Source organism: Schistocerca piceifrons, chromosome 6 (genome assembly GCF_021461385.2).
Source record: "Schistocerca piceifrons isolate TAMUIC-IGC-003096 chromosome 6, iqSchPice1.1, whole genome shotgun sequence".
In the NCBI taxonomy this organism is placed as follows: domain Eukaryota; kingdom Metazoa; phylum Arthropoda; class Insecta; order Orthoptera; family Acrididae; genus Schistocerca; species Schistocerca piceifrons.
Window position 1 is genome coordinate 574,226,645 of NC_060143.1, and position 72,089 is coordinate 574,298,733.

The following is a 72,089-nucleotide window of genomic DNA, read 5'->3' on the forward strand; positions in this document are numbered from 1 at the left end:
CCAGCACAGGCTGTGTCCTTTTCCCACCAATTCCCAGGTAGGGGTGGTGGTTAGGATGTCAGCACAGCTGTGGGACAAAGAAATTCCCACGAAAATACGTGGATAGGGAGGGCTGTGGGTGTGGGAGGGGGAAGGGGGAGGAGGGGGGCGGGGGACACTTGCAGCTGGGAAGACCCGTGACATCATCTGGGTGTGGGCTGGGCATGGTCAGGGGCAGGGCTGGGGGTGATTAATTGATCAATTTATTTAAGTTGCATATCAATTTGATATCAAAATTGCGCTGATACCCCCATCTGCCTACTACTGTTGGGTACTTTGTTTGAAATAAAAACTCAATTTTTCTTTGAATCTTTCAGCAACAGTATCACCTTAGAAAAATTAATGAATTACTGTGCTGATAAACCTCTTACATTATTTGATTTTCAAACAGCTGAGCAGAACTGAACGTATTCAGACATTTCGCTCTTTACCTATTCTGATCAACACTAAACTGACACACAATATTTTTAGCGCAACGCAATCTGACTTTCTATAAATCCCTACAAAAGAATAGCCCTGACTAACAATAACCTCTACCTTTCATGAATCACTTACCTCACAAAAATCTTCGTTACTTAAACTACTGCAATACAGGGAGCGCCACTACTTCCAGCTAAATATAAGATTCAAACTATTGAAGGCACTAACTACTGATAGCCATAGTAAGCAAATGAAAGATTTTGATAGAGAACAAACAATGTATTTACCTTAATAGTGTTCAAAAGTCAAATATATATAGCAGTTCATGACATCCAGTCTTACAAATTTACTGTCTCTGTCCAGATCATCCGCTCTCAAAACTCCGCCATCTCACTCCCCACATCCACCACTGCTGGCGGCTCACCTCCAACTGCGCAACGCTACGCGCTGTTAACATCCAGCTGCCCAACACTACAATAGCAAACAACAAAGCAAACCAGCCACACACTGCACACAGCACAGCCAGTGATTTTCATACAGAGGGCTATGTGGCGTTGCCAATAAAAAAAACCTAAACAGCCTACTAACAAACTGAATTGGGAGGTCGGTAAAAGGATCCATTTATTATTTTATTCCAGTTGCCAACAATGGCCACTACCCATACTAACTCACAGGAACTATCTACTTCAATTTTGCGACAAGATAAACTAGTCAAACAAATTTCGGGCTTGCAGCCGGTCGTCGTTCAATACTTCGCACGATATTTCAACTGGGCACCTGCCAGTCATCTTCAGGTGAGCCGTTGCAGACAGGCGAAAACGTTTTTTTTTTTTTTTTTTACTTTATTGTTATTTTAAAACCTGTACAACAGGCAGGCTGTCAGCAGCACACTACGCTGCTCTTCAGCCATAGAATATACAAGCAGCAAAAACAGGAGAAGACACAGAAGTGACAGAATGGTGGGCAATAATACAGGAGCCGGCCGAAGTGGCCGTGCGGTTAAAGGCGCTGCAGTCTGGAACCGCAAGACCGCTACGGTCGCAGGTTCGAATCCTGACTCGGCATGGATGTTTGTGATGTCCTTAGGTTAGTTAGGTTTAACTAGTTCTAAGTTCTAGGGGACTAATAACCTCAGCAGTTGAGTCCCATAGTGCTCCGAGCCATTTTGAACCAATAATACAGGAGACACATAGAGACAAACACGGAGCCGTTCACAATCGTCGATAATCCACACTGCGAGCTGATGAGACGACGCACGAACACTGAAGATGACGATGGCACTGGTGAACGATGGAGTGGACGATGAACACTGAACACTAAACACGACGGCACACACACAAAACACTGATGGCGGTGATCTCCGGCGCGCGAATGTCCACGTAACGTGTGCGAGTCCGGGGACCTGCCAAGAGGGGAACAGGGGTGAGGTGGGGGAGAGGGGAGAAAAAGGATGCCAATGGCTGAGGAGTCGGGGGCAGGAGGAGAGGAACAGGGGAGGGGAGGCCCGGGGGAGGAGGGGGGAGAAAAGGAGGAGGGAGGGAAAAGGGAGAGGAGGGAGGGAGGGTGCCCAGAGGAGTTAGTACAGGAGGAGGGCGGGAGGATCAAAGTTGGTAGGAGGGGTAGATGGAGGGGAGGAGGGCATCATCAGGGAGGGGGAGCTGGCGGAAACCACCTTGGGAGAGGGTAAGGAGGGTGGAGAGATGGAGACCGGGTGGGACGTGCGAATACAGGCGCGGCAGCGGGCGGGGGTGGGAGAGGATCGGGGAGACGAGCGGGTGAGGAGGATCGAGTTTGCGGGAGGTGTACAGGATCCGTATCCTTTCAAGGAAAAGGAGGAGGTGGGGGAAGGGGATGAGATCGTAGAGAATCCGCGTGAGGGAGGGGAGACGGATGCGATAGGCGAGGCGGAGAGCATGGCGTTCAAGGATTTGGAGGGATGTATAAAAGGTAGGGGGAGCGGAGATCCATGCTGGATGGGCATAACAAAGGATAGGGCGGATGAGGGATTTATAGGTGTGGAGGATGGTGGAGTGGTCCAGACCCCACGTACGGCCGGAAAGGAGCTTGAGGAGACGGAGGCGGGAACGCGCCTTGGCTTGGATTGTCTGGAGATGGGGAGTCCAGGAGAGGCGACGGTCGAGGGTGACGCCAAGGTACTTAAGGGTGGGAGTGAGGGCGATGGGACGGCCATAGACAGTGAGATAGAAATCAAGGAGGCGGAAGGAAGGGGTGGTTTTGCCTACAATGATCGCCTGGGTTTTGGGCGAAAACGTCGTCCGTTCCGCAATATATAGCGTACTGTAACTATTCTGCGCATGCGTCGAAAACTTGATAGTTGAACCACACTGCCCGCCGACAGCGCCATCGCTGGTGGAATAGCGGAACTCAGTCGCCCTCTGCATTGCTGATTGCCACGGTGGTCGACGCAATCTGTCGTCTTCGATTTGAGCAAATCGTGGAGATGATGGGATTCCATGCACTGTCCAGCTGGTAGCCGCTGTCACGGTTTAACAGATAAACTACTTCTAACAGCAACAAACACGCCATCGTCAACCCTGTTTATCCTATCCTTCTGGAACATCGTTCGGCTCTTTGGAAAAAATTCTGCTGAGCTTATCTCCAGTTTTCAGTGCCTATAAGGATCTGAGCATCAGCGCTTTCTATTAGCGCTTGGGGCTCTGGTACTTTCCCAATACAGCTACGACAATTTACAATTGTTATACCGATGGTTCCTATATCTACGTTCTGCCTCTCTTTGGCCTGCACACTTTGTGACTGAAGCCCTTCTTGTATTTTCCCAAGACCCTCTAACCTAAAAAAAACGCCCAGTTTACGCTACACAGCCCCTGCTACCCATGTAGCCGCCTCCTGCATATAGTGGACTCCTGACCTATTCAGCAGAACCCGATACCCAACCACCCTTTGGCGCAAGTCGAGAATCTGCAGCCTACACGGTTGCAGAACCACCTGACCCTCTGATTCACATCCTCCACTCCTTTACCACTTCTGTTAGCTGTTCAAAACCAGAGAGAATCTCTTCTGATCCAACGTGAGACACATCATTGGTACCAGTATGAGCCAACACCTGTAGTTGGCTGCACTCTGTGTGTTATATCCTAGCCAGTAATGCCACCCGAGCCCGCTGTCAAAAGGTTGGCAGCATCAAAGTCCGGACGCCGTCCGCATAAGCAGCGCCAGCGAGACAGGAAATCGCCGCAAGTCTGCGCGCGCCACCGCTGGCTTCTGGGTTCTTAAGCGCTGGAGTCGCGAGCGCTATGACAGTTCTGTATTGGCCGCTCAGTTGTATACTCGCCACCGAATTGTGTACTTGCTAGTCAGTTGGGTGTTCATCGCAGCAGAGTTGTTGTTTGTCGTCAGCCGACGCTGACCTAGCCGCTCCGACTCGAACTAGACAGATTTCCGTAGATACGGAGTTCACGACCTTGTTTCTGTATTTTCGTGATTAAAGATAAGTACCGACTTTTATTTAATCTGAGTGTTTGGGCTTTCATCTTTCTGTTCACTGTTCCAGCGGACCGGTCGGCCCGCTATTAAAAGTGTGGCGGTGACTTCGTAAGCCGTTTCTACGGCGAATTGCTTGTCGCTACGAACACCGCCACAAAACTGTGCTCTTCATGGCATCCAGGAGGACCCGTTCCACGTCTGCAATGACTCCACCCGTTATGCACACGGAGTACGCATTGGTTTTCTTTCCATTCTTGGCAGCCATGTCCCTAAGGAGCCCCATAATCCGCCTAACATTGGAGCTCCCAACTATCAATAATCCCACCCTCTGTGATTGTCTAGATATTGCAGGCTGAGAGGTTTTTCTCTGAAACAGGACAGATGACGGCATCTGGCAACAGTGGCAGACACAGACAACACCTGGAACATGTTTGTCAGACAAACCGGTGAGGCCCTACGTGCGGCCGGCTGGGAAGTCTTCCACCGCCTGCTACGCCCTGGGGCGACCTCTCATTCGACCACAGGTGAGGGGTCAACCTCAGTGCGAGCAGTAATTGGACTGGCCATTGGTGAGGACCGATCGGAGGACTCGAATGTGCTGGACGTCCGTTGGATCCCTACAGCTGGCCCACAACAGTGGTGCCCATCCACTGCAGCCTCAAGTTGTGTAACCTAAGCTGTCGCAGCCTGGAGCTGAGAGCGAAGTGTCACCAACTCGGCTCACATCCGCACACAACAGTCGCAGTCCCTGTCCATACTAAAGACCATGCAGATAAATGAACTATCGGCACGTACTGCGCAACTCTGCAGTAGACCCTGCCGAAAACGCAGGTGCTGTGTCTAATAAATTAGATTAATACGCAGAGATTCACAAACCTAACTACCGAAGCACTCAGGTGAAGCTAAATAATTCGCCCCTGATTAGGAACTTGTAATATGTCACAAAATCGGTTTACTTTCCGACGCAAACGAAAACGGGAGAACTGTGGCGATTAGATATTAAATTAACACGCAGAAACTCAAGAAGCCAAACTATTAAAGCACACAGATGATGATATAAAATTCGCTCTAGGTTAGGCACTCGTAAAAGTCACAGAATCGGTTTCAGTCATTTTCTGATATTGAACACTTATCCCATTCATGGGTCAGAAAGTTTGCAAAGAACTACATTAAACGCTTACTAACTGATAGAACTGCCTTAAGAGGAAACTAAAACGGCCATTAAGTGCGTTTGTTTTATATAAAACATCCATGAATCCTAAACAGGATTGGACTCATCTCTGCGAGAGACTTCAAGAGAATTTTTTAGCTTCTCGTGAGGGAATGTTCAGTTACTGGAGTACCTTACAGCACAGCAAATATAACTGAACGTTTATTAGCATATTATCTTCTTACTTCTAAAACTAAGGAAAGAAAAACAGAAGAAAAACACTTATATATCAAGTGAGCTAAACATAAAACGCAAGAGAGCTTTCTAGCTTCTCATGAGGGAAGGTTCAGTTACTGACGTATTTTAAAGCAAAGTAAATGTAACTGTACGATTTGCATATTGTCCTCCTACTTCTAAAACTGAAGAAAGAAAAACAGAAGACAAACACACATATTTCAAGCGACTTAAGCGCAAAACAAGAAGTTACATTCAGTATACCGTAACATAGTTATCAACATGCAACCTTTACTGTGTGAAGATTTTTATCAATATCATACTAAAGTAAAATCATCCTACAGTTTTCTCATTACTCCTGCCTTGTGTTCGTAATGAATGATGATTCTGAGTTCTCCTTCCAGTTATAATCTTTCAACAATGTTCTCTTTCATTGAGTTATCGAAGTACAGTATTTCTTGTTACAATTAATTCTGAGGTTCACCTTATAAGTTTTTGCATGTGACTATCAGATGGCGCGAATGAGGTCTGCATTAGTATTATTTTAAAATTTATCATTTGTTATGTTGTTAGGTCAATGATAGCTTGTAAATAGACCAAGCAGTTTGTTTATAGCGAGCATTTAAAGGTATAGGTTGTAAAATAAAGAGACTTTTCGCTGGATGATTATTTACGATTTTCATGCAAGCCAATTCAGCAACAATGACCGAATCACTTTATTTAACAGTTTCGTTATTCATAAATAAATTTAAAAAAATTTATTATGCAATTACCTTCAGAAAAGACTGTTTACAATTCCTTCGCAGAGTTTCATTGTTGTCGTCCTTCCCTCAGCGACGAATTTCGTAGAGGTCGACAAAACTTTTTCTTGTTCCAAAAAACATCGCTTTTCTTTCAGAAAGTGATTGACGCGGATCAGCGGCTTACCATGAGACAGAAGCATTCCAAGGTATATGGAAGAGTGCAGTATATTCGATTATGCACAAATATTTAGCTGTCGAAAAAGGTATATTCACCAAGATTAAAAACTGGCTTGGGTTAAATGGTGTAAAGAAGTCCTAAGAGAATCGGCCGAGGAAATGTAAAATTCGGATACAACATCCTAACAGGAGAGGAAGCTTGGATGTATCGTATATGTATGAGCCGGCAACTAGGCCTCAGTTAATTGTTTGGGTACTTCAACAGAGGAACCTAAGCTAATAAAAGCGGTCAGTTCACATTTGTGTAAAAACGAAAATCAACCGAAAAGTTACATCATTTTCATCAAAACGGAGTCAGCTGTCACACAGGACGTAGTATCTGACGGTAAAAGATATGTAGTTAGTGTATCATTGTCAGTGTTCACCTGATTTATCTTCTAAGGACTTCTTTTTGTGTCCTTATGTAAAAAAAAAAAAGCTTGGACTGAAAGTTTCGCCACCGCAAAAACCTGTGGAATCCTTCAAAAACGATGTATCTGAGGTACCAAAATGAGAGTGGAAAATAATATTTCCAGAATTAAAGCAAACAAATACAAAAGTGTATAAATTTTATAGAGAAATATTTTGAGAAACAATAAAACGATTTGTATCTAAAAATGTTTTTCTTTGTTTCTCGAAAAAATTAAAAATCTGCCGCCATATGTTATTACTGTTACCGTTCTTGGCAGTTTCATTTTACACCCTGCTTCTAAATTTTTCTCTCCTGTTGGCCATGTTTATCTAATTATCATGTTCTATTATTCTCTTATATGTCTTCTGTACAGCCGACAAAAGTTTCGTACTCACGCAAACATTTCTGAGCTAAGTAAGAGTTTAGGATGGAATGTAACAACATTATGAAAAGGAAAGTTGCTACTCACCACATAGCAGAGGTGCTGAGTCAGAGATAGGCAAAACAAAAAAAATTGCGACAGTCTCTTTGTTGTGCCTATCTGCGACTCAGCATCTCCGCTATATGGCGAGTAGCAACTTTCCTTTTCATAACTTTTCATAACTTTGCTAACTAAGAGTTTAAATCTTTGTATGATATCAGTTTCGTACGTCAGCTAAGGTTTTAGATGTTAGTGTGGGCACAGTTGTTACTTACTCCTTATGCGCTTAACTTCTGCACCACCACTACTAAGCTCGAGTTGATTCTGCTTTCTTTTTCGACACTGTATGGTTTAGAGAGAAAGTGTGGTAAGTTCTTCATCGAATTTAAGTGACAATCACGATGCTGCACTAAGTACGGTCATATTGGAGGTCGCTTCCTCTGACCCTTCAACTCGTATAGCATCAACATGAAGTCCAAACCAAAGAGGAAATATACTTTTTCAGATACTCCAAACACTGTCACGTTTGAAACCACACTCTGAATCATCATTATAGATTAGTCTATGTTTAAAGTACCAGTAATACTTTTCATTTTAATAATCAAACAAAAATAATTAAACAACAGAAATTTCGGAACGTACTTTTGTCTTGAAGTAATCGAGGACAGAACAATTGAAATAATTATTTATTCGCACAATCGCACTCTGTCTTCATAAAATTTGTGATCCTAGGTAGAAAACGCTTTATTCCAACAATACAGAAGTTTGTAACGTCTTTGTTAAACTTCTTTATTACTTCCTGTCGCATCAGATCATCAATTGCAACAGTCTTTCTTCAAGCTCAGAAAAAAGCGAATGTCACATTGTGAGATATGGAGCGTATAACAACCGGAGGAGAATTTTTCACCCGTAGAACTGAAGATTTGCTGACTGTTATGCACAATGTGTGGTTGGGTGTATAGTGCAGAGTATAATTTCTCTACCACATGTCTCATCTTCATTTATTACGACCAGCTCAAGGCAATTTCTGCAATAGCTGTAGTCTAATTCACGAACGGTGCGGTTCACGCATGTCGAGGCACGGACGACGATTGCATTGCGACAATTGCGATAAGGGCATGCGCGTGCATTTCGCTTGAAGAAAGCGTAGACCTATATGCTGAAAATTGTCTCTCTCCCTTGCTTATGCGGAATGTATCACTTATCACCACCATCAGCGATGACAACTCGCGACAAATGGAATAAAAATTCACTGAACAATTCGCTACGATCACGTTTAATGCTCACATTAGGTACGGCATTCAAAGGAGAGCGCTCAGAACACTACTGAACGCTCATTGGCTGTCGGAGAATGCGTGACGTAGGTGCGTACAACAAGCCTAAACTCGACCGCCATCGTCCGTGTCTCGAACTATAGTGGCAGACAAGAGGACCTTCAGCGTGATGTGACACAGTTTTTCTCCCGTTTTTTCAGGTGTCTGATGAGCAAACTGAATTTCATCAAAGTCACAGTGCAGCCCACTTCACTCTCGGTATTATCTGGAAAGTAGAAGTGTAGTCCTAGCTCGCTTTCCAAGACGAGCAGGGGTTAAGTGCAGTCCGGTGAGATGCGTCACACTACAGAATTAACTGAAAAGAGACAACTTTGAAAAATACTATTCCTCGTATGTTTATTAGTGCTATATCTCTATTGTTGCAGATAACACTTGTACGAATTACACAGCACTGAGAGATCCAGTCGATTGTCGGGAGGATGAAATACCAGAATAAGGAATGCAGCGCCGTGAATGTTACAGAGGTACTACGTGCGACGGGGCCTCTCCACGCCTTTTGCATGCTGCTAGGACTCGAACCATTCGCCATCGACACAAAGAAGCAGAGGTTGCACCGCCGTTGTCGGCACAAGCTGCTCCCTTTTTTCTGGCTGTGTGCGGAGCTGTCGACTTTTCTGAAAATGACATACAATAATAGCATCAGCTTCCTGCAACACTTCAAGGTCTCCAGTTTTATTGAGGCACTAATGAGTACTGCCTTCTATTTCACCAGTGTTACGACGATCTGTTCTGATATGTCTGGAAATCTGCGGCAGTACGCCAAGTTGGTGCATATACTGCGATACTGTGACGATGAGCTAGGCGTGGCAGACGATCACAAGGCAGCTGTAAAGGCACGGTGCCTCATCTGGGTGGAAACGGTGCTGGTGCTACTGGTCGGTTTCGCGAACACAAACCTGTACTCGCTGTCAGACTGGCACGCGATGCTGAGGTTTGGACCGTCCACCCTCCAAGTGATGAGGATAATGGCGTGCGCCCTGAGATTCGTCAACCTCGTCACACTCGTATGGCTGAAGCTTCGGGACGTGAACAAGTGCCTGCAGAGAATGCAGCTGCAGGTGTGGGACAGCTACAAGGGCGCCGACAGCCCCCGTGTGGCGCCGGCGTGCTGCAGGCAGCGGACGCGCCAAGACACCGCCAGAGCCGCGGTGCGACTGCAGGCCGTGGTGTGCGCTCTGCGAGAGGCTTCGCGTGTGGCGGTGGCCACGCACCAGCTGTTCATCGCCGAGGCCCTGCTGCTCGCGCTCACCGGCCTATCCCTGCTCGTCTTCAGGATCACACAGGTACGTACTCGCTAGTGAGTAGCAATTTTGAACCTTGCTGCACCGTCAATTCACACTGCACCCTGTGCCCAGCCTAGATTCGACAAAGAGAATTATTTGAGTTACAGTGAGACTTATTTGAAGCGTCTCATTGCAGCTCCCATTGCATCACAGACATTACACTTAAGTTAGATGTGTTATCTTCCTTAAAAAAAGCAGGTAAGAATTCACTCGAAGGCTTCCTAAGAGACAGTCTCCACCCCTTCTCAACTAGCTATATAAGTGGAGACAAGATATGGTTTAAATTCTAACAAACTGTATCTATAGCAACTGAGAGATTTATACCACATCAATTAATAAGAGACGAAACTGACGCCCACGGTGCACAAATCGGGTCAGAGCACTGATGCGGAAGCAACGAAATATATTTAAGGGAACGCAAAGTTCTCGAGATTGGGAAAGCTTTACAGAAGCTCTGAATTTAGCGCAGATTTCAGTGCCAGTTACTTTTAATAATTTCGTGCGACTGCTACGGTCGCAGGTTCGAATCCTGCCTCGGACATGGATGTGTGTGATGTCCTTAGGTTAGTTAGGTTTAAGTAGTTCTAAGTTCTAGGGGACTGATGACCACAGCAGTTAAGTCCCATAGTGCTTAGAGCCATTTGAACCATTTTTTAAAATAATTTCTTGCTTTTAATAGTTTCCACAACGAAACTCTGTCTCGAAATCTGTTAGAAAATCCAGAGAGATAATGGTCGCATGTAAAACACGCCAGCAGTAATACCTTCACTGCGCGGTAGTGATCGAAATGTTACCAGTGTCAGACCCACTAAAGCGGAGTTACTAAATACGGTTTTCTTTACCAAAGTAGACGAAGTAAATTTTCCAGAATTCGAATCAAGAACTACAGCAAACACGAGTACTATACCCAAGTGAATGTACTAGATGTAACGAAGAGACTCGAATGACTCAATAAAGGCAAGTCTTCTAGTCTATACTGAATACCAATTAGGTTCCATTCAGAGTATGCTGATGTAATAGCTCCCTATTTAGAAATCATATACAACTGCTCTCTCAGTGAAAGATCAGGACCTAAAGACCGAAAAGTTGCACAGATAACTTAATACTCGAGAAAGGAAATACGAATAATTCGCTGAATTACAGACCAATATTACTGACGTTGATTTGTAGCAGGGGTTTGGTACATGTAATGTACTCTAACGTTGTGATTCACGTTGAAGGAAACTAACTATTGACACATAGTCAGCACGGACTCATAAGTGCTGTTCTTGTGCCACGCAACTAGCTTCTTATTCACATGCAGGAACGAGTGCTATCGACAGTCGATCTCAAGTTGATTCCATATTTCTAGATTGCAGACAGACTGTGATACCGTTTGTCACGAGAGATGTCCAATCAGATTGCGTGCTGATTGAGTATATCGTCTCAGTTGTGCGACTGGATTCGTGATTTCCTGTTAGAAAGGTCACAGTTTACAGTTTCGTTTTGCAAGGGAGTGTGATACATCCTCTTATGTTCCTAATCATATAAACACTTTACATCAGAAGATATACGTATGTTGTGAAAAGTGGCAACTGAGTCCACATGAGTACGAAAAGGAATGCATTAAATTTCGGTTACACAATAAACCATGCAAATCTAAGGGGCGCTAATTGAACTAAATACCTAGGGATTACAATTACGAACAACTTAAACTGCAAAAGTTACGTAGCTAATGTTGGTAAGGTGAACCAAAGGCTGCATTCGACTTCGACATGTTGACATACAGTGCAGGCACATGCCCATTGACAGCAGTCTTTCCGGAGTGCTGACCAGATGAAATGCATGGCAATGATCGATATGGTAGTGTTGAAACCAGGATGTGATAGTCCATAGACGCTGTTGAAAGCACTGCACAAGAATTTCTCTAAGAGAAGTTAGCGGTGTGTGCCTGTAGATACAGAGTACCAAATGTTACTGGTGGAGCCAGTAATGGGTACCAATTGGAGTCATAGGCCAGTGGAGGTGTTGTGAAGGAGGCTGTTCAGTTGATCGTCACTCTCCAACTGCTGGGATTGCCACGGCGAACATTTGGCTTTGTTGATATGAAACGCATGAGTGATGGTTGTGGTTGGTGTCAATGACGAAAGAAAGGGTTTCTATTGACGAGTGGAAGTATTATACTGACTCATCCACCACAAGCAACTCAATGTCATAGGCACTCCAAGTGCGTTCTAATGTTGATAGCTTCTACAAGAAGAAACTGGATGGGGCCAGTTACCACTGATATGCTGCTGAAGCACTGCGCCTACGGCGATCTGGCTAGCATCAACGATAAAGGCCAGTTCAGGATCATACACTGAGTACGTGAGCAGCATTGCTCCTGTGAGGTTTTGCTTGGTTTCAGCGAAGCTTTTTTTTCCATTGTATGGGAGTCCTTCCCTTCGTGGTGGGGTTGCACAGAGCTGACTGTCAACAGCTTCTGCATAATTGCAGTGTTAGACAGATGGTGCTGATAAAAGTTCAGCATGCCGAGGTAGCAGCATAACTCTTTATGCGTCTGAGCGTGGCATGTCTGAGATCGCTTGTACCTAGTCAGGTAGTGGAGTAGATCCACTCAGTGTGATTAAGTGTCCAACAAACTTTATTTTCATGTCACTGAATGCACACTTCAGGGGATTAATAACGATGGTGGCCTCATGCAGGTAATGAAAGGCAGTTGTTAGGTGGCGGCAATGGAGCTCAGGTGACTTCGAGAAGACCAAGATGTCATCAAGATATGCAAAACAACATGGTAAACCTTACAAGATGCCACCCAGGAAACGCTGCCTGGTCTGGGCAGTATTCTCAAGGCCGGACATCATGTAAATGCTCTTGGAGAGCCCAAATGGCATGATGATTACCGTTTTTTTTATGTTACAGGGTCCAGCATAAAAAACTCCCCGATTACAAAGTAACGTGCAGCGGACAGTAGAAGGAGCAGAGTGGTGGGGGGCGCGTCGTTACGTAGCTGCCTACGTGCCGTTTTCAGTGTACGCCATGGCGTGGTCTGGTGAACATCGTGCCTTCGTAGTGGAAGATTTTATTCAAAATGGCGAATCGCCTATTAATACTCAACGTGTTTTTCGCGTTCGCTTTGCGCTCGGACGACGGGACCCTGTTCCCGATAAGAAAACAATTTATTCTTGGGTTGCTAACTTTCGTGAGACAGATTCTGCATTAAAAAGGAAACCACCTGGACGACCACGGACTGCAACAGGCCCCGGAAATGTTGATGCAGTTAGAGCTTCAGTTCAACAATCTCCTCGACGATCCGCTAAAAAGCATGCGGCAGCATTACGGATATCTGATCGAAGTGTGAGAAGAATCTTGCATCGAGATCTTAAAATGCATCCTTACAAAATTGTAACTACGCAGGAACTGAGTGAACGAGACTGTGGTGTCCGTGTAAGTTTGTGCCAAGACCTTCTTCGGAACATTCGTCCCAACGATATTGTGATTTTTTCTGATGAAGCACACTTTCACCTTGCCGGAACAGTGAACAGCCAAAATTGCAGGTACTGGTGTGAACACAATCCCCAAGAACTTCATCAACGACCACTTCATAGCCCTAAAGTAACAGTATGGTGTGCTGTTTACAATTCCGGAGTGATCGGTACTTACTTTTTCGAAGAAAATGACAGGAATTTAACCGTCAACAGTGAACGCTATTGTGCCATGCTCCGTGACTTTCTCCAACCGCAACTAAGGGAGCTTTTTGGTGAAATAGAGAACGTGTGGTTCCAGCAAGATGGTGCTACTGCCCACACAGCGCGGCAGTCACTGGCATTGGTGAAGGAAATGTTTCCTGGACATGTGATCTCGTTGCGTGGAGACATTGGCTGGCCCCCACGATCGCCGGACTTAACGCCCTGTGATTTCTTTCTTTGGGGCTATTCAAAAGCAAAAGTTTATGAACAACGTCCACAATCTTTACGAGCCCTGAAAGAAGCAATTACACAAGAGGTTGAAGCTATTACACCTGAAATGACTCAAAGAGTAATGAATAACTTCAGGGAAAGACTCAAACAGTGTGTCGACAGCGCAGGAAGCCATTTAAGGGATGTTTTATTTAAAAAGTAACACCATAACAGTATTTTCTAAAATGGCATAATATGTACTTTTATTTAGTATAAATAAAATTGTTCTACCTTATTTGGTTTTGTTTTTATTAGCTTTCCTTAAAGGGGAGGTTTTTCTGCCGGACCTTGTATCAGGAGACACTCAATCACACAATCAATTTTGCTAAAAATTACTGAGTTTGTCAAAGTGTGATTAAAATCTTAAAGGTGCAGTACACTATATCAGTCTGGCCTGTTCGTGAATTCGAGGCATGGTAGTACCCACATGACACCACGAATTGTATTTTTTGGGGACTAAGTGCAAGGCAGAAGACCATGGGTTGTTTGATGGTTGACCGATGGCTTGTGGCAGCATGGCCTCGAACTCAGCGACCGTGCTGGGCTTGAGTCGATGTGGATGGCATGAAGTGAGAGGGCCGAGAGTAATTATGATGTGCTGGACTGTAGAATGTTTCATGTCCCTAAGGATACCAGATGGGTGAGTGAAATCCGAAAATTTGTTGCACATGTCAGTGACTTAACTGGTTTTACATGGAAGAAAGCCGCCTGCTGTCACTGATCTGCTATTTTCAATGCCTTTGTTGCATCTATCAGCTGGATGTCTGCGATATCGACAAGCAGCTTGTAGTATCAGAGGAAACACACATCCGAAATTGGCTCGTTGAGTCAGCCACAGTGAAGGTCCATCCGAATGTCCGGCATAGCCTGAGATTCAGATTTTGTTGGTGGTGCCGTACATTTTGATTGTATAATTATTTGCAGCCATGAGAGGTAGCGCCTCATCAGACATGCAACCCCTCAGTATGGCTCTCAGAATAGTGAGAGGTTGGAACCCGTGTCTACATGGTATCTGACGCCGCCAGCCCATTACGTCATGAAGAGATGCTTTGATATGGCACTGTGGCTGGATGTGTCTAAACCTGGTCGCAGCTAGCATTTGGATGCAAGCAGGGTGGCTCAAATGGCTCTGAGCACTAGGGGACTCAACATCTTAGGTCATAAGTCCCCTAGAACTTAGAACTACTTAAACCTAACTAACCTAAGGACATCACACACACCCATGCCCGAGGCAGGATTCGAACCCGCGACCGTAGCAATCCCGCGGTTCCGGACTGCAGCGCCAGAACCGCTAGACCACCGCGGCCGGCAAGCAGGGTGGCCTGCTCTTCGTAGTGTCATTGCTGAAGTGGGCTTGGCACCAGCAGAAGCCGTTTGTCAGCTGATCTGACGCTGGCGGAGTACTGCTGGAGTGTGTGAAGGCATTGCTATTTGCGGGAGATAATATTTTTTCTTTTTTCTCGTCCTTTCTTTTCTTTCTTTCTATTTCATACGTATATGTATATTTCCGACGATATGGCAAAGTGTTTATTTGTCCTGTGTTTGCTAGAGATAATATGTTTTTGAAATTAATTTTTTTTCACAAGTAAATACATTTCTCTTGTTTATTGAGTAGATAAAATGTTTTGATTCTTTGCTTATCATTCGCTGAAAATGTTTATTGTGATTGAAATAATTTGTACAATTAAAAATATACTGAGATACTGTATAAATAGAGTGAGAGCGATCTGAGAGTATCCATAGTGATGGTCGAACAGTATGTGTACAGAAAGTCTGTGTTAGGTGAAAGTGGCGCGAACGCGTATGATTTGACGTCTGTGTTTGCTTTTTTGCAAATTGGCGCAAAAGGAACTCCTTAATGGCGATATATGTTTATTGTGCACAGAGAAGTTGGACTGTGTAAAACCGCCAACTGAAATGGGTCGTGTAACTACGACAATCCAGCCGTGTACAGACGATACTGTAGTTATGGGTTCTGATATAAATTGTGTTTGCTTTGATTGTATCCCCTGCACTTTACAAATTTCAGAACTTCGAGCCGGCCGGGGTGGCCGAGCGGTTCTAAGCGCTACAGTCTGGAACCGAGCCACCGCTACGGTGGCAGGTTCGAATCCTGCCTCGGGCATGGGTGTGTGTGATGTCCTTAGGTTAGTTAGGTTTATGTAGTTCTAGGGGACTGATGACCTCAGAAGCTAAGTCCCATAGTGCTCAGAGCCATTTGAAGCATCAGAACTTCGATGAATGTTCGCTTTGTGTCTGATAACAGTGTAACGTAATTATTAACTGTGCCATAGGCGTGTTAAAAACTGTGTACCACGAACGTGCTGATTCCCACCGAGCGTAGTGATCTCGCGGTCGTGGTTTTCGCGTAACTAATGAGCTATCAATATGTGTTTGGAAAACTTTAAAACTGTGTAACTGCAAATCTCGTGTGTGATGGACATGAAATCATGCGCAAACGCCGGTCTGAGTGTTGGAAACAACAGCATCAACAACGTGCAGTCTGCCAGTTACGCCACTGACGTGGCGGTTTGGTACATGAAAAGAGCATCAGCAGTCTTCATTCAATGAACGGAGCTGATCCAACACGCCGCCTCTATCGACGAGCTGCTGTAACATCATCTTCAACTTCACAACAAACTGTCATCATCTCAACACATCAGTACCGAAAAGACAAGATACAAAGCTTTGCGCTCTCTCTATTGAAAGACTGACAGGAATTCAGCGGATGAACTTGTAAATTCACTTATTTCCATTTAAAAACCATAATTGTGTTGACTTTGGTAATAAAACTACTCCCATTGAACTGTTAGCTTTCGTTGTAGGTGTTGTTGACCTGACATTCTTTGTAAGCAGTTTTCTTTCAGTTAAACTATATTTCATTTTAAGTTAACGCTACTGCATTTACATGCATTTTTGTGTGCTTTTTGGAGGGAAGTGTTATACATGTGAGGGTAGTATTAGTCGAAAAGTGAGTATGCATAGTTTACTGTGTGATACGTTCGCGAGCTTAAATCGTAGTGTGCGCCATTAGTTTCTGGGCATCGACCAATAGGATTAAAGCTACTTATTCACTATTGGTGCAAGCTTCGCGGCGAGGGTAAATTTGAGTGTAACAGCTGTCAGACCACACAGGCTATGTTTACATCGTACTCAGAGTCATGTTACCCCACTATCATGAGTAGAAACGTCCGCCCCTGGTAGTTGAGTGGTCAGCTCGACAGGATGTCAATCCTAAGGGCCCAGGTTCGATTCCCGGCTGGGTCGGAGATTTTCTCCGCTCAGGGACTGCGTGTTGTGTTGTCCTAATAATCATCATTTCATCCCCATCGACGTGCAAGTCGCCGAAGTGGTGTCAAATCGAATGACTTGCACTCGGCGAACAGTCTACCTGACGGGAGGCCCTAGTCACACGACATTACATTTTTATGAGTAGAAATATCGATTTTTGATGATCACAGGGGTAAGTGTAGAGACGTAAAGCCTAAATCTTCAACGTTTACGGGATAATTAATAGAATTGTGTGGCGGTTTTACACGTTTAGGAGACTAGTTCATTGAGGGGTGATTGTTCTGCACAATTTGGAAGTAAAACGAGTTCTTTTGGGGCGATATAATTAGATACATTCTCAATAGGGTTATTTTCACAAGGCTTTGTATAAGCACACGGTCTGTAAACTCACAAAATGTAACCTATGGGAATCGTTTTTTTCACAAGTGGCTGGTGCACCATTGCCAATGGCACGAGCTTGATCGCCGGCAGCTGGACCTGCAACTGTTAAGGTATCTGCTGCCCTCTGTCTGCAGGTGCATCAATCTGTGGATCTGCATTTGCTGAGTGCTGCCACCTGTGTGTGGCCAAGTTCTGAACTAGCTGGCGCAGGTCGGTGTCCAAGGCAGTGGGTGAGCGAGATGCATGCCACTAAAGACGTAGGGGGAACAGTGTTATAGGCTGCTGCGGCTGTGGTAAAGGGCGCCATTGTCAGCCTGTCATGCACCCCAATTGGCCAACTTGATAACGGCAGCCCGCAGCACAAGAACTAAGATAGCCTCCTGTTGTTGCATTCCTGTTGGTGCAGCAACTGACACATCTGTTGCTCTTGCACAGACAAAATCCAATGGATCAACTCCTCCTTTAACCATTTATATGAAGACTGCATTGGTAGGACAGAAATTATTTCCCAAACTTCAGCGACATAGTTCTGACTGAGCTGGCTCGTGACACACCCAAATTTGGCAAGGTTGTGGGTTATGTAGTTACTCACGAAGACATCTTCCACTTGGCTGAACCACATAAATGGGTTGTAGGGCCAAAAGGGAGGCAGGGTAACTAACAACCATCTAGTACTCATGGCCACTCCAGCAACAGTAGGAGATGTTGGTGTGGGCCGAAAATATCTTGAGATTTCTCCAGGTGTGGGGACTCTATGCATGCACGGCATGCCTGTAACTCGCTCTCAGGTTTCTGGTTGCACACTAGCAGATCTTATACAGTCATTTTCAGTTCCTCTAAAGTCGCCATTTTGACCTAGAGTCAAATTCTTGCACAAGGGGAAGAGACACAGTATAAATAACTTGACACAGAGCCATACAAAATAATAATAATGAAAAACATTCAAAGAACAAATATTTTTCGTTCGCAAATTCAAGCGAGCATAGAACTGTTTATTCACTAACAAAGTACTGTTTGCATGCAATGTCAGCATCACTTCACTCATGATTCCATGTTACACATTCCGATGAGAGTTTCTCACCACATATTTAGCCTACAGATCACATTGGGGTCACTAGTAAAGTGGGAATGAATAGGACCGCCACTTACAAGTTAGTGATGTAGTGGGCTGGCCTTGTTGCTGTGCTCAGGATGTAGGACGTGGCGACAATAATTGACAAAGAACATATCTGCAAAATGATATATTTATTTGCGGCAAATAAATACACAACATATTAACAATATTTTCTAAAGCCAAAAGTCTGTGCTTTCGCAGTCGTATAGTTTCAGAAATGGGCATTGCACATTAGACATGCTCGTCCATTGTTCCCAGAGGCTGTAGATTCCTGAGTCACTGAGCATGTTGTCCGACTGCATAAGGGAAAACAATGGATGTGTGAACAGAGAAAATCGATAATCGTCTTCCCAGCTTGTGGGGCGCTGTATAACTCACGATCATGATGTAATGAGTTGGATGAACAGACAGCATTGTCTAAATAATCCCACAGGCATTGTGGGGAGCTCTCGTTAAGCTCAATCCATGTGGCCTGCAGCAAGCAGAATCAGAAACCTGGAGACACGTCTATTGCTCAGCTCACACTGATATCTGTTGTCTTGTGAGCGCCTTTGCTTACAGCACTGTTACAAGAATTCGGCCTAACACTAAATCTGCAGGCATTCCAACAGATGTTGGGCGCTGCTAGCTTGTCCTGGCTGTAACGGCAGTTCACGCATTTTCTGGCATGTCTGTGACAGTGTTAAACTTGTCTTAAAGTATTTTACATTCTTGTGAATGTATTGGCCTTAAAATGAGACAATGACAAAGATAACAAAACCAATCAAGTAGATATACAATGGTGCTACCAGCCCAGTTTTGAATGTTTCTTCATTTAATTCGAATTTAATCTCTTAACCTTTACTAACATCTATTTATCAGCTCATTCTTCGACACCATAAACAAATTTAATTCTAAGTATTTGAAAACCTTGCACAAAAAGTCACAAAACTGAAAAATACATGTAAATTTAACGTTAAATCAACGACATTTCATATTTTTTCCAGTATCTATAAAAGCAGTCTGAAAAATCCCGCAGAGAAATGAGAAAGGACGTAAGATTCTCACTACTTGTAACTTGAATGTGACTAGTTTCAAATACCTTTTAATTTTTCTGATTCTTCTTTTGAATCTTCACTACTATTTTGATTTTATATGCTTTTAATTGCGGAATAAGAATAAGACAATTCTTCTTATTACTATTCTACGAAGACTTAATAAAAGTTAGAATATATTTATTAATATAGAATGTATTGTTTTAGAATAACAAAACCGATTTACTAGGTTTCAGTAAATTAAATTTTTCACCCAGTTTATCTTCATATTCCTTTTGTTTTTGTCACGACTGTAAAGATTTCATATCTTAACACATTACCCACATTTTAGTGTCTATTTGATTCGTTAACAGATATAATATTTTATTAATTTACCAGCCAAATGCCAACAAATTTTAAAAATTCAAAGTCCTCATGTGATATGCTTAAAATGTATATAATATATTCAAATACAATATAAATTTCATACACAATATTTTCAATATTTATTACATTCAGCTCTTAAAATACTTTGAAATGAAATATAAATGTTCAATTAACATGCAACTGCTCTTTGCAATTTTTTTATTCATTTTCCTAATACAAATTTTTGTGAATATATTATTTTGTGAGTTATATTGAGTTTTATTTGCTGTACATAATTATATAACCTTAACTTTTATCAAATTATATAATTGTGCAGTTTCATATCAGTGTCGACATTAAGTTGCATAACAACCTTAAAATAACCAAATTTGCCCTACACTCTCAGAAATTATCTGGTGGATCCAGATTTCTCTTCTCTTGTGTGAATACTTCATTATTTATAAATATGTTTTGAAATTCAGTATGATCAAATTCTAAAGAGTCTCTTAGCTGTTTATTTTCCTATCTGCCTGAAATAGTACAAACATCAAAATTTATGGAATTGTAAAATACCTAATTCGAAATTTTTATTACCAGTTAATCTTACAACTTCCTGAGTCTGTAACTCATAAAACGAAATTAGTATCTTCAGGTTATGTCTTTCCTGCTCTGATTCCATTTTATATTCACACTCATATCTAAAAATTGTAATTGTAATCTCTATGCTTTCTACAACAACATTTTATTCTGCTAGAATAGTGTTATTTAATTCAGCTTCAGAATCATTAATATCTGCCCATTTCTGAAGAATGCCTCTATCACTGAAACTCCACATAACAGATACAATTATACGTACTTTTTCATAAATTTTAATGGTATCTTTAAAGTATATCCCAAGCAGTTCTAATGAATAAAGAAATTCATTCTTCTTTTTATTTATCTTAATATTATCTGTGATCTTTTATTAAAAAATCATGAAATTAAATGTAGGAAAATAGAGGATGAAATACAACGATGTTCCACTCTAGAAAAAATATTATTTCCCCCTTTCTACATCAGTACTAAGAAAGAGAATCAATATAGTGAAATAACTCTTTCCCAGCTGGCAATGTCAGGAAATTTTACAAAAAAATTATTAAAAAGTTTTGAATCATTATTATAGATTAGATTAGATATAGATGAGATTTACTTTCATTCCAATTGATCTGTAGTGAGGAGGTAGAACATGTCAGAAAAACAACATTACATGAGAAATATTTACAACTCAAACAAATAAGCTAATGTAGCATTCCACAGGTCCCAAGTGGCATGGTCATCATTTTTTAATGAACACTATATGAAAGAATCATTTTACAAATACAAATGCACTGAATTTAAAATAAAAAAAGTTTTTTATTTATGTATAAGGTTATAAACGTGTAATACAACTACTAAATACTTATTTACAATGAACATATTACTGCACTGAACTGGTGCAGAAGTTTGTTTGTACTTACACACACACACACACACACACACACACACACACACACACACACACACACACACACACACACATACTTTATACAGACAAATCATTTGTTTCAACTGTGAAATACATCACTGGAGTAGGAGTTGGCCACCAATAAATCCTTTAGGCTTCTCTTAAACTAAATTTCATTGGTTGTTAAGCTTTTTATGGCTGCTGGCAAGTTATTGAAAATGTGTGTTCATGAATAATGCACACCTGTATGTACAAGACTAAGTGACTTTAAATCCTCATAAAGATTATACTTATTTCTAGTGTTGATTCCATGAATTGAGCTGTTGGTTTGAAAAAGTGATATATTTTTAATGAAAAATTTCATTAAGGAATAAATATATTGGGAAGCAGTAGTTAGTATCCCTTGTTCTCTAAACAGGCTTCTACAGGATGTTCTTGAGCTCACACCATGTATAACTAACTCCTACTGCACGTTTTTGTGCCCAGAAAACTTTAGCTTGGATTGATGAATTGCCCCAAAAAATAATCCCATATGACATTATGGAATGAAAGTAAGCATAGTATGCCAGCTTTTCCATTTTTATATCCCCTATGTCCAACTCAATTCGCATTGCAAATAGAGATTTGTTAAAAAGCTTCAGCAGTTCTGTTATTAGATTTTTCATCAGATGATGGGTAATCTGTCCAAACACCTTTGATAATACTAAATCACGTATACAGCTGAGACTGGTTAGATGAGATCATCTATTACCAACACTGGTGGCAACCTGTGTGTCTCGTCTGGAATATTTGAATTATTTTCCTTTTTTCATTAACTGGTAAGAATTGAAAGTAATAATATTCTATTTCATTAATTAATGTAGCACAAAAATCTGAAATTATAATTACTCCATCCCTATTACATTCTATAGTTTCATAATTTTCATCACTTATAGTTGTTATTAGCAGTTAGCTGGGAACATCGTTTAACACTATGTTCTGGGGAAGGCAGATAGGGAATTGGAATATCCAGCTATAGTCTGAACATAACTGTTTTCTGACATATACTAAGTCATTGTTCGATATTAGTGTGGTGTCACCGCCAGACACCACACTTGCTAGGTGGTAGCCTTTAAATCGGCCGCGGTCCGTTAGTATATGTCGGACTCGCGTGTCGCCACTATCAGTGATTGCAGACCGAGCGCCGCCACACGGCAGGTCTAGTCTAGAGAGACTCCCTAGCACTCGTCCCAGTTGTACAGCCGGCTTTGCTAGCGATGGTTCGCTGTCTACATACACTCTCATTTGCAGAGACGACAGTTTAGCATAGCCTTCAGCGACGTCATTTGCTACGACCTAGCAAGGCGCCATATTCAGTTACTATAATTACTTCAAGAATGTATTCTGAACAGATAATATTTTGAATCATGTACCGTCAAGAGCGACGTTTATCATTAATGGATTAAAGTTAAGTATCAAACTAATTACGTCCGCTTTCTGTTCCAGACCTCACGTCAGTATAGTTTTTCCCTCCTCACGCCAGCCAGCGTGAGCTAAAACGCGTGCATTTCGGCCTCCAGTCGTAACACGGTGTTGGCTCTTCTGCTAACACAAAAATTAGGATTTATCTGAACACTGAAAACTAAAGTAGTGTTGAGATACAAAGATTTTAACTTTTTATTCGGTTTCAGAAAGAAAGTCCATGTCTGAAACAAAGATTCACCAGTCTTGTACAATATTTTAACTATACAAAATTGGTTAGGAACCCTGCTACCTTCGAAATATCAATCCCAAGAAAGAGAATAAAATATTGTGAAATAACTCTTTCGTAACTGTGTCGGGAAATTTTACAAAAAAACGTAAATGGTCTGCCATAAGAAATACACTCCTGGAAATTGAAATAAGAACACTGTGAATTCATTGTCCCAGGAAGGGGAAACTTTATTGACACATTCCTGGGGTCAGATACATCACATGATCACACTGACAGAACCACAGGCACATAGACACAGGCAACAGAGCATGCACAATGTCGGCACTAGTACAGTGTATATCCACCTTTCGCAGCAATGCAGGCTGCTATTCTCCCGTGGAGACGATCGTAGAGATGCTGGATGTAGTCCTGTGGAACGGCTTGCCATGCCATTTCCACCTGGCGCCTCAGTTGGACCAGCGTTCGTGCTGGACGTGCAGACTACGTGAGACGACGCTTCATCCAGTCCCAAACATGCTCAATGGGGGACAGATCCGGAGATCTTGCTGGCTAGGGTAGTTGACTTACACCTTCTAGAGCACGTTGGGTGGCACGGGATACATGCGGACGTGCATTGTCCTGTTGGAACAGCAAGTTCCCTTGCCGGTCTAGGAATGGTAGAACGATGGGTTCGATGACGGTTTGGATGTACCGTGCACTATTCAGTGTCTCCTCGACGATCACCAGTGGTGTACGGCCAGTGTAGGAGATCGCTCCCCACACCATGATGCCGGGTGTTGGCCCTGTGTGCCTCGGTCGTATGCAGTCCTGATTGTGGCGCTCACCTGCACGGCGCCAAACACGCATACGACCATCATTGGCACCAAGGCAGAAGCGACTCTCATCGCTGAAGACGACACGTCTCCATTCGTCCCTCCATTCACGCCTGTCGCGACACCACTGGAGGCGGGCTGCACGATGTTGGGGCGTGAGCGGAAGACGGCCTAACGGTGTGCGGGACCGTAGCCCAGCTTTATGGAGACGGCTGCGAATGGTCCTCTCCGATACCCCAGGAGCAACAGTGTCCCTAATTTGCTGGGAAGTGGCGGTGCGGTCCCCTACGGCACTGCGTAGGATCCTACGGTCTTGGCGTGCATCCGTGCGTCGCTGCGGTCCGGTCCCAGGTCGACGGGCACGTGCACCTTCCGCCGACCACTGGCGACAACATCGATGTACTGTGGAGACCTCACGCCCCACGTGTTGAGCAATTCGGCGGTACGTCCACCCGGCATCCCGCATGCCCACTATATGCCCTCGCTCAAAGTCCGTCAACTGCACATACGGTTCACGTCCACGCTGTCGCGGCATGCTACCAGTGTTAAAGACTGCGATGGAGCTCCGTATGCCACGGCAAACTGGCTGACACTGACGGCGGCGGTGCACAAATGCTGCGCAGCTAGCGCCATTCGACGGCCAACACCGCGGTTCCTGGTGTGTCCGCTGTGCCGTGCGTGTGATCATTGCTTGTACAGCCCTCTCGCAGTGTCCGGAGCAAGTATGGTGTGTCTGACACACCGGTGTCAATGTGTTCTTTTTTCCATTTCCAGGAGTGTATATAATATAGTCTATACACTGTGATTAAGAAAACGTGTTGATCCAGACTTGACACCAGAAACCTAATTGTTGAGCCACACTCATAGTAAACTGAAATAAAACAAACTACATATTAGATTTCAACTCTCACAATTTCATCACACAAGCACTGCAATGTTTATTTGAGCATTACAGACATATTGAAGTGTTACAGTTCTTTTGATAAGGCCAACAACAGCATTTTTTCGAACATCTAGTTTATCACCTCTTGCTGTGGATGCACTTAGAGATGCTGGCGTATTTTTGTCGATGGAACAGACCGATCTGGAAGAAAATTTTTTGTCCAAACCCGCATTGATTAGTTTTCATAATTTGTTAATAATGTTGTGTAGTTACTAGCGTTCTTGAAGGTGGTACCTTATAGGAGACACTCCAAGCTGATGCACTTGCGGGAACAACAGGTGGCTGGGGTCAAGTAGAATGATGTACAGATGCCTTGGCGAAGTATTCCATACTTTATTGCTGTGAACATAAACTAAAAATAAACAAGAAACACTCAAACAACATGCACAGTTTGAGAGACAAGTGGGAAGTAGTGAACAAAGATTCTAAACTTAAGCTCCAGATAAACCATGTCCATAGTTGCTGTGGTCGATAAATTGGCTGGCATCCATACTGGTGGTTGATGTCGCCACAGACTTCCCTCCCCCCATCCCCCCTATGTTCCAGTGTTCCAGTGCAGAGCACCCTGTAGTGGAGAGGAAGACGGTGCTTCACTCCCATTCATAATCCTGTAGAACTGGTGGATCTGCCACAACAGAAACTGGGAGTATTGCCACTAGTAACGTCTGTGACGTGAGGAATCGTCTCCATTCCTGGTTCAAATGGCTCTGAGCACTATGGGACTTAACATCGGAGGTCATCAGCCCCCTAGAATTTGGAACTACTTAAACCTAACTAACCTAAGGACATCACACACATCCATGCCAGAGGCAGGATTCGAACCTGCGACCGTAGTGGTGGCGCGGCTCCAGACTGAAGCGCCTAGAACTGCTCGGCCACATTGGCTGGCCTCCATTCCTGGTGTCTCGGTTGTTATATTGGGTGGAGATCTACTTCAGAATGCTTGGAGGTGGGCAGGTTGACCTAAGAAGGTTTGAGAGGTCTGTGTTCTCCTCTGCTGTTAGCATCCAGTCTGGTTTAAGCCAGTGGATGGATACAGTTGTGGGTTTGTCCTTCTGTAGTATTGAGAATGTATGCCCCCCCCCCCCCCCATCAGAATACCTTATACGGTCTGATGTGTAGTTGCTGGAGTGTGGTGCAGACCATTTTGTCATGTGACATTATGTGAGAGCACTCACTTAGCCCCTTATGGTTGAATTTTGTCAAAATCTGTGGGTGTATGACAGGGTCTGAGGAAGTTGTTCATGTGGTGTCGGACATTGTGTACTGACAAGGATAGCTCTGCAGTTGTAAGTGATGGGGATGACAAGGGAAAACCTGCTGGGAGGGTAGCGCCTCCGACGTACAACACCTCTGCAAGTAATGACTTGAGGTCGGCCTTGTATGCTGTGTGGGTGCGTAGTAGAACCCAGGGTAGAGCCCCTGTCCATTTCTGTCGTGGCACATTAAGAAGGCCTTCAAAGTCTACTGCCACCTTCCCACTAACCCACTGCTCTGAAGATGTTGAGTTATTCTATGCTATGGAACTATTCCGTGCCGCATAGTTTGCACAGATCAGTGAAGGGGTGGATTCAAATTATCGGCCCAGGTCGGTTGTGATTGATAGGAGGTAACTGAAACAGGAAATCCAGCTTTTAATGAAGGTCCGTGTTGTTGATTGACCATTATGTCATCAAGTGGATTGCTTCTACCCAGCGAGTCGTGCAGTCGATAGCTGGTAAGATGTACAGGGTGACAATTATTGAACTTTATGAAATAAAATCGTCATAACTTCTGAACGGTTTGCGTTAGGATGTTCAAACTGTATGGTTGGCTGCGGGGCTTGATGGGAATTAGTATGTGCCATGTGGATGGTTTAACGAAGAAACCCAGTTTTATTTGGATGGATTCGTCAATACGCAAAACTGGCTCATTTTGGGGACTGAAAATCCGCATTTCACAATCGAGGTCTCTTCACCCTCAGCCAGTGACTGTGTGGTGTGAATTGTCCAGTCACAAAATAATCAGTGTGATATATCTTGATGGCACAGTGACTACTGAATGGTATGTGAAAGTTTTGGAAGATGATTTCATTCCCATTATCCAAAGTGACCTTGATATCGACAAAATGTGGTTCATGCAAGACGGAGCTCATCCCTGTCGAAGCTGGAGAGTGTTTGATATCCTGGAAGAGCACTTTGAGGACCGCATACTGGATCTGGGATACCCAGACGCCACTGGCATGGGCCTCGATTCGCCGCCATATTCTCCAGATTTGAACACATGCGACTCCTTTTTGTGGGGCTATATTAAGGGCAAGGTGTACAGAAATGGCCCCAAAACCATTGCTGAACTGAAAACAGCCATTTAGGAGGTCATAGACAGCATCGATTTTCCGACAGTTCAGCAGGTCATGCAGAATTTCGCTATTCGTCTGTGCCCCATCATCGTCAATGATGGCAGGCATATTAGAAATGTTATAACCTAAATCCAGATACCTGTAGTGGGGTTTGCATATTGAATAAAGAGTGTGCGCACTGTAGTTTGTAACTAATTTACGTTTTTTTCCGTATTGTCACCCTGTATTTGTAGGCTTTCGACATGGCCAGTTAAGTCGAAGTGTATGTGCTGGAAGCATCCTTTAGGTGTCGTGAAGCTGCCTTGTAGGAGGGATGCATGTCATCAGGTCTTGCTGTTTTGGCATAGACCACATGGTGTCGCCCATTACCTGCATTCTACTTTAACCTCCAACCACACAAAAAGTTCTGTAATGGGCCTCATAGTGGGGTGAACCATGGAGCGTGACAGGTTACGAAGGGTGCCAGAAACTGATTTCTGAAAGGGATTGGGACACGTCACACCAAACATTGATGTGAGAGTCAGGAAGCTTTATTTGTTCGAGTTGTAGGCCTGTGTTATCGTTATCTAAGAGATCAATGAGTATTGTAATCTGCCACCATGTTTTCCTTTCTGTCTATGTGCTGGATGTCTGTCAAGAAGTGAGATATCAGGTCGAGGTGCTAGAAGTGGTGGGATGATACATGTAATTTAGGACTGTGAATGGCATATGCCAAGGGTGGTGGTTAGTGAAAAGTGTGAGAGGATGGCCCTCAGCGTTTTCTCTGAAACAGTTTACTGCCTCATAGAAGGCGAGCGGTCCATGGTCACATGTGGACCACAGATTTTGTGATCCGTTCCATTTGCATAAGAAGAGTTACAAGGGTTGGTGCATGCCATTAAGTGTTTGCTGCAAGACAGCACTGTTTGCGATGTCACTGTGTCAGCAATGTTTGACAGGTGGGCTGTTGACGAGTGGTGGCCCTCTGTAGTGACTGATTGATTGTCTCGAAATCCTGTGACATTTATTCCCATCATGGAACAGTTTGGTTGCATTTGGTGTTGGTTCTCAAAAGGGCGTTGGTGAGGGGTGCCCAGATTTTAGCTGCCTGCAACATGTAGTACCATTAGAAATTTACCATTCCTAGAAATCTGTGTAGCTCCTTGTAGGTGGTGTGTCTGGGAATGAATTTTATGAGTTCCTTTCTTTCTACTGTTAACGTAATCCCTGATAACGAAACAGAATATTCTAGAAATGTTTGACTCTGCTTACACAAATGGAACTTTTTGGTGTTTGTGACTACACTTACCCATTCTATGGCATGAAGAAATTGTCGTATATGGTCTTCATGCCGTTGGAGCGTACCAGAGTGTATTAGTATGTGGTCCAGGTAAGAGAAGCAGAATGGTAATTTGCGTAGAGCGGCGCTGATGAATTGCTGCCGTGTTTGAGACGCTTTTTTTAATCGAAATGGCATGAATAAATATTCAAATAAACCAGAGGGGGTGATAATGGCAGTTTTAGCAATGTCTTCTGTCCTCATTGGTATTTGCAGGTATGTCTTCCAGCAGTCAATGACGGTGAAATCATAGCACCTGATAATGCATGTGTAAGTCCTGGATGTTGGGTACCAGGTAACAATCGTGAATTGTCCGAGTATTGAGGGTTCTGTTGTCCCTGGACAACTGTAAAGGTACAGCGCAGGGGCTGTTTTCAGGGGGAAGTTAAGCATCTCGTATACAGTGGCTTTGGCGATTGACCATTTCGCAGGGGAGAGGCGGCACACGATGGCCACAGAGACTCGAGCAGATCGATGCAGCGGTAGATGGTATCCACTGTTTGTTAGTGGCAGTGGCATTTGTGTGTATCACTGGTCATGTTTGTGGAGTTGAAGGTGAGCAGCACCTAGGTCAATAATCTGTCGAGATGACAGTATTCATTGTCATTGCTGGGGTTCACAGAGAATTTATGTACTGTGGTGTGGAGGTCCTTCACCATATGAGATACATCTCCAGTTTTTGTGTCCTTAGATCGTAGTTGTTCTGCGGTGGTGCTATGTGAAGACTGAAGGGACATGAGTTGTAATTCTCCCTTCGCTAGCTGAGTTAGACACTTATACAGTAGCCTATGATAGAATGAGTTTTCCTCGTGTACCGCGAGGCGTCCTGTCTTTGTGTTGAAGTACACTTATAGTTGATTCTCACTGGACGATAGTAGCAGTTGGAGCCTACATACCACGGAAAGGCAGCTGTCCTCAGTGTTGTGGTTGGGCTGGAGTCGGTGGTCGTATGATGGTGCCCTTGATGGTTGCATTACTTGGTCTACAGAGCAGTATTTCTTCTCATAAATTCAGGCAAAGATGTAATTTCTGTAGAAACTCAGCCCCTAATCAGTGGTTTATTGATATCGGCATGAAGAAATGTCAATGTAAAGTATCGGCCACTGCTGAGGTCAATGTTGCGAGTTGCCATTCCACAAGTGGCAATGAGTGCTCCATTTGTTGCTTGTAGTGTAGATTGGTTGGTTGGTTGGTTTGGGAAAGGGGATCAAACAGCATGGTCATTGGTCCCATTGGATTAGGGAAGGATGGGGAAAAAAGATGGCTGTGCCCTTTCAAAGGAACCATACCGGCATCTTCCTGAAGTGATTTAGGGAAAAATGACATAAAACCTAAATCAGAATGGTTAGCCATGGGTTTGAGCCATTGTCCTCCCTAATGCAAGTCTAGTATGCGAACCACTGCTCCACGTTGTTCAGTGTAACGTGGGTTCAGTCTGGGGGGATGAGGGGGTGGGGTGGTATTCGGGATCGTACTGATTTCTGACCCTCAGTCCACCAAAAGTGCTGTTTGGGATGATGATTTTGCACATAGAGTCTGAAGTTGTTACCAATGGGTGGGTGAGGCAAACTGATTTGGTTCACCAGGTACAGTGTGTGGCGAACTTTGTAGATGCCATGGCCTCTGTCACCTAACGAAGGTCATGTGAGGCGTTTAGGTATTTTCAGAGCTGGGAACATTTGTCTGGAATAGTGCTGAAGTGGCTGTGAAATCAGCACCACAGCACGGTCTGTCATTTGTGGGCCGTATCCCGTGTTTGGGTAGTGCTGTGCCTTCTGTAGTCGTCAGCTGTGGGGATGTGGTGTGAGCAGCTGGGGTTGATGACTGGCTATGTTGGCATCAGGTGCTGTCAGGAAGGTCCAATAGCAGTAAGTCTTGGCCTGTTCGGTAGGGAGGTAAGATGGCCACCACTGCTCTGTGCACAACGTGTTGGAAGACCTCGGGTGGGGCCAGCATTGTTCGGTGGCAATGTGCTGCAGATGAGATGATGACTGCCACTGCTCCACGCTCGATGCATTGGGTAACCTCAGAAGGCGTTGATGTCATTTGGAAGCCATCTGCCAACTCAGTGTGCAACATGGATGCCTGCAATATGTAGTGCTGTTGGCTGTTGGGTAGTGCGGGTGGCCACCATGGTACTATAAAGACACCATAACTGCAAAGTTACATTTAATTGTTCCACATGGATGGCTTGATGTACATTTTGTCCAGGTGTCTTGCATAGTCTCAAGAGCAACGCTGTTTTGGCTGCTTCAGAATTGTTAAATGTAGGTGGTTACAGTCTGATGTTGCTGATCATAGTGGTATGTTCGCCTGAGTAACACAATACAGTCGAGTACTTTGATGCCTCATCAAACATGTTGTGTCTGGTGAATATTGATTCAGCGATAGCAGCAATTGCTGCATTTCATATCTAATATATCAATACCTGCTTTTGCTGCATAGCATGTTGAGATTATTGCAGGCTTTCCATTTATTGAATCTGTATATTCATTATGGTGCATCAATAATGGTACAATAATGGCTGTAGATTTTTTAGGAATGTAGGTCCGCCAGAGAGTGAGTTTATTTGTAAACTCATGCCTAGCAGGAATGACTTGCCGATTCTGGAGCAACTTGAGATTTTTTCTTTTCAGTGCACCAACTTCTTTGGAATTAAACCGGTTATCACAAGTAATATTCCTGAGACTATTTGTCAAGCATTGGTTTGGTCTGTTCATGCCCCAAGTGGTTTTTTTGTACTTTTTCTGTTCCATAGTTAACGTAAATCCATCACCACCTTTACCTGTATATGCATGAGAATCTGTCAGGAAGCTACGTGGTGGCTACAGGTATCTGCATGGTACAAGCTGTGAGAACACAAGATAGTTAGAGCTAGCCATTAGTGCTTGTGTGCATTGCATCTGCAACATTTATCGAAACGACCATGTCAGTGCATCCTACCCCCAGTAAGGGTGGTCGCAACCAGACATGTTATGGAACTACCATACACCATGTCTACTTTTTCACGTCCTCAGTACACAAGCACCCAAAGCTTCACAAATTAAACACCTTTTGTGCTATCATAATATAAACACAAGTCGTCACCTACTCGCATCTAATATACTGTGCCGATTCATAAAACAAAAACATTGCCAAACTCCTCTACTGCCTCTGCTGTCCACCTCTGGAACAAGATGCCCGGCAGTCTTTGTCCCATTCGACATCCTGCTAATCTTAAGAAAATTTGAAGAAATTCTTCCTGTCATCCTCATAGCCTTGCGCCAAAATTATCGTATATGGTCAGCTTCCCCTATGTCAAAAAGTAAAGCCAGTGCTCCTATCTTCACCCATTTATGCCTCTTTCTTTTTTCCTTTCCCTGCAAGTCATGCTACCTTTTCCTCTCTTATATTATTTAACTGTGTGTTATCACGTTCATCTTTCCCTTCCTTGTCCATTCCTTTCTCCATGGTCATTGCTACTAGCAGTCATAATTAAAAACCTACCTTATTGCAACCTCTAATTATTTTTGTACTTACCATATACAGATATAAACTGTGTGTATGTTTTTCTTATCTTTATTACTGTAATTTTTCAAACAATGGAAAATCCAAAATGGAATAGTGACATTATTGTGGAAAGGATAGTGTGTACTCACCATATGGCAGAGATGTTGAGTCGCAGATAGGCACAACAGAAAGACTACTAAACATGTATGCTTTTGGCAAAAAGGCCTTCTTGTGAAATAGTCAAAACACACACACACACACACACACACACACACACACACACACACACACGCAGCTCATATACACAGGATCACAGACCCTGGACAGCTGCGTTTGTGGGATGCATGTGTGTAGCATTCTGGCCAAAAGCTTACATGTTTAGTATTATTTTTGTTGCGCCTATCTGCAACTCAACATCTCCATTATTCTAATTTTTATTTCTTTTAAATTTTAGTATAACTTGCTTATTGTAATGTATGCAATGTAAAATATGTAGAACACCTGGTTATGAGTGAGAGAAGGCCCGATGGCCACAATCTTATCAGGTTAAATAAATCAATAAATAGAAAAAATAAAATGAAATATTTCGAACATCAGTAAGGGCAACTATTTTTATACTATAAAATGAACCTTACCTCTAAATGGTACTAGGGTTTCGTCAACATGTATGAAACCCACAACAGCATAATTATCTTGAAAGTTCTTTATTAGCATTTTATAGATGCTATTTAAAGTAACTGCTGGACCAGTTGCTTGGCGAATTTAACTTGTAGAAACGTCAACAAATCTGTTATCTTGGCAAGACTGAGACTGCTTCTGATGCATTATACATGTGAATATTGGTCGTCCTGGGGGGGGGGGGATGTGTTATAATAATAATAAAAAATAGGTATATGAAATATACACATACATATAGATGGAAAAAAATTTAATGGATAATACAGTTGTGTTATTGGAAATGTTCTGCTTGTACGAATTTAGGCTATCGGACTTCTCTTACATTTCAGTTGTAGATGCAGGCAGCTGACTTCAAAGACACCAGTGCGTGTCAAATAAATGAAGAAAATCCTCTTTACTTGGTTCCAATTCACTTCAATAAAAATACTTAATATTGTTGTTAAATATACTATTGTTCATGCGCACATATGATACATAACACTCGTAATACTTCATACTTAAAGCCGTACATCTTCATCATCTTTTTATATATGAGAGAGTGAGTAACAAAATTATGTACAAAGAAAAATGAATGGTGATTTTTTTCATTTGTCGACACCTTACCGTGTATTCATAATTAATGTCTTTGCTGATGCTTATGGTCGATCACTGTTTAATTTTTTTTGTTTTTAATAAATTTTAACATTATTATATATGGGGGGGATTTTTCACCACCTACCTACACAATTGCCCCCACGCTATACATTGACATTATATGGAAACGTACAGTGTTTTTGTATATGCATAACTTAAATTTATATTCACTGATAGGGGTCGATGCCCTTTATTTGTCAGTTTCTCTTTTATTTAAGGGATTGGATATGTCAGCTTATCCTGTGTATGTTAGAGTTCTACAAAAAATGAAAAGATTATATACATAATATGATAGTCCACTACATATTTCAATATAGTGCACTGACAATAATGGTCAGTTTACTTCAGTCTTGCTGCTGGGTTTTGGACTTGCACACTGGCAGATTTGGCGGTTAAGAACTGGTCGCTAATGGTCAACATGTTAGTTGCTACTGTTGCATGTGCGTGCACTCGTTTTCTTAGTGTTGATTTCACATTGAGTCACACTTTCACCTGACTATCACATACTGAAGAATTGCCGTGGCGTTTTTCTTCATTTTGCGTGCAGTGTGTGTGTGCTTATTGTTCAAAATCCGACGCTGTGGCAGAAGATTTCCATTTTTATGGCACAGGTGTCATTATTACTCGTCGTACTAGCATTTTCAGCAGAGAGAACCCTGGCCAACAGCCTCCATCAATGAGGTAACTACTGGCTCAAACAACTACAGTTCAATTATTAATGTATCAAACGTTATGAGTCATGATACTTAGAAATTATTTCGTTGCACATGCATGTTAATGTTACCACACTTGACTGTCTACTTGCTGAAAGACACATATAGCCATCCAAAACATTGTATACATTTCTTGTCTTTAAAGTTCATTCCTTCACATGGAGTTTGGTTTCCAATGAAAATTCATATGGTGTTGAGTTACAACAATATACATAACATGATAGCTTATACCTATGGCTGACATTCCATCCATCGCTTATACTATGAACATAAATTTCTTAAGTTTTAACCTGTCATAAATTTTTCATTATCTGAGATCTGTTACTACAATTATCTTTGTTCACATCACATATACAACTTAATTATGTAACACATTGTTATGGTGCAATACAAACATATGATACATTTATACTTCATTTTATAGATAGGCTTTTATCACTTACGGGAGCTCATTTCTTCCTTAGGTAGACAGGGTTTTGTTACCACAGTTTGTTAGTTTTATCTTATCTTTGTTCACAACACATGTACAAATTAATTACATAACACATTACTATGATACAATACAAACATATGATACATTTATACTTCATTTTATAGATAGGTTTTTATCACTTATGGGAGCTCATTTCTTTCTTAGGGAGAGGAGATAGTAAAACATTCGAAATAGGACGAAGACATTACGCAATGCTGGCCCAACTACTCTTGGCGTCACCTCCTTTGATTGGGAGGGAATAAAGAAAATACTCATCTACTGGTTCAAGGATTTATGATGAAATGTTACTCATACAATCATGGACTACTTGCCAAGGAACTTTTATTTCATGGAAATAATGTGTACTGACTAATCATTCACATAGTATCATGTTGTTTCTTCATGAGCTACTACTGTTTACTTCAGTTCACATGTAGCTTAGTGTGAAATATGAAGAAGTTTTGACCATTGTAGACTTATCTTTCTCGAATACCTGGAAATGTCATTATTCAAGCTTTCATGTGACACAATTAAAATTAACTGGCTTTTTTTTTTTTAAATCACTTGCTTAAATGTTTCTGTATACTCTGCAGCAAATAGGTGCTGGTAAACGTCTGCAACGATGCATATTTTCATTTTTCATTTGCCTTATGACCTTTATATAAATATTCTTATAACTGAATTGTTTGAGGGGCAGCCCATTTCTTCATTTGGTACCTGCTACTCTCGACGTAATTGTCTTCTTTTGTACCATGACGAAGCACTGGTCGCTGAAAGAAAACAACATAAAACTAACTTAAAACTAATTACATTATGTAGCTTGGTGGCCACTGTTACATTTGGTCATTACATCCATCAGCAGATATTTCCATACTTTGTCTAAATTCATAGACATTCGTTTTTCCTGTTACCCTTTATGATCATTTACTCTGCAAAGAAAATTATTTGGCATTTCTTAAGGTATTTTGTCGTTTCTCCTTAGCTTAACATCTCATATATTTTTTCATAATGCTTCCTTTTGATTGTAAATATGTTGTATATAGCTTGCTATTTGATTAAATCTCTGTGTACATATATCAATAGGCTCCTTAGTTCTTAGGCAGTAGATGTAATTGCGTTGTATTTCCGTTTACTTTGTATTTAAGTTACGTACTTCTACATATCACATTCCTAGTTGGTTGCACCTTTTGCCAGTCTGTCTCACATGTGCACAGGTTAATGCCTCCTCTCCTACTACTGACATCAGCGCATATTGTTGAGTGGGGACAGCTGAGCCATGAGCTAAATTTGTTTATACTTTCTCTTTGCATGAAGTGGTGTATTTCTTCTCATTGCTGTTAATTTTATGCATGCTTTTACAATTCAAAAGAATGACTTATGCCTATACACATTACTTTATCTTAAAATATACTCCAGAAGAAAAATTACACTTAGCGTTATGTACACTATGTACAGTTTATCTTGTGATAGAACAGAAACATGCTACCTAGCTTTATCATCCTGTTAAAGCATTTTATATCTTTGTGAGGATGGAGACCCTTGTCTCTCCCTTTTACCTCATAGACTAATCTGTACATCCCACAGTATGGTATTTTGGAAATTACATATGATCCTGAATTGAGTAATTGCCACTTCATATTCATTTTGCCAAATTTTGTCGATTTAGGGTGCTGCCGTAAAAGGACTCATTCAAAAAATTGTGTAACCTGTTTCAGTTTCTTATTATAATTTCCTTTCTATACTCGGCCCTGTTTTCTAGTGTAACCATGGCTTGTTCGATTTTGTCTTGTAGTGCCATTTCTGTAGTGGGTACTTTTGGTATGGGCGACTCCCACTCATTCGTTTGTATTGTCCGGAACATCAATTCAATAGGTGTGAAACCAGTTGAAGAATGTGGAAGGTTATTGAAAATTTGCATAAAAGATGTTATATATTTTACCCATTGGCTGTGTTTGTGATGGGCATATGTCCTAATAAACCGGTTAAATTCTTTAAAGACGTGTTCCTCTGGGCTTGCTTCTGGGTGAAAAAAGCTTACTAATATATGCTTTATGCCCTGTGAGGTCATAAATTGTTTCCACTTTTGCCCAACGAAATATGAAGCATTAGCAGTTAGTAGCACCTTTGGTTTACCTACTTATCTCGAATAGTCTCCCTCAATTCTTTATCTGATATTTGTGGCTGTAGCGTTTTTAATGGCGTACATTTTGATATGTTCCGAGAAAATATAATATAGTGCTACTACGTATCTTACTCCTCCTTTACTTCTTGGATTTGGACCAACAATGTCCAGGGATACTATATCTAGAGGGTTTTTTGTGAGTATTTGGTGTAGCTCAGTATATTTTGAAACATTGGACTGTTTTGATTTTTGTTTTACTGCACATTTTCTTAATACCTGCAGGAATCGCCTTCTCAAATTTGGAAAATAACAGTACATTTGCCTACTCCATGAAGTCCCTATACTTAATGTGTGTGTCTTATAAATTCGTCGATATAATCTTCAGGGATACACACATACACCACTGATCAGATTTTTCATGTTTTCTGTGAAATGAAACACCCTTGTACTCCTGATACCATTTACTTACATTTCCACCTTCACATTGCTTAAGGTTTCGCATGAGTTTACTCCATCTGCGATCTTACTGTTGTATGATTTTCATTTGCTTACAAAACTTATGGTAATCAGACTGTTGTGTTGTACATTGCATTAATAACGTTTTGATTTCTTCATCTTGCTCTGTTAATTCACCAAATTCCTCTAAACCTTGTGGTAACCTAGACAAGGCATCTGCAGTAACATTCTGACTTCCTTTAACATAAAAGATCTCGAAACTGAATTCTTGTAAATATAGACACCACCTAGCTAATCTATGGTGCAATAGTTTTACCCCAAAAAAATATTCAAACTTTTTAAATGCCTATTCAGTTAAACTTTCCAGTTCTGACATAGAGTAAGATCTTTCTGCTTCTGATATATGTGCAACTAGCAAAACTGATGACCTTGGGTACTTTTGTACCTTCTTCATCTCACATCTGGAACAAGCATGCTCCAGCCCCTGAGAGGAGGCATCTGTGAATAGACAAAAATCCTTGGACATGTCACGGTGGCTACGAGTGTTTGCATTGACTAATCCCTGCTTAATGTTATTAAAGTCCTCATCACACTTATCATCCCATATCTAAGGCCTATTTGTTTTGTAACAAGTTGAGCAATGCATCACTGTTGGTCAGTTGCTGTGGTACGAATTTACGAAAAAAAGATGCTAGTCCTAAAAAAGCTTTTAGTTGTTTTTCATTCCTTGGAGCTGGACAACTGCGTATGGCATCAAGTTTTTTCAGATCAGGTAATATACCTAGTTCTGACACATGTCCTAAAAATCTGACTTGCTCCCTACCAAAACTAGACTTTTTAAATTGGCTGTTACTCGGTAATCTGCAGATCTTTGAAGCAACTGTTCAATAAGCCTGATATGTTCTTACGAAATGGGTGTGGCTATTAGCATGTCGTCTACATAAACAGTGACTTTGCTAAGCAGTTCTGGTCCTAAAAACCTGTCCAATGCAGATATAAACACGGCTGCGCTAATATTCAGTCCAAAATCTAGAATACGGAATTCGTAACTTCTGCAACCACAAACAAATGCTTTATATTTTCGACTTTCTTCGTGGAGCATTATTTGCCAGTAGATCGAGTGTACTGAAATAATTTGTATTGTAAAACTTTAGAAGCTGTTCGTCCAAGTTGTCTGGTCTTATGTGTACTGATACTATAATCTTACAGAACCGTCCGGTTTATTTACTGGTAATATAGGACTACAATAGGGTGAAAATGAAAGTTGTATAATTCCCCATATAATCATATGAATGATCTCTTCCCTTACTGCCTCTTCTTTTGCCGATAGAATAAGATATGACATTATGCAAAATGTTTTATGTCAATAGTCTTCAAATTTATATTCATACTCTTTTGATAATTCCTGGCTCCTTACTGAAAACATTTGCATACTTAAATACCAAGTTAGGAAGTTCTTGTCTTTGCATATCGTTTAGTATCTGTGAGTCACTTAGTTTCTGCTCTACCATTTCGTAACTAACCACAGTGCTTGCTTCTTGTTCAGTATAAGTTTGTTTGTGACGTATACAGTTGGAAAGGAATATTGTACTATTACATTTGACTGTGGTTTGTTTCTGTTACTTTTATCAGGTGTTTTGATCGATAGAATAAATTTTATCCTTTACATAAAAGTGGCTTTTACCATTATGTATGTTCTAAACATGTTCATGCCAATAAGACAATTAACTATAAGTTTATCAATTATAAGAAAACTGCACTTCACTGTAAAATGTTCAATTTGTGATGGAATAAGTGCCTGATGTTTAACCAATTTAGTCTTACTGGCTGTAGCAGTTTGCACCTTGCAATTTTGGACAGGAAATGTTGGGAATTTGCCTCTCTTCTTCAATTCACAGAAAAATGCATTTCACATTATGTTGGTAGTTGAACCTGTATCTAAAATTAACTGTGTGTCAATATTAAATATTTTCACCTTAATGATTGCTTGCACTTGTTTTTCCTGGATACTATTTGTTGTACCTAACGCATGCCAATACGGATCAACCTTGATGTCACCTTGTTTGTCAAACCTTATGAAACATGTTGGTAGTTTTGATTTGCTCCCACTCCCAGAGAGGTCTATAGCCTGGGGCGTAACTACGACCAGTTTGTGTTTTCCGACAGGGTAGTATGACTTCTCCAATTTGTGTCATTAGCTGCTGTGTCGTTATCTTGGTGCCCAAAGGTCGGCTGCGGTACAGTGTAAGGCATGGCACCGTTGCCGCACATTCGCCACCGCTGTGGCTGGCTGTTTCTGTTCATGTTCAGCAAAGGGCCTTGTTATGGAGTATTGGAATTCGCCCATGCGATGAAATTACTCCTGTTGTTTTGAAAATGTATTTTAAATCGTTTGTTTTTTCCTTTCCTGTTACCGTACTCGTTAGCTCTGGGTATGTGTCCTTGCTGTTATGTGTACCATCCTTGCTGTGTGTTTACATCACGTTTTACTGGCTGATTTACATAACTATGTTGTTGTTGTGCCTGATTTTCTGTTGCTCTATTGGGTTTAGTTGATAGAATCTAGCACTGACAGGAAGTACTCAGTGTCGTGCTCTCGCGTTGTGATTAATTTTTCTCTAATATAAACGACTTTTCAAAATTTTTAACACATCTACCTGTGATATTGGGTTCGTCCAGTAACGTGTCTTGTTCAAGGTTTTTTTCATAGTGTCTATGTAGACTACCGTATTTGCCATTGAATGGTGCGGGGTTGAAAATCTCGTGTCTGGGTCTTTCTTGCACTGCCTCAGACCAGTGTTTGTCGAGGAAAGCTCGTTCTAATTGGATATAAGTGGCGCAATGTTCGGCCACTTCCGTTGCCCATAAAAGAGCGTCACCTTGCGTATATCCCACGACAAATCTGATTTTCTCTGCTTCCGTCCAGTTGCGTGGAAACACATGACGAAAAGCACTGATAAATACTACTGGATTCATTCTTCTACCTTCGGTAGTGAACGTAGGGAATTGTCGATGTCTCAGCAAACCTTTGGCTGCAAAAATAGTTGATAGACACGTGGCATTTGCGGTTGTATTTATGTGTAATTCCAGTTGGTAATTGCTCAGGTATTGGAGTTGTCTGTAAGTTTACATTTTGCACTCTCCAACTGTCACTGGTACCTGCTGTGGGACTCGTGACAATTTATGGATAAATACCGACAGGTTGTGGCTTGTTTACTGTAGCCTATGTATTATTTACAAGCATATTTCGAGATCGAGTAATATTTTCTTCTAAAAGATTGCGGATCCTGTTTCCTGCAGCTTGTTGGTTAATGTTTACCTTGTTCATTATTTCATTTTCTTTTTTCTGAATAGCCTTTTCTACAACATCTGTGTACAACTTACAATCTGTTACTAACTTCTCTACAATGGTATTACCCTTATGTAACGTACCTGCTTCAGCTTGACTAATGATATCACGCAGATTTTCATTGATCTTTTCTCTCTCTCCTTCTTAGTACATGCTGAGTCAACTTATAATGTTGCTACCACTAAAGTAAGCTCTTCTACAGGTAGAGGCACACCTCCACAATCTTTATTTAGTTTGTTAACGACAGTGATTACCGTTTTTACTGTCGAACACAACTGGTTTTATATCGTTTCAATATTTGTGTTTGCATCTGTGATTTTCCTTATCTGTTGCTCTACTCGATCATGAAGGCCGTTAAAAGACTCTACCTTCTGTTTTAACTCCGTAATGTTACTGTTATCTTCAGAAAGTACTTCATGCTTAATTTGTTTTTTCATATCATTCAATTTTGCAGTGGTTTCAGTGCATAAGTTTTTGGCTAAGTCATTGAATTTCTGAGAGCCCATGCCTTGCAAATCCTTGAATACTTGTTTTTGTTCTTGTTTCATTATATTCAGATCTTGTGTGAGGGTGTTCAGATTCTGTGTCAAATTATCAATTTTGCTACTCATATCTTGTTTATATCACTGAAATTTGTGTTCATACTACCTAATTTCGTGTTTGTTAGATAATTGCCATAGCAGTGCATCGGTTGTACTACTGTGGTTGCTGTCAGCTGAACTTTCCAAGTTAATGCTTGTGTTGTGACCAAGTGGTGTTTGTAATGTGTTGTCAAAATTCATATTGGAATCACTCTCCAATATTTTATTCATGAGCGGTATTTCCCTCTGGGAGATGCGTGACATATTCTCATCAATTTTAAACATTATGTCATCAAGGTTATTCTGCTTTGGAGCGTCGCTATCATTTGTTACACCTGTGACACTCATCTCTGATGTACTTAAACCTTTTGCAGTAGGCATGCATTGTGCATGAACTTGAATTGTTCGATTGCACAATTCTATGCCATCTTGGCTGATTGCTTTTTTGCTATTGCTATCAACAATGGACATATATTTTTCTACCATCCTGTACGAATATGAAAAAATACAAATTTCACAAAAAACGTAAAACTTTCATATGCTAATTATTACATTCGATAATTTTAATTTATGCGATGTCTAAGTCAGTTTTACTTCTATTATGACGTACAAACTATTGGTCACAGTTCTTTATGATTTACTGATCATGCGTATCAAACTAAAAAATTCCTGTAAATTTTCCAGCGTAAAATTCAAGGAAGGGCATAATGAGAAAAAAGTTTCTATCTGCATCAAAAGAGGTGCTACTAAGCATAACCATGCAAACAACTTGCACAGCTGTCCTTCCCTTGCTGTGCTGAACAACACAGGTTACTAGGGAAAATCTTATGTACCCTGTGTCCAATTCTTATCCCTTTCCAAAATTTTTTCCTCAGTTTTTGCCTTTTTGCTTTACTTTCTCCCCGTTGTGAGTCATGTAAACAGAAAAAACAGATGATTAGTTTTTATTACTAATAACAATGTCATAGAAATTTCTTACTATAACAATAGTTAACAAACCCTACTTACAACCGGTGCCCTGAAGTCGTGGCACTCAGGTCACCAGTTGTGTTATAAAAATTAAAAATGGAAAAAATTAATTTAAAGTATATTACAATTGCATTATGGTACTTGAAAATGTTCTGCTTGTACAAATTTTTCAGATATGAAACCACTGATTCTAAACTCGTTTTTGTGAGAAAAATTTTTTGTATATCATCGGTAAAAAATGAGCGCTATATTTCAGTTGGAAATAGATTTCGTCCAAATGCCAGCTGGCTGATTAGGTTTTGGTACTGCAATTTGCACTCCTTTGTGGGCTGTTCCAGAAATAGAAATACTCTGAAGAACAGCCTGCCACTGTTTTTCTACCATGGAAATAATGAACAGAATTACTTTGGTAGTCCTGAGATGAACTAACAAAAGAATGTGGAACATATGGTGAAACTGGAGTGTCACATTACATGTTTAATATATCTGGCACATTATCATTGGAATTGAGATTGCTTACTGTTTCAGTTCAATGGTGATGGTCGAGCCTAGTAGTAACAGTCACATCCTCTCTATACAAAATATTCTGATCCAGTTTGTTTTTAAATATTCTGAGTTTGCATCATGTTGAACATTGACAGATCGTTTTTGTCAGGAACATATGAATTACTGGAATCAAATTTGGAATCAGAGTCTTCAAAAAATATCTTTTGCATAATTTATCTCCTTCTATTAGAAACATCTGCAGCTATTTTTACAGCCATTGAATTCTAAAACAAATAGCCTGAGTTAGGAACCAATATATTGTAGGTGTTCTTTGCTGATTGTTATAAATGAAAACAGTTATGAAAATAATACTTTCCCATCTTCACAAACTGGCAAACAACCAAGAAACAATCGCATAATAAATTAAATCAAATTTGATTCTATGCAACATATGTACCTCTACTCAGAAAATGTTTCGATTGACTGAAATTGTAGATTATAAAGAAAGAGAATCAAATTAAAATGAAGTGATACTGCGCTTTGAAAACAAGAAATTTCATTGGTTTGATTTTATGAACAAAGTTTTTCACTGCAGATTCCTCTAAGCACACTCACTAAATCACAAATTAAACTGTAATGTAGTCAGGCAACTAAAAATTGGATTTAAAAGTACTTCCCGAAAACGTTGGATAACCGACCTGTGAGGCAAATGGGCAATAACAGTGCGAGTTAAGGAACACAAATTCTATGAGGCAAGTGAATAGTTGCTATTAGCTGGAATATGAGCTGGAATATGGCCTGGAAACAGGTTTTGTAGGGTAAATTGGCATGAAAAAGCATTTGACCTTCACTGCACTACAACTAAATATCAACTGAGATTTTCATAGCCAGCTAGAATCATAGGGTGATTTTCAGCACCTATATTGGAACGAACATAAACCATATCTGCCTGTAACATAGTTGTTCCAATCTTAGTACTAAATCTTGAACTTTATCATGTATTGGCACAAAGAAATGATGATATGATTTCTAAAAAATATGATCGCAAAACTCTATATTCGTTTTAAAAGAATAAATAGTATTCGTTCCTAATTGTTTGACAAATAAACCTTCAGCTAAATGAACACTAATATTAATCAATTCCAAGAGAATAATCTTAGAACTGTCATTATCAACAGTATTTTTATGTGCGCTTCGATAGTTTGCTTATTAAATCCCAAAAAACTTCCAATACTATCTTTTATGCCTGTGTCTAACATAACATCACTTTCAATGACAATTCTGTTTGAAACTTCATTTCCTTTAATGCCTATATTAATTTTCTTTTTTGTAACATATTTTTCTAATTTTTAAATCTGTATTGATCTTCTGGAACAACAACAATCAGAGTTGGAATTATTATTTTATATGTAAATCAAGCAAACAAACATTTAATGCTACTTACTTAATATTGTCTATCAGCAAAAAATTCAGTCATATTTTCATAACTGAAATGTGACCCTTCAAATAAGTTATCTACTCATTTATTCATAAAACAAATCGTCTCAATAAATGATAACAGATTGGGTACCAAGTGTGTGGTTAAATAGAAAGAGAACAAAAAATACGTGGAAAATATTTACCTGACACAATTGGATGTGAAACTATAAGTCCAGGTGGTACAGGATATCCCACATAAAATGGTATGTGTGACTTACTGATTAATCATCTCTACTCGAATTTTTTTGAGGTTGCATGGATGTCTATGTCCACCACTTCCAGCATCTCTTATAAAAAGGTAACTACACTTTTTTTTAACATTTCTGTTATCTATTCTGCTTTAATTAGTTCATTGTTACTTGAATCTCAGACCTAAGATGTACTGGCTTTATGTGAGATGCCCTGTACTAGAAAGACAGCTAAAACGAAAGATAACTATTTTAGCTCTTGGATTATTAAACTTCAACAAAATGAATAATTTATATTTCATTCTAAAAGTATAGATTAACATGAGAATGAAGAGTTAATAAAGAGGTGCAATAAATTTAAGGTAAAATTGGTACTAAAATTGCGACTTATGTTGAAAATAATGAACATGTGTAATAAATTTAAGGTAAAATTGGTATTAAAATTACAACTTATGTTGAAAATAATAAACATTCTTAATGTCTGGACGAATCTGAGGATGTTTCAGTGTGTTTATTTGATGATTTTGTTCTCAAAAAACAGAATTTTATTGGATGAGCATTCACTCAAAGCAGATATGAAGGAAAAAATGATTTTAATTCGCTCAAAGAAATTAAAAAATCCAGAACAGTTACTTAGAGCCGATTTTTGTTCTATGCATATCTTTCAACAAAATAATGGTGCTCCAAATCATATATATCATGAACTTATTGGTGGAGATTTTAAGATTCGTAAGTTTAAAGAAAGGTGTAGTAGATGTTGGATTGATGACTCTAGTTTCTTTACAACAGATTCAACAAAGAAATCTAATGATAGAAAATACAAATATAAGATTTTACTGGAATAGAATCATTAAACATGGTCATATATATTCAATATAAATATTAATCGTAAACATAACTGAAAATCGAAATATAAATGTGAATGTGAACTTAAACATCAATGTCAATGTTAATAGCATTTTTTTCGAAAATCAGTTCTAGTAAAAGATGTCCTGAAGTAGTTGATAAAGTAACAAGATACAGAAAGAAAAGAAGAGTCTAATGATGCGTATCTAACATGGAAGAATCAACCCAGAACAGAGTATTGAAACATTAAAAAGATGAACTTCTTAGTGTTGCAGTTGAACAAGTTAAAGAAGAAATCAAGAGATAAAACAGAAACGTCAGGAATATGGTTCCTTCTCATCATCATAAAGATGATTTGTGAGATTTATTTATTGGTTCATCTACATCATTAGGAAATTCATTTGAAAAAATTATATCAACTAGAAGTAGCTATTTTGTCCTCTTTACTCATTCACACAAATTACAAAGATTTGCAAGAAAAGAAAAAAAATTGGAAGGAAAAGAAGAATTACCTGATTAATCATCTTTAGATACTCCTATAGACAGAAGAAACACGAAGAACTACAAAGAAAAGAAAAAGGTATTCATCCTAAAACCGCAGTCTAACATAAAGCCTGGTCCACACGCAACGATCTGTCTGTGCAGACATCTGTACATGCAAAAGATTGCTGCAAATGCGCTGTGTTCACACGACACAAACCCCAATCTACTACTCGCCCTCCATCTGTCGGTGTAGAAAAGAAAAATCAGTGGCAAGCAACTACACTCCCCATAAACGTCAAAAATTTAATTCAGTTATTTGGAAACATAGAAATGGAGGAAGTTCTGCTGTGGTCTGTGTTCGCAACTTGTGTTGCAGAAAACATTCAGGCTAACCGCAGGAAACAGAGAAAGCGGTCAAAATGGTGTACACAGTGGCTGCTAAAGCGAAAGCCGTTTTCTCACGTAAATTTACTGCGAGAGTTGCTGGGCGAACCTAACGACTGGAGAAATTATTTGCAGATGGATGTCGAAACTTATAATTATCTCTTTTAAGAAAGCCAAGCAGATCAAAATACCATAACGTTCGCTGATATACTTGATCTACTCCTATACCAGATCTTCTAGATTTCTGAACTTTGGATAACTCTTTTCGGTAAACAGTTCGCAACGAATTTTTTTTTATTACTTTTTTTCTGTTTGCCGAGGTGTCAACTGCCTGCAATTTTTCAATTAGAGCATTGTATGCTTCTGTCTTTTTGTCTCGGTCACTATACTCTTTACTTTTGGTGTTCCACAAACGTGGGTAGTTTCTATATATTTCAATGAATTCACTTACATACTCTCGAGAACACTGATGAGTATCAGCCATTTTAATGCCCTGTGTGCACAAATACAAACACTAGACTGAGCAAACAGCTGTTTCGCGCCAGATTTGCGTCGATCTGCTGTCCACACGCTCCAGCTTATCTGCGCAGATGTGGTTTGAACCCTCAGATTTGAGAGGTTTCGCTCAAACCTCCAACTCCAACTTCCAGGTTTGCACACACCTCAGGTTGGTGCAAATCTTCTGTCCACACGCAACGATCTGTCAGCGCAGACGTGATGAGCACAGACATTTGCGTAGACAGATCGTTGCGTGTGGACGGGCCCTAAACTGGTAGTCGATTCCTCCTTGAATATCTTCCGCATGGCTGTGTGCTGTTATTACGCAACGCTGAGCAAGGCGGGTGACCTTGAAAGGGACTTAGTCGCTGGTGCTGTGCCGCACCGGATCGCGCTCTAGTTCTAACAGAGAGCGATCCGCTGCTAAAAAGAATTTCCGGTTGCGGCGACGCCCTTCCGATGCGCGCTGATTGGCTGCCTGCGCTCTTATCAGTAGCCACATCCTCTGGAGGGGCCCAGTCTCGCTTGTGAGGCAACAGCATGTTCATTCGACTCGAGGCAGCCACATCGTACACACAGCCATGCCTTACCATCGCAGAAGATATTCAAGGAGGAATCGACTACCAGTTTACATGAATGTAGATACTTTTGATATTACACCAAAGCCGTCGCCTAAGAGCCTGTCCACACCCAACGATCTGTCTACCTAAATGTCTGCGCACATCACATCTGCGCTGACAGATTGTTGCGTGTGGACAGAAGATTTACACCAACCTGAGGTGTGTGCAAACCTGGAAGTTGGAGTTGGAGGTTTGAGTGAAACCTCTCAAATCTGAGGGTTCAAACCACATCTGCGCAGATAAGTTGGAGCGTGTGGACAGGAGATCGACGCAAATCTGGCGCGAAACAGCTGTTTGCTCAGTCTAGTGTTTGTATTTGTGCACACAGGGCATTAAAATGGCTGATACTCGTCAGTGTTCTCGAGAGTATGTAAGTGAATTCATTGAAATATATAGAAACCACCCACGTTTGTGGAACACTAAAAGTAAAGAATATAGTGACCGAGACAAAAAGACAGAAGCATACAATGCTCTAATTGAAAACTTGCAGGCAGTTGACACCTCGGCAAACAGAGAAACAGTAATAAAAAAAAAATTCGTTGCGAACTGTTTACCGCAAAGAGTTATCCAAAGTTCAGAAATCTAGAAGATCTGGTGTAGGAGTAGATCAAGTATATCAGCGAACGTTATGGTATTTTGATCTGCTTGGCTTTCTTAAAGGTTCGCCCAGCAACTCTCGCAGTAAATTTACGTGAGAAAACGGCTTTCGCTTTAGCAGCCACTGTGTACACCATTTTGACCGCTTTCTCTGTTTCCTGCGGTTAGCCTGAATGTTTTCTGCAACACAAGTTGCGAACACAGACCACAGCAGAACTTCCTCCATTTCTATGTTTCCAAATAACTGATTTAAATTTTTGACGTTTATGGGGAGTGTAGTCGCTTGCCACTGATTTTTCTTTTCTACACCGACAGATGGAGAGCAGGTAGTAGATTGGGGTTTGTGTCGTGTGAACACAGCACATTTGCAGCAATCTTTTGCATGTACAGATGTCTGCGCAGACAGATCGTTGCGTGTGGACCAGGCTTAACAGCCATGACATTCCACCTAGTTTTTGTTATCCACAGCGATAGCAGTGCCCCAAGTGGCCAGCAAGCAACAGTTCTTAATACGATTTTGGACGAGTGCAAATACTAACTTTTTACATTGATTTGCTACATAGTTTTTATAATAGGGCCTGAACGTAATGTCATAAAAATCGCCAATAACCATAAAATGACGCCACATTTGTCATTCTTTAGTTTCCTAAGTAGCCTGAGAGGTACGAAACGTTCCATCACAGGACAGTTTAGTTACATTTCTGATGTAATGCACAGGTATTTACTGAATAACGTCGGTTCGCTTTAATAATGAAAAACTGCAAGGAAACATCAGAGGACCCGACCTTTTGCGAAAAGACATCATGCATCTCTCCAACAAAACGGAGCTATTTTCCTAGACTTCCAGTCAAATCAGTTAATGTGGAACATAGGAAGCCTATACGAAATATAATACCAACATTATTTAATATACCAAATAATCAACCACACCTGTGGCTTAAGGGAAAACCAAACAGAGGTGATATAAATCGTCAAAAACAATAAAATTGTTTTCCAACACAGAAGAACCCAATTCCACAATTATTGCTGATGAATCGTCAAAAACAATAAAATTGTTTTCCAACACAGAAGAACCCAATTCCACAATTATTGCTGATGAATCGTCAAAGACAATAAAATTGTTTTCCAACACAGAAGAACGCAATTCCATAATTATTACTGAATCTGAGCAACAAACGGCAAGAATTTTCAACACATTTGCTTTTGAAGCCAAGTATTTTACATTTACAAAAATTTTCGTGTAATACAAAATTGAGTGAAATGTAAGAATGGGCGAATCATGAGACTCAACAGTTTTCTTTAAGTATCAAAGAAAGTGCCTATGATAATAACAGAAATACATGCTTCTTCTCAGGTGTGAAATAAGTGTTTAAATTCTCTTGCTTTCAGAGAAGAAACCTACAAATATACATAAGTTGTAGCTTTTGTCATTGAATCAGAGTGATTGAGCTGTTTTCACATGCGTTTCACAATAATTCATGGCCCTTGGTAATTTACTAATGCATGGGACGCAAAAATATAACAGCTATTTCGTTAATTAAGTAGGAAGTAACTAAAAACAAACATTAAAGTTACGACGCTTGTGATTCTCTGCTGTCTCACTGCTTGGGGGACTAGTGTCGCTCCAGTTGTCTCATGGTAAAATTTTTGTACCAGAGAGAAAGAGTTGTCTCTGTTTGTATGCTGATAGCATCTGCTAAAACTGTGTAATTGGTCGTTTAACATCAGTATATCAGTATACATAGTTGGATTGAAAGACAAAACATTGGGATTACGTTTTGAGTATGGAAAATGTTACATGAGTGATACTAAAGTTGAATTTAACGATATCTACATTTTAATTATAGGAGAACGATGATTTGATGAAACAATGGAAACTCTAGGTAGGAACATAAACAATTTAGGAAAAGATAGATAGCTACTTACCGCAAAGATAACACGCTAAGTTGCAGACAGGCACAATTAATAGTGTAACTGTCTTTTAATTGTGCCTATCTGTAATTTAGCGTATGTAACGTATGGTAAATTTCGATCTATCTTTCCCTGCATTGTTGATGATTTGATGAGTCTTTCAACACAGTAAGACATTATAGCACTTACGAAAAATCGTTAGTTTTTGCAAATGCAATGTTTCAGACTAATGATACAAATAGTTGTTGTCGATTTAAATCAATTAAAAGTGACAAATGAAATTAGATAATTAGTTACCCTCCAAAAAAAGATGGCTTAGTAAAAGAAACTATTCTGTCAAAACGATTGAATGTGTTCAGATATTTATTTATTAACCACAGATCATGTACATGATATGGGGTTTGATGAGTATACAATAATAAAATTTTACATTATAAAGTAGATGTTACATTTATATTTTACATTAACAATTAAATGTATGTTTAGGATACCATACTATTATAGAATTTTTCCACTTAATTAACATAACTATGGACTGGTATGTTCTGTACATGTCTCTCAAAAGAGTTGTATAGTAGGTTCCTCACTGTCAAGGCTAGTTTACTATACCGCTTGCTGCCATTTTTTTAATGGAGAGGAGACAGGCTTTAATGAAGAGGGAAGGTACAGTCACATTACATTACTACTTGTTCCATAGGTCATGAATACAACATTTTGTAATGATGTGGAATGTACCAGTGTAACGTAAGTTTTTTTTACACAATACATTTTTTCCTGCCTCATAACTGAAAGTTATGTATATGTTTTACAATTACTAATTTATATCCAAAAATTCATCTATTGCATAGGAGGAGTTATTATTTAGAATTTCTTTTAATTTGTTTTTAAATACTGGTTGGCTCTCCTTCAGACTTTTAATGCTATTTGGTAGATGACCAAAGATTTCTGTGACATCATAATTTAACCCTTTCTCTGTCAAAGCCTGATTTAAGCCTGAATAGCAAAATAGTGAAGATCAGCCTTTCCTCCAGTGTTGTAACTATGCACTTTGCTATTATTTTTGTATTGGGATGGGTTATTAATAACAAATTTCATAAGTGAATATATGTATTGCAAAGGTACTGTGAATATCTCAAATCCCTTAAATAAATGTCTACAAGGTGACCTTGGGTGGTCTCCAGCTATTATTCTAATTACATGCATTTGTACAATGAATACCTTTTCTCTTGGTACCCCAGACCGTAGATGAAACCCGCAGGAGCGGGTTTGGTGGGCGCGGACCGCAGAGGGAACACCTAGAACCGCAGCGGACGAAAAACGGAGCAGCAACGCTCCAGCAGGTCGCAGGGAATGGGCGCGGACCACAGAGGAAGCGCCTGCAGCTGTTGGTGGAGGGGGAAGGCCATAGGCATAAATACTGGACCAGGTCCACTCGAGGAGCAGTCTCAGGTCGTACCTGATGAAGGTTGCAAGCTACGTGACCAAAATATCGTGCAAGTACGACACTGATATCCGGCAGAGCACCCGACAACCCAAGATGTCATTAGATCGCCGGGAAAGCTTGAAGAGTTACCTTTTCTCTTAATCATGAATTACCCCGTAACATAATGCCATATGTTAGTTGGTAGGCGACACTTTGGGCTAAAGTTAACCTTCATCCTTAAATTTTGCACAGCAGTGTAATGTTACACACACGTGAAAAACAAAAGCAAAATGTGTGAAAATAAAACTCCCAGAGAATGCGTTAAAGATATGGTATCACCTCGGTAGCTATTTAATTCATGTAAAAAAAGTCAGATTTTAAAGGATTCGTATTTCCTATATGTTAATGTAGCTTCTTTCTTTGGCTCTGGGAGGAGAGGAGAAATCACTGCTTATGTGTGCTGTAGAATGTCGTTTTTCTTGTAGATGCATACTAGTTATGGAGGGGTTGTTTTCAGTTCTGTTTATACATTCTTTGTATCTTGTTGTAAATTTTCATCATGTTTATCAAGTGTAGAACATGTCACAATTGCTATTAGCTGTCAATGTGGACTTGCTTCTTGACGAAAATTATTTTACACAGTTATTACTGTGAGAAACTTTTTACATACGATGGTGGGCCTAAAAGGGCAAATTCCTTTTGTTCAAATTATGGTATAACATTCCTACCATTTATGCTAGCTAAGCTTGATAATGGTCATTTACCAAAACTAGTAGTGAATTATGTAAAGTAAATGGCAGCTGACAGTTTCACCATGAAGTTTCACAATTTGGCAGCTGAATACCCCCACCACAAACACACATAAATATTTTTTTTGTACTGGTATAGAGATTCACAGTAAATACAAGCTAAGTTAGGGGCCAGTGCTGCAGAGTACTCTTTGAAAAATCGAATTGCTGGACCTGCTGACTTATCTGTTTTTCAATTCCTTCTTTTGTTTCTCTGCATGAGTTGTGATCTTTTCCTAAATGTGTGCATATCCGTTTTGGAAGGGGGACTTTCCAAGATCACAAATGATCATGGTATCTCACCATTAAATGTAGCAATACAGTACGCTGCAAGTTCACTCTCCTGTCGAAGGAAGGTGTCTCGGAAAACAGTGTAATACGTAAGTGGAGTCATTGTGACATGATGTCACAAGGTAGTTAATGTGCTTAGTGGTTTCAGTAATTTACCCTGACCAATTACAGGCTTGATTGTCTCAGTTACAAGAAAGAAATCTATCAGTAGAGTTCTCTGTTTGGACATTCACGTGCATTTGTCTGATCCAATATGAGGGGGTTCTCTTATATTCCTCTTTCAAAGGATATAGCTGGTAAAACTGGTGTAAGTAACATGCAAAACAGCAACAAATATTGTTTTGTGTCATCACTTCTTGGCTTGTGAGAGAAAGATTACACAAAATCTTGAGCATACAAGGAGATACCAAGTGGAACTTCATGGGTATTATAAACTTGATGGTATTAAGTTTCACATGAGTCTTCAGAATTTGAGAGGTAGATTCACCATATAGCTAAATATGTATGCAGCCTGAAGGAGTGGAAATCAGATGATGATGATTATGATAATGATGTGGAACATAACATAGGCATAAAGCTGCTGACCCCTTCACTTCTCCAAATTGGTGGTCGGCTTCAATAAAAGTAGATTTATTTTTAATTTCCCAGGATGAGAATCAGTAATACTGCTTGATCAAAAACATGCCCTGCCTTCTTTCCCCCAGTTGAGTAAAGACAGTCATAAATGGCATTTTTCTCTTATGTGCCTCAACAAAAGTAGACTTGTTTTTAATTGCACAGGATGAGAATCAATAACACTGATGGATCAAAAACAAGTCCTGAATTCTCCCCCCCCTCCCCCCCAGTTGAGTAAAGACAGGTCATAAATAATATTTTTGTCTTATGTGTCTGAACAAAAGTAGATTTATTTTTAATTTCCTATGATGAGAATCAGTAATAATGCTGGATCAAAGGGGATTAAAGTATCTTGTGAAAGGAAGACCCTGCAGTAGTTGCACACTACAAAAACTATTCAAAATTACTAAGAAAGGTTATTAAAAAATCAAGAAACATGCTCATAATGGCAGAAATCAGTACGCCTGACAGCAGAATTAAGGCAGTGTGGACTATAGTGAAGCAAGAGACAGCACAACCAACCACAGAAGAGGATAACTTTACCATTGAATTGAATGGAAGGGTTATAAATGACAAGTCACAGGAAGCAAATGTATTTACTAATCGTTTCTTAAACATAGTAGAAGGCATAGGGACCAACAATTCAAGAAAGCAATAAGTTGAAGAAGTAACTCTCATAAAATTATATCATATGAATGTACCACCTACTTCTGAAATTAAGAGGGTCACACATTCTCTCAAGAATAAAAGCTCTTCTGGTTTTGATGGTATTTGCAATAGAGTACTAAAGATTTGTTTCCATATGATAAGTCCGTTATTGTACGAAATATGTAATGCATCACTAGTTCAAGGCATTTTTCCAGAGAGATTAAAATATGCTGTTCTTAAACCCCTCTTTAAGAAAAGTGATAAGGTAGAAAGCAGTAACTACCAACCTATTTCACTGCTGACATCGTTTTCCAAAATTTTTGAGAAGGTGATGCATTGTAGAATAGTATCTCACCTTGGTAACAATAGTATCCTCAGTAAATCAGTTTGGGTTTCAGAAGGGTTGCTCTACTGAGAATGCCATTTACGTGTTCACACCAGATATTGCAAGCATTAAATAACAAAATAGCACCGATAGGTATTTTATGTGACCTATCCAAGGCATTTGATTGTATAAATCATAGTATACTCCTAGATAAATTGAAGTTTTATGGGACTGATGGTGTAGTCAACCAGTGGATCATGTCATACCTAACCAAAAGAATGCAGAAAGCTGTACTTACTAATAATTCAACTGACAGAATCCAGGGACATAATTCTGACTGGTAAGAAATCACATATGGGGTTCCCGAAGGCTAAATTTTAGGTCCACTTCTGTTTCTCATATATTAAGGGATCTATTGTCTCATGTACAACAAGCAGAATTAGTTATCTTTGCAGATGATGACAGTATTGTAATCACTCCGGGTATACATACAGAAATAATGAACAATGTCCTCAAAAGTATCAGTGACTGGTTTTCTGTGAATGGTCTCACTCTGAATTTCACAAAGACACATCATATTCAGTCCTGAACCTCTAAGAGTACTGCACCAGCGATACATATAACACATGGTGATGAAATAATGCATAGGGTGGAAACTTCAAAATTCTTAGGTATCCATATTGATGAGAATTTAAATTGGAAAAAAATACTTTTTGGAACTCCTCAGACAACTTAGTTCAGGCACATTTGCACTTAGAATCATAGCAAATTTTGGGGAGAGAGAAATCAGTAAGTTGAAGTATTTTGCTTACTTTCATTCAGTGATGTCATATGGAATAATGTTCTGGGGTAACCTATCTTTAAGAAAGAAGGCCTTCATTGACCAAAAACTTGCTGCAAGAATAATTTGTGGTGTTCACCTGTTAACATCTTCTAGACATCTGTTTGAGGAGTTGGGCATTCTGACTACTGCTTCACAGTATATTTATTCCCTCATGAAGTTTGTTGTAAATAATACACTACAGTTCAAAAGGAACAATGAGTTACGTAATTACAATACTAGAAGAAAAAATGACATTCTTTACTGAACATTAAGGTTGTCTTTAGCACAGAAAGGGGTGCACAACGCTGCAATAAAAATTTTTACCACTTAGTACAATTTGAAAATAAATTGAAAAAATTTCTCCTTGACAACTCCTATTCCATAGAAGAATTTCTACGTTTTTAATGTGTAAAAGGTGGTGGGTAGGAATTGCTAACTCAATCTATATATCTTGTTTTCATTTTAGGGGGGGGGGGGATTTATGTGGTGATGTTTAGAGTACAAATAGATGTACAAATTACTTTGCAATATGAATGTAAAATGACTCATTCCACATCATGACAATTTATAGTGCAAAGTGATCCACGGAACATGAAAGTGACTAACTAACTAATTAACTAACCATGTTCTGCCTTCTTTTCTCCCACTTGAGTAAAGACTGTTGTTGGCATTTTTGTCTTTTGTGGTTCAACAAAAGTAGATAAGTTTTTAATTTCCAAGGATGAGAATCAATAATACTGCTGGATCAAAAACATGTCGTGCCTTCTTCCCCCCTCCTCCCCCTAGTTGAGAAAAGACACTCATAAATGGCATTTTTGTCTTATGTGCCTCAGCTCGTTTACTTACAGTAAATGATTAACACAGCAACTACTGGATTGCATTAGACAGGATCTGTTACGTGCAGAGATTCCCAAAGATGTGAATAAATTCTTAATTTTTAAGAATGTTCTCTACAAGGAGTGAACAGCCTTTGCTTTACGCAACAGCTTTGAGTGCCACATTGCTTCTGTGGCAGATTGTGAGGTGACCCCCATTACCTCACATACTACTCACAAAGAAGCACACGAACCTTTGTGGCAATGTATCAAGTTGTATGTGCATATGACAAAGGTCATAATTATTTTGGATCATACATTGGGAAGATCCCGTGAAGTGGTTGCTCTCTGAGCTTGAAGACCTTCCACAAAAATTTGATGTTATTTATTGCACAATTTTCATGTGATCAGTACACAAGAAGCTAGATCATTGTATGAGAATACAGTTGACTATTATATTTCTTGGCAGTCATTAGCTAATAAAGTCGAAACATCATGTAGCAGGCATTGCCATGTAAATGGCATATTCCACGGTGCTGCACACATTCACACAACTTGAATTACAAACTCCTATGATGCATACCCATTCTCACGCCACCCCTGCAGGCCCAGGGACTTGAATAGGTCCAAGGTATTGCTACCTGTCATAAGAGGCGACAAAAGAAGTCTCACACCTTTTCGCTGTTATGCGATGGTGCCCTGTAGTCTTTGACCTCCATTTTTCAAAATTTCCCAAAGAGGGAGCCAACTGGGGAAGGGCGCCTTACATGGTGTGTCGTGTCCATCGTGCATTAACATCTTTAGCCCACTTTCACGTCGAGGCATTGTAGTCCTGCTTAACCTCCATCTCTTGGGTGAGGACACCTTCCTGGGTGTTTTTCCTCCATCCATCATGCACTGTCGTTTTCTGCACTGACGATGATTCTTTGCATCTCATATCCAGCATGGTAGCCAGTCTGTTGTGGTGGGGCCACTTTGTACCCTGTTGGTTGTAGCCCCCTGACTACACAGGGATCACTCTGCTGATGCCTGCACCATTAACTTCCCACATATGCTGAGGAGTAGTTGCTGATCACTCTGGGGCATTGGGACTCCTGGCAATGGCTATCCTGCCAGGTGGCCTCTGCTGCGGCTGTGTGGCACCCGTGGGGAGGGTCTCTGGTCTGAGTGGGTGGCATTAGGGTGGATGACATGCCATGAAGTGTAGTACATCATCTCTTGCTGGAGGTCTGCCGCCAGCAGTCTCAGACTGGGCAAAGTCCAACTGCAATGCTAAGAAATATGATGCCAGGCTAAGGATGGCAATGAAACTTAATCACCCCGGTACCTTGTATGTGCGAGAGTTGATGGAGAATCTTTCATGTCCATGAAGCCTCAGTATTTTGTGGAGCATTAGGAGGACAAGTCTGGGGAGTGGAGGGCTTGTCCAAAATGCACTCTGGGTCAGTCTTGATAAAAACAGCATCCTCTGCCCAGTCACAGCCATTACTCGCTTGTAACAAAAGTGGGGGATTTTTTCTGTTACCATCACACCCCATAAGAGCTTAAATATGGTCCAGAGTATTATATTCCACATGGACATTCTTTTGCTGCCTGATGAAGAGCTGCATGCCAATTTAGGGTGGTGAGGTGTTCATTTCGTCCATCATGTCCGTCGGGGTCCGAGGGATAATCAGGTTGCCATCGGTGCTTTCATCTTGGCCTTCGAGGGTGACACGTAGCCCGAGAAGGTCAAGCTAATGGCCTACCACTGTGATATCAAGCCATATATACCTCCCCCGATGCGGTGCTTTAAGTGCTGGAAGTTCAGCCATATGTCTTCCTGCTGTACTTCCAGTGTCACATGTTGAGATTGTGGATGTCCATCACATCCCAAATCTCCATGTGCTCCGCCTCCCATCTGTGGTAACTGCAGAGAGCATCATTCACCATGCTCGCCAGACTGCAGGATTATACAGAAAGAGAGGAAAATTATGGAATATAAGAGTCTGGACTGACTGACCTACACTGAAGCTAAGAGGAAATTTGAGTGCCTACATCCTGTGGCTATGACCTCCTCTTACGCTGCCGCTATGAGAACAGTTGTCGCCTCATCAGTTCTTTGCATTCCTGTTGCCTCTCAGAACCAGAAGACTACAACTGCCCCCTTGATGGTGGGGTGCACTTCCCTCCCTGTTGCTCCCGCACCACCTACTTCGGGAGCAACACCCTCCCAACCATCGGGGGTATCAGTCCTCACTTCTGAGGTGGAGAAGCGAAAGTCTTCTTTGGCTGCTCTTGTTAGGCAGGGTTCCCTTGGGTCACTCCCTTCCCAGGTTTTTTGCTAGTGGGAAAGATGACACCCGCCAGTGGTTGAAGAGCCCAAAAGCAACTGGTTGTAGGGCTTCACACTCATTCTCAGTCACGGAGACTGAATCGGTAAAGTCCTCTCAGCCAGGGAAACCCAAGGAGCAGTGAGAGAGATCCAAAAAGAAGGTCCCCAAGACCAAGAGAATTGCAGTGTCACCCACATCACCGCTACCTACAAGCTCTGCGTCTGCGGATGAGGTGGAGATCCTGGCGTCCACTGAGGACCTAGATCTTGCCGGACCCTCAGACACAATGGATATAGACTGCTCAGGCAAAAGGTCGGTGGCAGCAGGTGACCCTGAGGTGTAAACTGCCTCGTTGAGTGTTCCATGCCTTCCCAGTCTCACGATGATGTCGTCCTCCAGTGGAATTGAGGTGGTTTTTTCCACTGCCTGACTGAGCTACAGCAACTGTTAAGCCTTACACCTGCTTTCTGCATTGCCCTTCAGGAAACCAGTTCTCAGCAATGCGGGCCCCTGCCCTCTGCGGCTATAAAGGATATTACAGGAACTATAGCGATTATAATCGAGTGTCAGGTGGAGTTTGCGTTTATGTCTTAAACTCAGTCTATAGTGACACTGTGCCCCTTCAAACTCCTCTTGAAGCTGTGGCTGTCAGAATAAGGATGATGCAGGAAATAACTGTCTGCAATGTATATCTTCCTCCAGATGGTGCAGTATCCCTGAATGTATTAACTGCACTGATTGATCAACTCCCTGAGCCTTTCCTACTTTTGGGAGATTTTAATGCCCATAACCCCTTGTGGGGTGGCACCATGCTTACTGCCCAAGGCAGAGATGTCGGAACTTTACTATCTCAGCTCGACCTCTGCCTCTTAAATACTGGGGCCGCCACACATTTCAGTGTGGCTCATGGTAGTTACTCGGCCATAGGTTTATCAATTTGCGCCTAGGACTTCTCCCATTTATCCACTGGAGAGCACATGACGACCTGTCTGGTAGTGACCACTTTCCAACGTGAGGCCCACGGACGCCGCCCAGATGGGCTTTAAACAAGACGGACTGGGAAACTTTCACCTCTGCTGTCACCATTGAATCTCCCCCACATGGTCACAGCGATGTGATGGTTGGGCAGGTGACTACAACAATTGTTTCTGTGGCAGAAAACACGATCCCTAACTCTTTAGGGTGTCCGCGGCAAATGGCAGTCCCTTGGTGGTCGCTGGAAGTCGCTGAAGCAATTAAGGAGCATCGGTGAGTTCTACAGCAGCATAAGTGGCACCCTTCCCTGGAGCGCCTCATAGCCTTTAAACGGCTCCGTGTCTACGTTTGCCAACTTATCAAATGACAGAAGCAGGAGTGTTGGGAGATAGATGTCTCAACCATTGGGTGCCACACATCACCTTCCCAAGTCTGGGCAAAGATTAAATGTATTTTCGGGTACCAGACCCCAACAGGTGTCCCTGGCATTAACATCAACGGTGTGTTATCTACCGATGCAAACACGATTGCCGAGCACTTTGCTGACCACTATGCTCAAGCCTCTGCATCGGAGAATTACCCCTGAGCCTTTCACACTCTGAAATGGCAGCTGGAAGAGAAAGTCCTTTTGTTCACTACACACCACAGTGACTCCTATGATGCCCCATTTACAGAGAGGGAGCTCCTCAGTTCCATTGCACATTGCCCTGACACAGCTCCTGGACCATATCGGATCCACAGTCAGATGATGAAACATCTTTCATCTGACTACAAGCGACGTCTCCTTGTCATCTTCAATTGGATCTGGCGCGGTGGCGTCTTCCCATCGCAATGGTGGGAGAGCACCATCATTCCGGTGCTCAAACCCAGTACAAACCCGCTTGATGTGGATAGGTATGGGCCCATCAGGCTGTCTACCACTGATAATCTTGTGTCCCTGGAGTCTGCCATCCGAATAGCCTGTTCCAGATGCCAACACCTGGTTGCCATCTTTTTTTATTTACGAAAAGCGTAAGACACCAGCTGGCAACATCAAATCCTTGGCACATTATACGAGTAGAGAATCCGAGGCCGCTCCCGATTTTTATCCAAAATTACCTGTCACTTTGTACTTTCCATGTCCAAGTTGGTGCTTCCCATAGTTCCCCCCTTTTTCCAGGAGAATGGGTTTCTGCAGGGCTCTGTATTGAGTGTATCTCTCTTCTTAGTGGTTATTAATGGTCTAGCAGCAGCTGTAGGGCCCTCCATCTCACCTTCTCTGTATGCTGATGACTTCTGCATTTTGTACTGCTCCATCAGTACTAGTGTTACTGAGCTGTGCCTACAGGGAGCCATCCACAAGCTGCAGTCATGGGCTCCAGCCCACAGTTTCCAGTTTTTGGCCACAAAGTCGTGTGGTATGCACTTCTGTTGGCGTCGTACCCTTCATCCAGAACCAGAACTTTACATTAATAACGATCCACTCACTGTGGTGGAGACATATTGATTCTTAGGACTGGTTTTCGACGCCCGATTGACTTGGCTTCCTCACCTTTGTCAGCTTAAGTGAAAGTGCTGGCAGCATCTCAATGCCCTCTGCTGTCTGAGCAACACCAATTGGGGCTCAGATCGCTCTACGCTGCTGCAGCTCTACAGAGCCCTTGTTCAATCCTGACTTGACTATGGGTGTTTGGTTTATGGTTCAGCGGCGCCCCTCAGCAGTGCATTTACTCGACCCAGTGCACCAGTGTGGCGTTCGCCTAGCAACAGGAGCCTTTAGGATGAGTCCAGTGACCAGCGTCCTTGTGGAGGCCGGAGTCCCTCCATTGCAGGTTAGGTGTGCACAACTGCTGACCAGTTAAGTTGCACACGTTCGTAGTTCTCCTGTGCATCCAAGTCACCGTCTCCTTTTCCCACCCATGGTGGTTCATCTCCCTTATTGGCAGCCCAGGTCAGGGGTTCCATTTCCAGTTCGTGTCCGATCCCTCCTTTCCGACCTGGAGTCCTTGCCTTTACCACATATACTTGAGGTCCATTCATGTGCACCTCCATGGTGTATACCTAGGCTGTGGCTTCGCCTGGACCTTTCACATGGCCCTAAGGACTCAGTTAACCCTACGCCTCTCCATTGCCACTTCTTCTCGATTCTTGACATGTCCCTAGGCCACGAAATGGTTTACACTGATGGCTCGATGGATGATACTCACGTTGGCTTTGTGTATGTCCATGGAGGACATATTCAACAGCATTCCTTGCCCAATGGCTGCAGTGTTTTCACTGCCAAGCTGGTGGCTATATTTGTGCTCTTGAGCACATCTGTTCATGCCCTGGGGAGTCGTTTCTTCTGTGTACTGACCCCTTGAGCAGCCTACAAGCTATCGTCCAGTGCTGCCCTTGTCATCCTTTGGTAGCGACCATTCAGGAGTCCATTTTTCCCTGGAAGTTCTCCAGTCATTCAGTGGTATTTGTCTGAACCCCAGGTCACATCAGAATCCCAGGTAAGGAACTTGCCAACAGGCTGGCCAAACAGGCTCTTATGGAGATTGACTTCTCTGCAACTGACCTGCGTTCAGTACTACGCCACAAGGTTTTGCGGCTTTGGGAGACGAAATGGCATAACCTCAGCACGCACAACAAACTGTGCCGTTAAGGAGACTATGAATGTGTGGCAGTCCTCCATGTGGGCCTCTCGCAAGGACTCTGTTTATCTCTGCTGGCTCCGCATTGGTCACGCTTGGGTGACACACGGCTACCTCCTGTGCCGTGATGATCCACCTCAGTGTCAATGTGGTGCCCGGCTGACAGTGGCCCATATCTTGGTGAACTGTCCTTGTTACGCTGCCCTGGCTACCCTGCGATGGACTCTTCAGTTACCAGACTTGTTGCCATTAATTTTAGCTGACAATGCCTCATCGGCTAATTTAGTTTTACGTTTTATATGTGACAGTGGGTTTTATCATTCTATTTAAGTTATAGTACATGTCCTTTGTCCCTTTGTGTTCTCCATTCTAATGCTTTTAGGGTGAATGTTTTAATGTGTCACAGAGTGGCTGGCTTTTCCTTTTTATTCTCGTGGTCGGCCAGCCGTGGTCATCTGCTCTCTTGTTTATACCCCTTCTACATGTTTCTTCCTTCTCTCTGTGGTTTTATTTTCCTGTTTTGTCCATAGTAGTGTTGGTTGTCCTTCTGTCGTTCTTCTGGTTCTTCCTTTCTCCTGTTATTTTGCTGTACATCTCCTTTCTTTTCTTCTTTCCTTTGTGTAATTTGTGTAATTATTTTACCAGGAACAAGGGACTGCTGATGACCTCACCGTTTGGTCCCTCCCCCCCCCCCCCCCTTTTTAAACCAACCAACCAACCATTCTCATCCACAATTTAAGTGGGTAATGATGGTTGTTTCTTAGTTGAGCTCTTGGTTGATTTCAGTTTGTGTAATGATCAGGTTAGTATCTTGCCTGACAACACAGAAAAATAAATTTAGTTTTCACAGAAAACCACCAAGAAAATTATGTTGTTCTTCCTGGACTCACTGAGATGTATTGAGGCACCACAACAGAAATTTGCTGAACTCATGCATCGGGAGGACTTCCACATCACTAGAGCTGCACAGCCTGATGATTTTAAGTTTGAGCTTGTAAAGAAGAAAGTGGTCTTCACATAAGAATATCGGATTCATTGGGAGAACTCAACAAAATCACATAGTGAAACAGAACAGCTTTCTCCAGCAAACTTAGAATCCCTGCTGTATCAGAAGCAGAGTATAGCCTTATGATGAGTATTTGGCAGGAGTTTAACATCTGTAATTTAGGGGAGTAAGCAAGTTTTTGTATAGGCAGGGATGTATCCTTATTCACAGAAATTTTCAAATGATTGTGGAGTGTATACATGGAAACACGCTCTCTTGGTCCTGCATTCTGCTAGATCACACCAGTGCTTTTGTGGGACACCACACACAGACTTACACATGTGAACATTAAATTCTTAACTGATGTTGAAACGCTGCTGTTTTTCCAATGAAGGACTTTGAAAATGTGTCCACAAGCATGCCAAGGCAAAATAATCTACATGAGCATCATTTACTTCGGTGTACAGACCTTACACAGGCATGTCATGAAACAATCTCCACCTATTGGAGTGTTTCAATGGCTGTCTAGCAATGAAATCATTTGATTGGGTAATTTATCATCTGTGGTACCAGAATTTAAAACAGGATACACACAGCAATTCAATTTAAGGACACACACAGCAATTTTCCTTTATCTTCAGAGCACCAAGTTGGGAGTTCCACAAAATGGCACCCACCCGAGGCTGTTCACAAAGCTTGGGAGAAAGTAAGATACATTATACATTATCTAAACCTCCATGGAAGTATGTAGTTGGAGTTGAAAGTAGTTATGGTCACTTGATCTATTTCTTTCAAGCATTGGCCAAAGAAACACATTGATGTAAATATCTAAAAGTGGGCTTAGAAAGGTTTTTATAAACTTAATGAACAATGCAATTTCTATGTCAATTAACATTTACGTATTCATTCATAAACAATTGGAGTGATTCCCCATGCACACACTGTTTTAATCTGCCGGTAAGTTTAATAACAGTGCACACGCCATTGCAGAGTGAAACATTCATTCTGGAAACATCCCCCATGCTGTGGCTAACCCATGTCTTTAAAATATAATTTGGTTCAGGAATGCTAGTTCTGCAAGTCTCACAAGAGAACTTCTGTAAAGTCTGGAAGAGAGGAGCTGAGGAAACTGCAGAAGTAAAGCTGAGAGATTTAGTTGAGCACTTTCCCATTGTCCATGAAAAGCAAAGGTCCCAGGTGTGAGTTGTGGTTCAGCACATGGTTTTAATCTCCCATGAAGTTTCATATCAGCACACAATCCTCTGCCAAGTGAAAAATTGATTGTGGACGAGTTTATGTAGTGAAAATGCATGTATGTTTGTGGAACACTGTGATCTGCATATCATACTGTGTGAAAATTGACACAATTAAGTCATACAAAAATACACATTCAGAACATTTGAAATAAATACTATTTTGCATGTATATGTGGGCATGATGCCAATAAAAGGTCCAAGTTAGTTCAGAAGATATGTTCACTTTTAATCAACTCTGGTTTTTGAAAAATGTGACAGCGAAGCTCTTCTTTTGTTTACCATTTCATCACTCTCCCAAACAAGACCCCAGCAGTAGTCACCCATCATCGAAGGGTTCCAATGGCCTTGGAACGGTGTTCCATAGTAAGAATGTCTTGGTGCAACCGTTCACCATGCTCACCGCTTGCGGCCTCAAATTTTCCGGGAAGAAATCAAGGTGAGAATGTAAAAAGTGAATTTTAAGTGATATTCTATACCTCATGTTCTTATAATTGTCCAATAGATCATTCACAGTGGTAACATAGCTTTTGTCTTTTCTGTTACCCAAAAAGCCATTCACAATTACTTTGAAAGAAGACCAAACAGCTAATTGGATATCTGTGAGTTTGGTATCAAAGGTTGGATCTTTCAGCAGTTTTTTCTTATTTGTGATCCAACAAATATACCCTCTTTCAGCTTTGCCTCACTTAATTTGGGAAACTTTTCTTTTAAGTGATTGAAGGCCACACCTTCTTCATCCAGAGCTTTTACAAAGTTCTTAATAAGGCCCAACTTGGTATGAAGGGGAGGCAAAATGACTTTATCGGGCTCAACCAATTGGGTATTGCTCACATTTACGTTTCCAGGAACATATGACTTCCTTATACGCCATTCCTTATATTTGATTGCCTCTAGCAGCAAAGCCATGGTTTCATAAGTTTGTTTCATGTCTACAGTGTAAGCCAAAGATGCTGATGGAAGTCCATAGCCATTATGCAGTAGTACTGCTTTCGAGCTGGTTTTACTGGAGTCAGTAAATAATTGCCACTCCTGTAGATTATGTTGTATACCTAGCTGCATCATCAGACCATTGACATCTCTACATTCTCACACTGAATTCTGCATATTGAAATAAAGAGCAAAGGAAGCATCTTTAGATCTGAAATGGGAAATTTTTGTTCCTGGAGCTAGAAGGTTCCGTTATTGCAGTCTCAACCCCAAGAGTTCAGCTTGCTGTTTCAAAAGTTTTAGATTGTGAACCATATTGTTCAGTTCCCATTGATTAAACAGCTGAGGCAAAGTATCATGATATTGAGGGCAGTACTCTTCTATATGTTCAATATTTTCTGATTCACTTGACAAGGTGTCTGGTTCTGTGGCTTTCAAGTTACAGACAGTAACAGGCAACACCTTATCTTGTGGCACAGGCAAGTGCACTGAAGATACATTTGGATACTTTATTTTATGTCTAGTTTTGCTTGAATGTCCCGAAATATTTGTAAGACAGAAGTAAGAGTCTGAATAATGGTCATTAGGCTCACACCACACCATCGGAACAGCGAATGGCATGGCTCAGCATTTTCCTTTCAACCACTTGGTTAAGGTTGTAGTACAGGTTATGCAAGCAGTATGAGGTGCAAAATTTTTATCTTGATTACCAACAGGACAATCAAAATACAATTTATATGCTCTCTTAACCAAATCAGTGATTTGTTTTCTTTGGGCTTTTGGAAACACTCACTGAGGATCCTTTTCACACCATTGGATTACCACACCAACCATGTACTGATGATCTGGAGATCTTCTAGCTCTCCTCTGCAAATCAAAAACCACAATTAAACATCAAAACAGAAGAACAGCAAAAAGCAAAATACTGAATACGAAAAATAAAGAAAACCTTTAAAAACTCAAAAATGGTACATGCTAGAACATTTTGAAAGGTGTATTCGGATCCTACACACCAAAATACATACTAGTTGATGTATCATATCCCGGATGCAAAAATGGCTTCTGACTAGTGACATTAATGTCAGGTGGAAACTGTGGTTAAAATGTGTCAACTGTGAAACTGTGCACCAGCCGTTTGACACTGTAAAAATTCTGCTATGACTTTTTCCAGCTGTTGGAAAAATGAATAAATATTTCAATGTGTGAAACCATGTAATTAATTTTGTATATATTTTTTCTGTAAATTATTAAATTAGTTTTTGTAAATATCATATACAGTTTTTGTACCTTGTTTACCTGTAAAATTATATTATTACCTGAAGTATAAAAAATTGCATGAATTGTAAAATGCGATACACAAATTTTTGTACTGTAACTCGGTGTCTACAATGAACTGTAAATCCACCTGCAACCAGCAGTGTAAGGCAGTTTCAGATATTAGTGGAAGGCAAGATCATATGGAATCCTACAGCAGTGTCACAGTACCTGCAATTTTAATGTACTGGTAGAACTGCATTCTTGTAAAAACATACTATTCTATCTAGTGCAGATAATCTATCAATAACTATACACAATCTTTTGAATGTTAAAAATGTATGAGAATCATACTTTGTCTGCATTAATGTGGGTGGCATACACATAAATTGATACTAGCTTGCAAAATACATGGAATTTGTTGTTCAAGTGTGTAATCCACATCCAGTAAATGTAACCTAATCTTTACAAATGTAGTATGTTGGACATAAACATAAAAGCAGCAGAGGCAGGGTAAAAAAAGCTGTAAAATTAAGTGCTCTAGCAGCATATAGGGCAAATCAATATAGTAAGTGATCAAAAATTCATTGTACGCCTAAAGTAAAGCTGTCATTGACCTTAAGGTTGGTTTGAACACTAAAGTGGTCTACACAGCAAAGCCCTACTGGAGTTAGTATGCCCCTGCCTTCCAGTGACCTTTGAACTGACTGGCCCAGACAGTTAGGGAGGGACCTACAGTTTACCAAGAACTCCAGACTATAGTGCAACTTGACATCTTTCACATTAGCAAATCATTGAAGCCGTGCGGGATTAGCCAAGCGGTCTAAGGCGCTGCAGTCATGGATTCTGCGGCTGGTCCCAACGGAGGTTTGAGTCCTCCCTCGGGCATGGGTGTGTGTGTGTTTGTCCTTATGATAATTTAGGTTAAGTAGTGTGTAAGCTTAGGGACTGATGACCTTAGCAGTTAAGTCCCATAAGATTTCACACACTTTTTTTGAAATTATTGAAAGAAGGGATACAAGCTGTAAGTGGAAGAAAAATTGACAGGATCAACCAAAGATCAAACCTTGGACCTTTAGATCTCCACTCTTGCACGCAACAGCTGAGCCATAAAAACAATAAAACAAGTTGAGAGAGAGAAGATCCATAGCATCTATATGGTTAACATAGACAACACATCAAGTTTATATCAAAAGCAGATGTGTTTGGATCTAGACACATTAGCTTCCCCCCCCCACTCATAGAGCTGCAAACCACATTACAATGTATTTATTTATTTCTTTTTTTATCTTTGATCTCATTGTGTTTTCACATCGTCCTACTCTCTCAGGTTTCATTTTGTTTCCCCATACCTGTTCTGTACTTTTTGTAACTTTTCCTACGTATTTTAGTGTATGTTTGCGAATTTTTTCACATATGTTTCTACATTATTTACATATTTTTAGGTCTTTTTTCCTCCACCATGAATCCTTGCTCCTTCTGTCTGTGCCATTACGGAAAAGTTTCCTTATCTGTAGCTAGAACGCAATCCCACATACTGTTCCTGTGTTGTTGCTTTGCTTATGGAATCCCCCCAGATGGTCTTACCATCAAATTGCCAATCTTTGGCTGCTACCCTTCCTTCCACAATGACCTCCATCTGTTTAGATTCCACCAGTCCTTAACCCACACCAACATAGCCCTGTAAAACCATTTCAATCAGGCCCAAACCTCCTTACAGTAGCCCCTCTCCATCGGTAATATTCTCATACTGTACAATCCCAAATTCCTGGAGCCCATCTCACACATAGAAATGCTTGCCCTCTAGGAACTAGAGCAGCATGCACAACACCACCTCAAAAAACTATCCAACCTGTTCATTTTCTACTCGCACCTTGAACTACCACTATCTGCCTCCTGTATAACAGACTCCAAACCTCCTCCACAACCCCACATATCTCACATACCCTGCCACACAGACCTACTATATTTATCCCACCCTCAAAAACTTCCTCCCATCGCATTACAGAATCCAGAATCCAAGCAGACCTGCAACACAGTCATGACCTTTTCCTCCAAAAGCCTTACCCCAAAGGCCTTGCCTTTTGCCCTACTGCCAAATTCAGTCATCTTAAAGACCTTCTCTCCTGCTCCCAGTCCCTGCAATGGAAATACCTTTTCGCCACCAACCCTAACAATCAGACTCAACCAAAGACCAATATTGAACCTTGCTTAGCTAAGTTCAATGCTGAACCCTGCCCGACATACCACTCCTTCCAATTGTGATCCACCCCCACTGCCCCCAAATCACCCTCTGTTAGCTTCCTAGAATTTCTTAACCTTGAACCTTACCTCACCCTCATTCCCCAAATACCTGAATATGCAAGCTAACCTTACATCCACAGAAAGAATCACAATCCACCACCTAAAATCTGATCCTGACCTTATTATCGTACCTGCTGACGGAAGCTTCACCACTGTAGTTCTGAACCATAAGAATTACTTGGCAGAAGAACGCTGCCAGCTGCCAGATTCATCCACCTACAAACCGTGCCACAGTGACTCCACTTCAGAAATCCAGCATGATTTCCAGTCTCTTCGAATTGTTAGGCCCAGCCCAGAACTTCTCCCCAGAGTCAACTTCCATCCTCACCTCTACTTTTCCCCACACTCCTACGTTCTACATGCCCCCTAAAGTACATATACCCAACCTCCAAGGACACCCCATTGTGGGCAGTCACTGTGTCCCCACTGAGAGAATCTCTACTGTCATTTCCTTAGCTCATGGTCCAGTGGCTAGTGTTGCTACCTCTAGATCGTGGGGTCCCGGGTTCGATGACCAGCCGGGTTGTGGATTTTCTCTGCCCGGGGACTGGGTGTTTGTGTTGTTCTCATCATTGCATCATCATCCTCACATTCGTAACAGTGGATAGATTGGACTGTGAAAAAACTGGAACTTTGTATGGCCACTGATGACTGCACAGTTGAGCACCCCAAAAGCCAAACATTATCTGCTGTCGTAGACCAACCCCTTCAGCCTGTCACCCACAACCTGCTCTCCTATATAAAAGATTTCCTCCACTGACTCTCCTCAGTTCCTGTTCCTTTGCCACACAGTACCCTGTTCATCACTATTGATGCCACTTCCCTCTACACTAACATCCCTAATGCCCATGGCCTAGCTGCTATTGAACACTGCCTTTCCCGACACCCTATGAATTTCAAACCTTTGTGGTTATCATGACCAACTGTATCCTTATCCACAGTTACTTATCCTTTGAAGGCATCATCTACAAACAAATCTGGAGTACACCAATGGGCACCCACATGGCAACATCCTATGTCAACCTATTCATGGTCCATCCAGAGGAATTCTTCTTAACCAGCGAGAATCCCAAACCTCTCACCTGGTTCAGATTCACTGATGACATCTTTGTGATCTGGATCAAGGGCGAGGACACTCCATCCACATTCCTCAAGAACCTCAACCCAACAAGCGACGTTCCTTGAGGTTGACGTCCACGGCCTAGCCACCAATGGCTGTTGCATGTGTAGTGATGAGCACTTTCTCTCGAGACACACCAAGGGTCTAACTGAGGCCTTAACAGACTGTAATTGCCACAGAAACATATTCCCTGTGCCTTGTCTCTCCAGTCACCTACAACCTCAAAAATTCTCACCATCCAGTCACAGAGAAGCATTCCCATTGTGACTCAGAATCACCTGGGACTGGAGCAACTGAATCACCTCCTCTGCCAGGGATTTTACTACCTCTCATCATGCTCTGAAATCAGGAATGTCCTACCCACTATCCTCTCCATCCCTCCAACTGTGGTATTCTGCTACCCACTGCACCTACAAAATATCTTCATCCATCCATACACAAACCCTGTGCCTCATGGCCCATATTCCTTTAACAGACCTAGATGCAAGAGCTGTCCCATACATCCTATCACCACCTACTACTCCACTTGGTTGCAAGCATCACCTGTTGTTGTTGTTGTGGTCTTCAGTCCTGAGACTGGTTTGATGCAGCTCCCCATACTATTCTATCCTGTGCAAGCCTCTTCATCTCACAGTACCTACTGCAGCCTACATCCTTCTGAATCTGCTTAGTGTATATATCTCTTGGTCTCCCTCTACGATTTTTACCATCCATGCTGCCCTCCAGTACTAAATTGGTGATCCCTTGATGCCTCAGAACATGTCCTACCAACCAATCCCTTCTTCTAGCCAAGTTGTGCCACAAACTCCTCTTCTCCCCAATTCTATTCAATACCTCCTCATTAGTTATGTGATCTACCCATCTAATCTTCAGCATTCTTCTGTAGCACCACATTTCAAAAGCTTCTATTCTCTTCTTGTCCAAACTATTTATCATCCATGTTTCACTTCCATACATGGCTACACTCCATACAAATACTTTCAGAAATGACTTCCTGACACTTAAATCAATACTCGATGTTAACAAATTTCTCTTCTTCAGAAACGCTTTCCATGCCATTGACAGTCTACATTTTATATCCTCTCTACTTCGACCATCATCAGTTATTTTGCTCCCCAAATAGCAAAACTCCTTTACTACTTTAAGTGTCTCATTTCCTAATCTAATTCCCGCAGCATCACCCGACTTAATTCGACTACATTCCATTATCCTCATTTTGCTTCTGTTGATGTTCATCTTATACCCTCCTTTCAAGACACTATCCATTCCGTTCTACTGCTCTTCCAAGTCCTTTGCTGTCGCTGACAGAATTACAATGTCATCGGCGAACCTCAAAGTTTTTATTTCTTCTCCATGGATTTTAATACCTACTTCAAATTTTTCTTTTGTTTCCTTTACTGCTTGCTCAATATACAGATTGAATAGCATCGGGGAGAGGCTACAACCCTGTCTCACCCCCTTGCCAACCACTGCTTCCCTTTCATGTCCCTCGACTCTTATAACTGCCATCTGGTTTCTGTACAAATTGTAAATAGCCTTTTGCTCCCTGTATTTTACCCCTGCAACCTTCAGAATTTGAAAGAGAGTATTCCAGTCAACATTGTCAAAAGGTTTCTCTAAGTCTACAAATGCTAGAAACATAGGTTTGCCTTTCCTTAATCTTTCTTCTAAGATAAGTCGTAGGGTTAGTATTGCCTCACGTGTTCCAACATTTCTACGGAATCCAAACTGATCTTCCCCGAGGTCGGCTTCTACCAGTTTTTCCATTCGTCTGTAAAGAATTCGCGTTGTCGACACCTGCTTTCTTTGGGATTGGAATTATTATATTCTTCTTGAAGTCTGAGGGAATTTCGCCTGTCTCATACATCTTGCTCACCAGATGGTAGAGTTTTGTCAGGACTGGCTCTCCCAAGGCTGTCAGTAGTTCTAATGGAATGTTGTCTACTCCCGGGGCCTTGTTTTGACTTAGATCTTTCAGTGTTCTGTCAAACTCTTCACGCAGTATCGTATCTCCCATTTCATATTCATCTACATCCTCTTCCATTTCCATAATATTGTCCTCAAGAACATCGCCTTTGTATAGACCCTCTGTATACTCCTCCCACCTTTCTGCTTTCCCTTCTTTGCCTAGAACTGGGTTTCCATCCGAGCTCTTGATATTCATGCAAGTGGTTCTCTTTTCTCCAAAGGTCTCTTTAATTTTCCTGTAGGCTGTATCTATCTTACCCCTAGTGAGATAAGCCTCTACATCCTTACATTTGTCCTCAAAGCATCACCTATCCCATCAAATGTAGGGCTACTCGTGAAATAAGTTATGTGGTCTACAAGCTAAACTGCAACCACTGTGCTTTATTCCACGTGGGAATGACAACCAACAAACTGACTGTCCACATGAATGGCCACCACAAACAGTGGACAAAGAAGGAGCTTGACCACCCAGTTGCTGAACACACTGCCCAACACAATGTTCTTCATTTTGATGACTGCTTCACAGCCTGTGCCATCTGGATCCTTGCTACCAACACCAAGTATTCTGAATTATGCAGATGGGAACTCTTCTTGGAATATATCCTATGTTTACATAAAGCTCCTGTCCTCAACCTTCATTAGTCATTGTCCTTCATCCACCTACCCACTTACGTGTTCCCACCACTCCACAGCCTTCTACTCCACAAGTGCACCCACAGTCTTTTTACTGCCCCCCCCCCCCCCCCCCCCATGTCCATACCATACAAACTTCCAACTGCACTGCACTACCCTCTCCCCACGTCATATCTGTATGCTCCCACAGACAGCATTTTACCTCCCTCTCCCTCCCCACCCGAGCCTTCTTCTTACCCCCACAACCTAGATTGTTTCTCCCAACATGTGCAGTTGCTCACACGTGTTTGGAATGGTGCAGGCCTCCTCGGACACTGCAGCACTGGTGCCAATGTTGCTGAAGCTGGTGCTCCTGTCGGTGCTACTTCTGCTGGTGGTGGTGCCGGCGCACTGTGCAGCAGCGGAGGCACGTGCAGCACAGCATTTGGTCACCTGGCTGCTGATGGACAAGCAGCTGCGCTTGTATACTCAGGGAAGTCTTCGGCAGCTGGCACATCAGCTGTCCTTCCAGCCACCTACCTTTCAACTGTTTGGCATCATCGTGATGGACCTGGGGCTGCTTTTCTCTGTCCTGTCGGCACTCTCCACTTACAGTGTGCTGCTCATAACATTCAAGTAACTTGCTCTGGGTGTATTCCTCAACTT